This window comes from Heloderma suspectum, chromosome 6 (genome assembly GCF_057233095.1).
Source record: "Heloderma suspectum isolate Gila_16-S chromosome 6, 16-S_ref, whole genome shotgun sequence".
Classification (NCBI taxonomy): Eukaryota; Metazoa; Chordata; class Lepidosauria; order Squamata; family Helodermatidae; genus Heloderma; species Heloderma suspectum.
In genome coordinates this window covers 87,316,196-87,378,888 of record NC_139463.1, presented here as the reverse complement: position 1 = coordinate 87,378,888, position 62,693 = coordinate 87,316,196, and the positions used below count along the sequence as shown (strand labels likewise).

The 62,693-nt window shown below is 45.5% G+C and overlaps 2 protein-coding genes across 2 annotated transcripts; both read right to left on the bottom strand.

Moving 5' to 3' along the window:
- Positions 1-13,411: 13,411 nt before the first annotated feature.
- Positions 13,412-41,855, bottom strand: LOC146341730 (vomeronasal type-2 receptor 26-like). The gene is made up of 5 exons (XM_084807632.1): positions 41,686-41,855; positions 40,851-40,968; positions 21,788-21,892; positions 20,926-21,052; positions 13,412-14,580 (listed from the first exon to the last, which is right to left on the bottom strand). The coding sequence occupies exons 1-5, from the start codon at positions 41,853-41,855 to the stop codon at positions 13,679-13,681; spliced, it is 1,422 nt and encodes a 473-aa protein (XP_084663758.1). The 3' UTR covers positions 13,412-13,678.
- Positions 41,856-47,361: 5,506 nt separating this feature from the next.
- Positions 47,362-61,910, bottom strand: LOC146341729 (vomeronasal type-2 receptor 26-like). The gene is made up of 5 exons (XM_084807631.1): positions 61,876-61,910; positions 56,271-56,481; positions 55,410-55,536; positions 48,521-49,186; positions 47,362-47,618 (listed from the first exon to the last, which is right to left on the bottom strand). The coding sequence occupies exons 1-5, from the start codon at positions 61,908-61,910 to the stop codon at positions 47,362-47,364; spliced, it is 1,296 nt and encodes a 431-aa protein (XP_084663757.1).
- Between the last annotated feature and the right edge of the window lie 783 nt (positions 61,911-62,693).

Below are 62,693 nucleotides of genomic sequence, written 5' to 3'. Positions count from 1 at the left end.
GGTTAAGAAGACTTGGTCCCTGTTGCTCCAGATTAGAGCCAGTGGGTGGAATAGGGGAGTTGATTTAAGTTGAACTTTAGGTAGGGATGTCAGAGAATTCTGCCACGGATCTCGGTGAGGCCGAATGCCAGTGCATTCGGCCCCCCAAAATCTGTGGTGGAACGGCCTGCCACCCCCCTGCCACCCCCCGCGGATCCCCCCAGGACGAGACTTACCTGGGGCGGATCTTCTGGGCGAAGGCGGCTCCAGCAGCAGCTTCAGCAGTGGCGGCTGCAGCAGCTGGTCTTCCAACCGGTTGCCACCACCACCATTTGCAGTATGGAGGGTTGTTGTTTTTTTACAGAGATGTGATAAGCTACGTAAAGATTTATGTAGCCTATCACGTCTGGGTTAAAAAAAAAAAACACGCGTACGCAAATGGTGGCGGCTATGGCCGCCACCATTTGCGTTCCTTATTTTTGGCCGTCTTAGCCTACATAAATATTTACATAGACTATGACGGCGAAAATAAAGGGGAACGCAAATAGCATAGCGGGCGCTGTTTGCGTCCCTTTTTGAATCGGCGTTTTAGCGTACGTAAATATTTGCAGCAGCAGCCAACCGGGAGACCAGCTGGAGCCGCCGCTGCATCTGCCACCGGAGCTGCCGCTGCTGGAGCCACTGTTCCGCCGCATCCGCCACCAGGTAAGCTCCGTCCTGAGGGGATTCCGTGGGGGGGGGAGGCCATTCGGGAGTTGGTGGCAGAATTCTCTGGCATCCCTAGTACTCTGTGACCTTAATGGTGTGCAAAGCTGTGGCCCTGTTGACTGCAGGAACCATTGCCGGGCAAGCAGAAAGCTGTGATATTTTTGTAAGCCTGTGGGATGTTGCTGTCACACACCTTTCAGAAGCGCATCCACTGTTAGGTCGCTCAGGGAGAAAGTCAACTGCCAGCCAAATCAGCCAAAACAGCTGAGCCCTCCCCACAAGAAACCTGAAGCTCTTCTGCATCGGATGGCTCACGTTTCTTAAGCCCTGTCCAGATATCCCCCCTCATGTTTTTCCCAGTGCAAGAGGGGAAAGGGTGGGAACACACTGGCTGGCCATGCTGCTTCCACTGAGTCCCACAGCCCAGTCCCACCACCTCCCATGCACTGTGGTCGGGACTTCTGAAGCAGAGCGACGGCTCCACAGGTGTTCCTACCCAGCGTGACTGAGAAGCTTGAGTGATGATACTCCTGAAGTGTGTGGGAGCCTACGAAGGTAGACCAGGCTCCCTGCTTCAGCGGTTCAGCCCCAGTGTGTGGAGGGTGGTGGGGAACAGGACAGATGGGTTAGGGCTGGTGAGCGTGGATGGGGAATATAGGAGAAGGGACTTGTGGGGAACCCTCACACTGTGGGGAACAGATTGAGGGGGAACACCCAAATAGGGCTCTCCTTCTTTCTGCATCTGATGAAGCGGAGCCCAAATCCACAATGCTCATGCCACTATAAATGAGTTAATCTTTAAGGTGATACAGGATTCATGGCTTTTGGGTCTGGAAAGCACTACACTATGTTTTTTTTTTTTAATCATTTTTCTCCACCCTCTGTAACTTTGCAGTGTGATGCCAAAGAACTACCAGCACATCCTGGCTCTTGTGTTTGCTGTAAAGGAGATCAATGAAAATCCTTCAATCTTACCTAACGTCACTTTGGGTTTGCACATCTTTGACAACTACTACAGTACATAGATGACATATGGGGCCACGGTGCACCTGCTTTCTACTCAGAACAGATTTGTGCCCAACTACAAGTGTGACTATCATTGTAGCAACTATTGGCTAGAAGAGGCCTCCATGTTGACTGGCAGTATAGTTCTGAGTGCCAATCACAGCATGGAGGGCAATAACAAGGAATCATCCTGGAAGCGTTGGGCTGACTGCTGCTGGAAACAGGATGCTGGGACTGATGGAGCCTCAGTCTGCTCCACCAGGTCTTTCCTCCTATTACCATTACATTTGTAACACTTTCCAAATGGTTAGCCTGTTGCAGCAAAAAGAACAGAGGCTCTGTCTTTGTTAGATGTTGTTAGTTATGTGACACATGAAAGACTAACACCATTATTATGGCATAATCTTTTGTTGGCCTTTAAGGTGCCCCAAGACTCTTTGTTGTTCCCAGATAGGGATGTACAAAAATCACTTACCTTTCAGGGATTATACTGATGGTGCGGGGAGAGGCGTTCCATCCCTCCCCCCAGAATCCTCTCCAGGGGGGGAGGCGCTCCATTCCTCCCCCCCCCCCAGAATCCTGGTCGGCCGGCTGTGCTCCGCAGCAATTCTGCGGAGCTGCCGGCTGGCTCCACCAGCAGCCGAACATCCGGCCGCTGGCTAGGAGGGACGCAAATGGCGGCGTCCATAGCCGCCACCGTTTGCGTCCCTGCAGTCAGCCATGATAGGCAACATAAATGTTTACATAGCCTATCACGGCTGATTAAAACAACAACAACAACGCGCATACGCAAATGGGCGCCCATGGCCAAAAATGCCCATGGGCGCCGTCATTTGCGTTCCTTATTTTGGCATGTCTTAGTCTACGTAAACATTTACGTAGACTAAGACGGCGAAAATAAGGGGAACGCAAATAGTGTAGCATCTATGCTATTTGCGTTCCCCTTATTTTCGCCGTCTTAGTCTACGTAAATGTTTACGTAGACTAAGATGTGCCAAAATAAGGAACGCAAATGGCGGCTCCGATGGGCACCGCCATTTGCGTATGCGCGGGGTTTTTTTTTTAATCAGCCATGATAGGCTACGTAAATCTTTACGTAGCCTATCACGTTTTAAAAAAAAAAAAACACTTGGAAATGGCGGCGGCGGCAGCCAGTCGGAAGACCGGCCGCTGCGGCCGCAGCTGCGGCCGCAGAACCACCAGCGCCGAACCACCACCGCAGCCGCTGCCACAGCTGCCACCGCCGCCACCAGGAAGATCCGCCCCAGGTAAGTACCGTCCCGAGGGGGTGGGGGGGTGGGCCGTTCCGCCACCAATTTCGGGGGGCCGAATGCGCTGGCATTCGGCCTCCCCGAGATCCATGGCGGAACTTTCGTACATCCCTATTCTCAGATTTGTGTAGTTTTCTGAAGATAATATGTTTCAGTAGCAGCCTCCCCCCAACCTGGCATGATGCTTGGTTGTGCTGGCTGGAGATGATGGGAACTGTAGTCCACCACATCTGGAGGACACCAGGTTGGGGAAGGCTGTTCTATAAGCTTTCATTGCCACAGTTATTACATGTGGGCCTTTACCTGGCTTCTCCCAGTGGAACTCATGCTGCATTTATCATTAACTGATGTTGCTCTGCTGGTTCAACATTCCCTCTTTTATATAAGGCCATTTCTGGAACTTACCCCTGGGGGAGGCCACCATCGGAAGGGAGTGTGATTGACCAGCACCTCTATATTCACTCTACAATGGCTTATGGCATATGAACATAAGAAGAGCCGTGCTGGATCAGACCGAGGGACTATCTAGTCCAGCATTCTGTTCACACAGTGGCCAAACAGCTGTCCACGGGAAACGCACAAGCAGGGCATGAGTGCAACAGCACCCTCCCACCCATGTTCCCCAGCAACTGGTGTACATAGGCCTACTACCTCTGATACTGAGGTAGCACATAGCCATCAGGACTAGGAGCCAATGATAGCCTTCTCCCTCAGGAATGTGTCCTTTTAATGCAATCCAAATTGGTGGCCATCACTAAATCTTGTGGCCCAATTCTGCTATCCCAAACACCTTTTAGTTTACACCTCTTTCACCTGTTCTTAGCCATTGGAGGTGCACATGTCACAAAGGGACAAATTTGGCCCTGGGAGCCTCCAGTTGCCGGCACCCAGGTAGAGCCTAAAAGTAGCTGCTTCTAGTCAGGCTGAACAAATGTACATTCCTCTGGGATAGATGCTTGTCAGACTCATTGTGAGGATTCTAATTCCTTCTTGCTATCCCTTTTTTGTCTTATTTAAATTTTTGGCTTTGAACATAGCTCCACCCCTTTCGAAAGAGTATCTCCTTCAACAACAGTGCTGGTGAAACAGTGCATTTTGATGAAAATGGAGAATTAGTAACAGAATTTGATGTTACAAACTGGGTAACTTTCCAAAATCAATCTTTTGTTAGAGTCAGAGTTGGAAGCCTGGGTCCTCAGGCTCCTCCAGGCAAAGAGTTGAGCATTCAAGAGGGAAAGATTGTGTGGCATAGGAGATTTAAAGAGGTAAGAAAGAACCCAAACTCTTCGTTCCTGGAGATAATTGGATTTGAGAGGCACATGGGGGCCTCTCAAATGAAATCCAGCTAGTCTTAAATAATTATTTGGATCCATTGCAGGTTCAGGCCTGGTGTTGGGGCTGAAACAGCCTTGGTCACCTGGGGATGACTTTTATTTATTTTATTTATTTATTAAATTTATTAATCGCCCATCTGGCTGGTCACGCAGCCACTCTGGGCGATGTACAATAATAAAAACAGTTTAAAACAATAAAATTCTACAGTTAAAATACCATATTTCTAAAAATACCCTAACCCACCCCAAATGCTTGCCTGAACAACCACGTTTTTAATGCACAGTGGAAACTCATTAAAGAAGGAGCATGGCAGAGTTCCCTAGGGAGGGAGTTCTACAGAGTGGGGGCCACCACAGGGAAAGGTCCTCTCCCTCGTCCCCACCAAGTCTAGCTGTCCTGGCTGACAAGACAGAGAGAAGGCCATCCAAGGCTGATCTTGTTAAGCGGCCTGTGTGGTGTTGCTGGAGACACTCCTTAAGATAGGCTGGGCCGGAACCATATAGGATTTTAAAGGTCAAAACCAACACCTTGAATTTGACCCAGAAAACAACAATGCCTTACGCTGCACAAGGGATGGGAGGGGTGGGTGCAGCCCTGTTAGTTCTCCTCAAACTTTCAGTAGTTTTTGATAGGGCTGTGCACCACTTAAGTCTGAATCCTGAATTCTGAAGTGGATCGGCGTGTTTCAGACCACTTTGGTCCAAATCTGAAGCCAGTCCAGAGAGGTCCAAAGCAGTCCGAAGTGGGTCAGAGCAATCCAAAGGGATTCAGATTGTTTTGGATTATTCTGAACCCCACAGCCTGTATGAATAAATGTAAGAACATGCTAGAAAAGAGAGAGGGAGAGGAGGAGTTGGGAGGGGGAGTGAGCCTTGGAGAGAGACATCTCTACGTGCGAATAAGACTGAACTTTTAACCTAGCACTTTGTTTCCTCGCATTGTACTTTTTGTTCTTTGGTCCCCCCCACCCACTTCTCAATTATTGTTCCTTCCCTTCCCATTTTTCAACTCTTTATATTCTTATAAAAAAAACAAAGAATGCACACACACCCCGCCCAATTTCTTTTCTGTTAGGCTTTAGTGTTATTTCCCTTCCCATCACCCCATAGCTTCTAGGTATTTTTTTGTTGCTGTTTCTGCTTTTCTTTTGGTCGTGAGTGTGTGTGTGTTTGTGCACGTGTGCTATCTCAGTGCACCATACACCACATTGTGCATGAGCCAACAGTGTGTGGCCAAAGCAGTACACTAATACGCAGTCCAATATACAGTCAGGGCCAGAAATATTGGAAGAAGGATAACTGTTTTGGCATTTGGCCTCTGTACACCACCACATTGAAGTTGAAAGGAAACACACCCAGATGGGAGTGAAGTCAGGACTTTCAGCTGTGATTCAAGGGGTTCGACAGAAGTGGGGCACTAACCATTCAGGAAGTACAGCTAGTGGCATACACACACCCCCATCGTTGGTGGCTCATAAGTAATGGAACAAACCAACATCATTTCAAACTTAGGGATCGTCTTCAATACCTGGATGAAAATGCTTTGCAGTCAATGACTGCCTGAAGTCTGGAACCCATGGACATGACCCAATGCTGAGTTTCCTCCCTGGAGATGCTTTGCCAGGCCTTTACTGCAGCTGCCTTCAGCTGCTGCTTGTTTGAGGGTCTTTCTGCCTTAAGCAGGAAGACTGCTCTTTCTGCTCTTGTTTTCAGTAAGTGAAAAGCATGCTCTATTGGGTTGAGATCAGGTGACTGACTTGAAGAACATCCTACTTCTTTGCCTGGAGAAACCCTTGGGTAGCTTTTGCTGTATGTTTTGGGTCATTATCCATCTGCAATATGAAGCAGCGTCCTATCACTTTTGCAGCATTTGGCTAAATCTGAGCAGAAAGTATAGCCCTATACACTTCAGAATTCATCCTGCTGCTTTTATCAGCAGTCAGGTCATCAATAAACACCAGTGACCCGGTTCCATTGGCAGCCATACATGCCCACGCCATAACACTGCCTCCATCATGTTTGACAGATGATGTGGTATAGGGTTGTCGGAGAATTTCTCCACGAATCTCCTGGAGGCCAAATGCCGACGCATTCGGCCCCCCGAAATTGGTGGGGAAATTCTCCAACACCCCCCCACCCACCCCCCTGGGATGGGACTTACCTCGTGCGAATGCCCCTCTCGGCGGCGGGTCCCGGCGGCGTTGCAGCGGCGTTGCGGTGGCCGGTCTTCCGCTGACTTTGGGGGGGGAAAGCATGTACGCAAATGGCGGTGCCCATGGGCGCCGTCATTTGCATTCCTTATTTGGGCATGGGTAGTCTACGTAAAGATTTACGTAGACTACGGCGAAAATACGGGCAACGCAAATAGCATAGACACTACGCTATTATTTTGCGTTCCATTTGCGTTCCTTATTTTGACACGTCTTAGTCTACGTAAACATTTATGTAGACTAAGACGGCGAAAATAAGGGGAACGCAAATAGCATAGACACTACGCTAGTGAATTTCAGGGGGGAGGGACGGAGCGCCTACCCCCCACCTCAAATGTCACCCTTCGAAAAGGTAAGTGACTTTCGTATATCCCTACTTTGACCACAGATTGCATCTGAGTCCATGCTTGATCCCGAAGTCGCAAACTGGGTAAATCCTGATCAAAAACGAACTGAAACCAATTTCTCATACTTCTTGAATTTGAAGTTCCAGGCTTGCAAGTGCATACTTCAGAATATGATAGAATTAAGGCTTTGGAAATGACCTTAGAAGACATCAAGTCCAACTGTGTGTTTGATGTAGGATGCAACTACAACATCTCTAACTCAAGCAAGCCAGTCATGCCTAGCTCTACTATGCAAGATTAGCAGAACATTTAGTTGGGCCCTACAGCATCTCTCACAAAAGGCCATCCAGCATCTGCTTAAAACCCCCTAGTGCAGGAGAGCCCACTACCTCTTGAGGCAATCTGTGGCACTAGGGATGTACGAAAGTCACTTATCTTTTCAAAAGGTGACATTCGCGGTGGGGGGGAGGCGCAAAATTGCCCCAATGCTGGGCTGCTGCCTTTACTGTGATAGGCTATGTAAATGACATCCTTGCAGTCATTTACATAGCCTATCACGGTAAAGGCCGCCATGCAAATGGTGTAGCGGCCGCCGTTTGCATGGCTGCCTTTACCATGATAGGCTATGTAAATACTTATGTAGCCTATCACGGCTGACTGCAAGGATGCAAATGGAGGCTGCTACGACGGCTGCCATTTGCGGCTGCAGCAGCCCAGCCACAGCTGGAACTCCGGCTGCGGCCGGCCCCAGCCAGCAGCTCCGTGGAGCTGCCGCGGAGCGGAGCTGGGTGGGGAGGATTCCGTGGGAAGGGACAGAACGCCTCCCCCCCACTGTGGATTGCCCGGCACGGAGCAAGGCAAGTGTTTCATACAGCCCTACAGAGTAAACAGCTTCCAAACCATAAGGGGAAGGGGAAGAAGACACTGCAATACCTTGAAGATTGGGAAAGTGCTATACACATAATACCTAGCATGCATATATTTCAACGTGCTATTTGAACACACAGTGTTTGATTTCACACACAGTGTTATCACAGTATACATTGCAACAAGCTTATAAGGCAGGTCAGTGTTCTTATCCCCATAGGGCATAGAGAGGCTGAGGATGGGAGATCAGGGGCTGACCCAAAGCTAGCAACTGCTGAGACGAGAATTAGGAATCTGCCTCATACCAAGACAGACCATTAGTCTCTCTTGCTCACTATTGTCTATATCACTGACTGGCAGTAGCTCTCTAGGGCTTCAGACAGGAGACTTTCTCATCTCTAGCTGGAAAAGGAAGGGGCCGAACCTGGAATCTCCTGGATGCCTAGCATTAATTCTACCACTTTGACAAGGCACTCCACCACTCATACTCAGGTGAGTTGTATAGGCTGCAGTCCTAGGCACACTTCCTTTCTGAGAAGGATTGTGTGGAATAAAATCAAGCAAGTGTAAACTGATCATATCCAGGACTTAAAATCAGAAATACATAAAGATGGAAGAAAAGCTGTCCTAAGGAGATGGATTGAGAGAAATTATCAGAACTGCGGAGAACCAGTTAAGATTAGGGTTGGCGGAGAATTTCTCCCCGAAACTTCGGGGGGCCGAGCACCAACATGTTCGGCCCCCCGAAGAAGTTTCGGGGAGAAATTCTCCGCACCCCCCCGCACCCCGCACCCCCCCCGGGGCGGGACTTACCTTTCCCAAATGTCCCTCCCAGCAGCGGGTCCCGGCGGTGGTTCGTCAGGTCTTCGTCAGGGGCGGGGGCAGCAGCCGATCTTTCGACTGGCTGCCACCACCGCCATTCCAATAAAACTAAAAAAAAAAAAACGCCCCCGTGATAGGCTACGTGACGATTAACGTAGCCTATCATGGCTAGATTTGCAAAGTCAGCTGTGATAGGCTACGTAAATCGTCACGTAGCCTATCACGGGTGACTTAAAAAAAAAAAAGCACGTACGGCTAATGGCGGCCCCCACAGGGAGCCGCCATTCACGTTCCTTATTTGGTCGCTGTAGTCTACGTAAAGATTACGTAGACTATGGCGAAAATAAGGGCAACGCTATTTGCGTTGCCCTTATTTTCGCCGTAGTCTACGTAAAGATTTACGTAGACTACAGCGACCAAATAAGGAACGCGAATGGCGGCTCCCTATGGGGGCCGCCATTTGCGTACCCGCTTTTTTTTTTTTAAGTCACCCGTGATAGGCTATGTGACGATTTACGTAGCCTATCACGGCTGACTTTGCAGATCTAGCCGTGATAGGCTACGTTAATCGTCACGTAGCCTATCATGGGGGCGTTTTTTTAAAAAAAAACTTTTTATTTCGCGGCCGGGCGAGGCGAGGCGCCTCCTCCCCGGCCTGAATTTCAGCCGGGCGAGGCGGGAAGCCTCCCCCCCAGCCTGAATTTTGACCGGGCGAGGCGGGAAGCCTCCCCCCCCCGGCCTGAACTTCGGGGGGAGAGCAGCGAAGCACCTCCCCCCCACCGCGAAAAGCTGCGAGACCAGGTAAGTGACTTTCGTGCACCCCTAGTTAAGATGCAGGCACATCCACATTAGATGCCAAAACACAGAAGTATCAGGCAAAGGAAGGAGGAATGGGACGACATGAGCTTCAGTGGCTGAAAAACACAGACAGAAGAACACAGTATGACATTTAAGATATGAATGTGTAAATAAACTGGTTATGTGAAACTGAAGTGTCCAGGTTCATGAAAGGGAGGGAGGGGGAGAGAAATGGATGAAAACATTGACAGGCAAGTTGACAATCAAGGAATGAAAAAAGCTGTCCTTACTGGCAGATGTTAAGGAACTTAGCGATATTGCCATGTCGAATGCTGGATACATAAAATTACTGGACAGGGTTAGTGAACCCACTAAGTGATGTCAGTGTCATGCTTCCTCTGGAGGATTCTCCTTAGAGGATGACCTGGACTCTGGAGTTCCTTGCGCTGAACATCATAGAAGAGCTGCCTATGTTAAGGGACCTTGAGGCACATCAGGGGGAACCTGGGCATGTGGGAAAGGCAGCCATTGACTCTTCCTCTCAAGATGTAGTTATTCTTCTCTTGGAATCTGAGGCAGATGCTGAGTGGCCACGTAGCCCCAGGGAGTGCAGGTGCCTAAAGGTTCAAGCTTGGCCAACTGCCAGAGGCAGAAGTGCCCACGTGAGGATGATGGACTCCTCATGAGTAAAGATATACTCATGAGCAAGGATCTGTTAATGATTAGGCCATTCCTCAGGCAAATTTATGGCCTGCAGGCAGCTGCGCTCTAGGTAAGGCTCTGGCTTAAAAGCCTTCAGTTGTAGGCATAGAGTACTGGAACAATATCTGAGCACTGTCTTTCTGCCTTGTATTTTCCTGATAAGATAGTGCTTGTCTGGAAATTCCTGTGTTTGAGCTGGTGCTATGCTGAATATTTGGATTCTTCCATTTGGGGCCTTTGAGGGTGGGGGTGAAATGAAAACTCTGGGGAAAGTTTTCTGGGGAAACTCTGGGGAAACTCTGGGCTATTTGCATTCCCCTTATTTTCGCCATAGTCTACGTAAATGTTTACGTAGACTAGACGTGCCAAAATAAGGAACGCAAATGGCGGCGCCCATGGGCGCCGCTAGTTGCGTACACGCGGTTTTTAGTTTTTTGTTTTACTCAGCTGTGATAGGCTATGTAAACATTTATGTAGCCTATCACAGTATTTTTTAAAAATCTAGCCGTGATAGGCTACGTAAATCTTTATGTAGCCTATCACGTTTTTTGTTGTTGTTGGTTTTTTACTGGAAATGGAGGCGGCGGCAGCCAGTCAGAAGACCGGCTGTCGCCGCCGCACCGCCGCCGCACCACCGCCGCTGCCAGAAGGATTCGCCCAAGGTAAGTCCCGTCCCGGGGGGGCGGGGGGGGCAGACCGTTTCGCCACCAATTTCGGGGGGCTGAATGCACTAGCATTCAACCTCCCCAAGATTCGTGGCGAAGTTCTCTGACATCCCTACTTCTTTGGTGCTAATCTGAGGGGGTTGTTCTCTGAAATTAGAAGGGAGGTGAAGGAAAAAGAATTGAGAAGCAATCACTCCAATGGCAACATTTCCCAGCTGATAGAATTCATGGGAAATCAGGACAGGATCTTTTATGCTGTAGATTATGGAATAGGTCTTAACGTTGTTTAAAATAGAATGTGTCTTGCAAGCAATATAACGGAAACAACACCAATGGCACCATCTGTTGGAGGATGAAGCTTCCTTTCCACGTACACTTTTTTCCGTTTCCTTCAACAGCATTTAATTCCATTGAATGTCAGCTTATGCTGTTGATAAGTTGTTTGTAGCTTGTCTCGTCAGCCGATGTCTGCATCACAGTCTATCTTTTCCCTCTACAGTTCTTTGCACTTACTCCTTCTTGCACCTCAAGATTCCTTTGTGGCTGTTTGGGACTTTGCTGAACCTGTACACTGAGGTTACTTTTCATGCAAAATCCAGAAGTGGAGCGCTCTTCGGAGAAATCGGTGGGCTTGAGGTGCTGATTGCTGAAGTTACTCACAATTTGTTCCCTTTCATACAAATCACAGGACAATAAATCAATGGGAGCAAACATGCACTCCATCAGAGTGACAGAACCCTGTCTGCTCCTGCCCTTGTGCAAGGTTTCTAGCACTAGAAAAGGCTCTGATGACTATTTTTAGTCTCCGTTACTTATTTTTCTAATGGCCTCCAGATATTCCTTTGGCACTTCACTGGCAGAAAAATTACTCAAGGACATGCTGATAATTACAGGGGAGGAAAATAGCCCCCATGCACGGAAAATGCAAGCACAGCAGAACGCCTGGAAAAAGTGGCTGTTTTCACCAGAGATCTTACCAGGGCTCGAAACAGTTTTTTCCTTGAAATAAGAAGCAGTATGCATATTGTCACCCTGCTTATTTAACTTATATGCAGAGTACATCATGAGAAATGCCGGATTGGATGAATCAGAGGTCAGAATTAAGATTGCCGGGAGAATTATCAACAACCTCCGATACACAGACGATACCACCCTAATGGCAGAAAGCGAAGAGGATCTCAAGAGCCTCTTGTTGAGGGTGAAAGAGGAGAGTGCAAAAGCTGGTTTGAAACTCAACATTAAAAAAACGAAGATCATGGCATCTGGCCCTATCACTTCCTGGCATATAGAACGGGAAGAAATGGAAGCAGTGACAGATTTTACTTTCTTGGGCTCCAAGATCACCGCAGATGGTGACTGTAGCCATGAAATTAAAAGACGCTTGCTCCTTGGGAGGAAAGCTATGGCAAACCTAGACAGCATAGTAAGAAGCAGAGACATCACCTTGCCGACAAAGGTCCGTCTAATCAAAGCTATGGTTTTCCCAGTAGTAATGTATGGCTGTGAGAGCTGGACTATAAGGAAGGCTGAGCGCCGAAGAATTGATGCTTTCGAACTGTGGTGCTGGAGAAGACTCTTACGAGTCCCCTGGACTGCAAGGAGGTCAAATCAGTCCATCCTAAAGGAAATCAACCCTGAGTGCTCATTGGAAGGACAGATACTGAAGCTGAAGCTCCAATATTTTGGCCACCTAATGCGAAGAGAAAACTCCCTGGAAAAGACCCTGATGCTGGGAAAGACGGAAGGCAAAAGGAGAAGGGGACGGCAGAGGATGAGATGGCTAGATAGCATCACGGATGCAATGAATATGAACTTGAGCACGCTCCGGGAGAGAGCGCAGGACAGGAAGGCCTGGCGTGCTATGGTCCATGGGGTCACGAAGAGTCGGACACGACTGAACGACTGAACAACAACAACAACAATGCCACACCCACATTTCTATGCCTAGAGATGAAGTCAGATCAGCTTGCTGTAATTAGTTTGAGTTCATGGGCCAAATGGCTGACAGAGGGATTAGTGAGAATAAGTGAGACCACATTTGAATACAGAAATGGGAACCACATTGGAACCACAGCCTGGAGTCTCAATCTTGATCTCTTTATGGCAGGGGTGGGCAACTTGTGACCCTGCAGATATTTTGGACGGCAACTCCCATCAGCCCTCACTAGCATAGCCAATGATGAGGGATGGTGGGAGTTGCAGTCCAACAACATCTGGGAGGGGGGCACAAGTTGCCAAACCAGGCTTTATGGAGATTAAGGTTAATAAATAACGTCACCTCTCCTTACTCCATGCGTTGGTGCATACATGTGGGGGTTGGAGGTGCATTGGTGGTTGGCACTACCTCTCCTGACCTCCGGTAGTCTGATTTGGCATTTGGACTCTGTCTTGTTGACATGTCACCAGCTGTTGCATCCCCTACATGGCAGGTTGTTCAGCATTCGCAGTCCCAAATTGGGTAAATATATGGCCCTATTCTCATCCTTAAATCACAGGATAGGGGATCAGGGTCATATCTCTTGGCCCTGCCCTAGACTGCCATATCCTAAGAGAAGGTGTGCATATGGCTCTACATGGGTGTAGTCACTGTACATGTAATCAGAAACCCTTGGATGGTTGTTATCACTGAAGGAAAACACAAAATTGAAGAATAACGATTTCTCACAAACCATTGGTTTTAGTTCATTTTATTATTTTTTTGTTGGCATTTTAGACATAATAGCTGTTTTTGGTGGATCAATGCAGAGAGAGTAAATATGCTGGTTAATCCAAGGGATGTTTACTTAGAAATAGGAGCTGTTGCACTCACTAGGACTTCTGACTAGATTGACTGTGCATCTGTCAAAAGGATGCATCCTGTTCAATCATAGAGTAGGACCATTGTCTGTTCTTGTAGATAACTTGGCCTAATTATTTACAAAATCAGAAAAAAGGAAAGTGATTCTCATAATTTTTAATTCTTGGATTCCTTTAGTTTGTTCTCCTCATTAGTTGCTCCCTGTTGTTCAGATCAGCCCTCCGCATGAGGATGTAGCATTTTGGGAGAAAGATGCAAACCAGTAAGCCAGCACTGGAGGTTAAAATAGAGAAAATTTCCACAGCCACCATGTATTTTCCTTTGGTGCTCAGGTAGGCTGGGACAAAGGAGAGCCAAACACTGCAAAAGACCAACATGCTGAAGGTGATGAACTTGGCTTCATTGAAACTGTCAGGTAACTTCCTGGCTAGGAAAGCTACTGTGAAGCTGGCAATAGACAGAAAGAACATGTAGCCCAGGACACAGTAGAACATGGTGATAGAACCTTCATTACATTCTGCCACAATTTCCCCAGTCAGTGAATGCCTGTCCATATCTGGGAATGGAGGAAAAGTACTCAGCCAAATCACACAAAGTCCTGTTTGAATCAAGGAGCAGGAAATGACTATCAAATTTGCCACCTTTTTCCCTACCCATTTCCTCATTGTGGATCCTGGTTTGGTAGCCATGAATGCCAGAACCACCGTGATGGTCTTTGCCAGAAGAGAAGAAAGCGCAAGTGTGAAGATGATGCCAAAAGCTGTTTGCTGGAGAAGGCAAGTCAATGTTTTTGGCTTTCCAATGAACAGCAAAGAGCAGAGGAAGCAAAGAAGGAGAGAGATGAGGAGGACGTAGGTGAGGCTCCGGTTGTTGGCTTTGACTATGGGAGTGTCGTGGTGCTTCACAAAGGTTCGAAGTACCAAAGCTGTGATCAGGGCAAGACCAAGAGCAGAGAAAGCTAAAGTGATCCCCAAAGGTTCTTCATAGGAGAGGTAGGTTATAACCTTGGGAACACATTGGATCTGCTCTATGTTTGAATAATGATCTTCTGAACATTCAGTGCAGAAATCCATATCTGGAAAGAAAAGAGAGATTGAGAGGTTATGAAATCTACGCTAGCAGAGGCCTCAAAGCAACAATGTAGAATGGTTCAAACTTCATTTCCTTATTATTCAGCATTGCCCACATACATACTCCTTAGTCCATACGTGTAAAGCAAACTTAAAATAAAGGATGCTTCAGATATGAAAGAGAAGGCAGTGCTTTGTGGTATAGCATGGTAATGCATGAACAGTAAGGCAAGAAATCTGTGTTTAAGATCTCACCTGAGCAGTACAAAATCACCCAGAAGTCTCCCCCATTCTCTCTCTCTCTCTCTCTCTCTCTCTCACACACACACACATTTGTGTACGCTGGGGTTTTTTCCCCCCTGCCGTGATAGGCTACGTAAATATTTATGTAGCCTATCACGGCTCAATACAGGGACGCAAATGGCGGCGGCTACGACAGCCGCCATTTGCGTCCCTGCAGGGCTGCCCAGCAGCCGGATGTCCGGCTGTAGGCGGCCGGAGCTGGATTCCGGGGGGGAGGATCGGATCGCCTCCCCCCACCGCGGCTTGCCCGGCGCGGAGCCAGGTAGGTGTTTCGTACTTCCCTACTTGAAAATAAAATGCTTCCCTTCTCAGCAGTCATGTGGTCACTATCTGGGAGCATGCGATAAACGTGGAAAGGCTCCAGAATAAGACACACACTTGCCCAACCAATGAGGATTTCCATGGGCACAGTCAACCTCAGCCCAAGCCATGCCACTGCATGAGGTTGGCAAGCAAAGACTGCCCCCAGCCAGGCTGCCCCCATCAGTCGATCACCTGTGTGCCTGCCTCTTCTGCTTCTGCCAGTCCCATTCCCTATTCATACCCTTCCACTCAGCTTACCCTTTTCTGGCCGTAGTAATAGCAGCAACCTATTACAAAAGCTGAGCTCCCACTTGACTCCAGAGTGCCAGATACAGCAGCAGACAACCACTTTTAAAATCCATTGATGACACCAACACAAGCAGGAACATGGTCGCAACCAGGGACTCGGCTCCAAAATAGGATAGCAGTGGCATCAGAAGCTCAGTTGGGCGGAGGGGGAGGGAATGTTCATCTTACTACCCCACCCAATCTGCCAACTGAGGCTGGCAGATTACTGAGTCCAATTGTAGGGCTGGCCTTGTGGGCTGTGATTTCCTTGAGTTTGATTTCTTTATGAAGGTAGTCTCTTGAACAGTTATGGCATGTTGTAATATTTGAGTTTATTTTCAAGAAGACATGTTGAGCATAGGTGGAAGAAAACACCGTAATAGCAAACCTGCCTGTCCCTCATCAGGGCCTAGGGATGTACGAAAGTCACTTACCTTTAACGAAATTTTATTCGCGGTGGAGGGGAGGCGCTCCATCCCTCCCCCCGAAATTCTGGCGGGGGGGAGGCGCTCCATCCCTCCTCTCCGAAATTCTGGCCGGGGGTGGAGGCACTCCGTCCTTCCCCCCTGAAATTCTGGCCGGGGGGGAGGTGCTCCTTCCCTCCCCCCCCAAATTCTGGCTGGGGGGGGAGGCGCTCCATCCCTCTACCCCCGAATCCTGGCTGGCCGGGCCCGCAAATGGCAGCAGCCATAGCCGCTGCTGTTTGCGTCCCTGCAGTCAGCCGTGATAGGCTACGTAAATGTTTACGTAGCCTATCACAGCTGAGTAAAAAAAAGAGCGTGTATGCAAATGGCGGCGCCCATGGGCGCCAGCATTGCCGTTCCTTATTTTGGCACGTCTAGTCTACATAACCATTTACGGAGACTACAGCGAAAATAAGGGGAACGCAAATAGCGTAGACGCTACGCTATTTGCGTTCCCCTTATTTTCACCGTAGTCTACGTAAATGTTTATGTAGACTAGACATGCCAAAATAAGGAACACAAATGATGGCGCCCATGGGCACTGCCATTTGCGTACGTGCGGTTTGGTTTTGTTTTTTTACTCAGCTGTGTAAAAATCTAAAATTTTTAAAAATCTAGCCGTGATAGGCTACATAAATCTTTATGTAGCCTATCATGTTTTTTGGGTTTTTTGTGTTTTTTTACTGGAAATGGCAGTGGCGGCAGCTGGTTAGAAGACTGGCCGCCCCAGCCGCTGCAGCCACTGCCGCCAAACCACCGCCGAACTGCCGCCGGAGCTGCCACCGCCAGGAGGATTCGCCCAAGGCAAGTTCCGTCCCGGGGGGAGCGGGGGGGCAGACCATTTCGCCACCAATTTCGGGGGGCCGAATGCACTGGCATTCGGCCTCCCCAAGATTCGTAGCGAAATTCTCTGACATTCCTAGGTATAACGCCCAAATGCTTCCAGAGGTTACACCTCAGTTCTTTCTTAATCTCATTCCCTATCTCCCCAAAAATATTGTATTGTTTTCCACTCACATCTTGTCCCCTCCCTCTGGCTGGAGGGAATGTAATGGCCCCAGGCCTCTAACCAAGTCAGCTGTACTTTTAGAGGGCCCTGGAGTTCCATAATCATCTCTTTAGGTTCATTATGAGTGCAATTCCCTTGCTACTGGGCCTCTGAGCTTGTGAGATGAGTCAAGGGTTGATATTGCTGCCTCAGCACATTCCCTGCTAATGAGCGCTGGTCTTATCAGGGCCTAGGATGTGCCTGAGAAGGGAGGCTATGTTCATGCCGAGCTACAGGTGTCTGTACTGGGAAAGTTCTGATTGTTTTCCTTCGGACCAAGCACTGATAGTTTATGCTGGGAAAGTTGCAGCTAATGTTTGTTGCTGTCATACTGCCTCACTGCTAACATGTATGGTATAAGACCCATTGTTCTCTGTGTTCAGAGAAGCTGTCTGATCCAACCATTGGGTATGCCTGTGTGCTGTAAGAACTCAATAAAGTCTCCTTGTCAGCAAACCTGGATCTGGCTTATCATTATCTTGGCACCTCCAAACCTTAGCAGCCCACGGCCAGGGCATACTATTGGCGCAGTGAGCAGGGTGCCAAGAGAACTGATATGTTCAGATTCACAGGGAAGGAGGATGCAGTTGTTGGCGTGCAAAACCGACTCCCGGGCTGTCCACAGTTGGAGCTGTGGGGTCTGGTCGCAAAGCAATTGGCAGTCCTGAGCAGACCGGGTGCATGCCCAGAGGTCCAGAAGGACTGCATGCCAGTGGCTCTGGAAACTGCGTTGGAACCTCTACAACTGGGAAAGTGGTCAGCTGAGGAGGCGCAGAGTGCAGGAACTCTGGCATGGCTTTTGCTGACAGCACTGCAAACTGTCGGGCAGAAAGAGTTCGAGTGGAGAGAGAAAGCAGAACAGCTCAAGGACGAGCTGGGAAAAGAACAAGCTCTGAGGCTGTTAACCAGAGAAACGTTGCAAGACAGCCTGGCCTCCAACGAGGTGTGGGAGCATAAGGCTGAAGAAGTGGCCATTAGGCTGATATGCCGAGCTTGGAAGAATTGCCCAAAGAGTGAGCAACATCATCACCCAGCCCGATTGGGATGAAATCCCTAGGAAGTGGAAACTGAAGATGTAGGCCCAGAAGATGAAGATGAGGAATGGAGTAAAGGTGAAGAATCAGCACCCAGGGCACGGGCTAGACCCCTGTTAGAGCGGAAAGCATGCCAGAAGACGGTCCCAAGGCAAAATGAAATGGAGTAACCACGCTGAAGATCTCAGTCATGGTAATAGTGTTTAGCTTTGGACTGTTCTGAACTTACATATGCTACTGGCCATCAACTATATGATTTCTGAAGAGTGTAACCATTAAGCTTTTGCTGTGAGAGTCCCAATAAAGAAATCTCACTGATTTTAGTGTCTGGTGTTGGACTGCCTGAGCATGTGTGCTGAAGAGATCGAGAAACCTGATAGCGTGTTCCTAGCCAAGCCAAAAACGCAAAGAGCAGGGATGCAATGGCAGCTGCTATGCCATTTGCATCCCTGCTCTTTGCTGTGAAAGGCTACATAAATATATGCGTAGCCTATCATGGCCCAACGTAGGGCCATTTGCGGCCGCAGCAGCCCGGCAGTGGACAGCAGTCCGGCTGCAGATGGGCCCAGCTGGCGGCTCCGTGAACTCGCCACGGAGCATAGCCAGCCAGGCAGGATTCTGGGGAGAGGGAGGAATCGTCTCCCCCCCAGCAGACGCCACCACCCAGAATGGTGAGTGGGGTTCGTACACCTCTATGTAAAAGTACAGTTGTTGTTTCCTTGCTGTTAAGAGCCACGCAGTTCAAAACTGCCCTGCAACTGTACGTTTACTTTTGCAAAGGGGAGGGGAGTAAATTTTTAGAGTGAGGAGGCATTATGGGAGTGGGGATGGAGGATTTCAATTTAAAAAGAAAACCCACAAACAAGGCAGTGAGCACAATTCATTTTTTAAAAAAAACTTACGTATTTATTATTGGAATATACTACGCTGTGTTTCTATTTACAAAAATTTTGCACTCTTTGCAGACAACAGAAAAAAAGCTGCATGACTTCTGGCTCCGCAGGACCTCGTGGTGCCATTCCGCAGAGGATTCCATGGCATGGCCTGAAGGGAATTCGATCCCATTTCAGTCCATGGCAGAATTCTCTGACATCCCTACACTAAAGAAAATCCCGGCAGCCCTCCTAGTCTGGAGCCTTTCCACATGTATCACATCCTCCCAGACAGTGACCACATGACTGCTGAGAAGGGAAGCATTTTATTTTCAAGTAGGGATGTACAAAACACCTACCTGGCTCCGCGGCGGGCAAGCCACGGTGGGGGGGAGGCGATCCGGTCCTCCCCCCCGGAATCCTGCCCAGCCGGATCCACTCCGTGGCCAAGCCACAGAGCTGCCAGCCGGCTCCGGCCACCCGCAGCCGGACATCCAGCTGCTGGGCAGCCCTGCAGGGATGCAAATGGCGGCTGTCATAGCTGCCACCATTTGTGTCCCTGTATTGAGCCGTGATAGGCTACATAAATATTTACGTAGCCTATCACAGCAGGGGGAAAAACCCCAGCGTAGGCAAATGGCGGTAGCTGCCTCCATTTGCGTACGCTGGGGTTTTTTCCCCCCTGACATGATAGGCTACATAAATACTTATGTAGCCTATCACGGCCTCTGCAGGGATGCAAATGGCATCCCTGCGTTAGCCGTGATAGGCTACATAAGTATTTACATAGCCTATCACAGCTATAAAGACGAAGTGAATGGAAGCCGCAGGACGGCCGCCATTCGCAAAGCAGCGCGGACGGGAGCAGGTAAGTGCTCCGTTTCGCACGCCTTTCGTGGGGTGGGAGCGGCGGGGACTTCGTTCCACGTGCCTTTTGTGGGGGGGGTGGGGGTTTCATTCCATGACAGATTTTGGGGGGCCAAATGCACTGGCACTCGGCCTCACCGAGATCCATCGCGGAATTCTCTGACATCCCTATTTTCAAGTTTCCATTGAACACAATGAAACAGCTCCATCTAGTGTCTGTTTTAATAGTGTAACAATCCAATTTTAAAAGATGGTTTATTTGTTCCAAGTCTTTTTGGAGAGAAATAACCAGGAAATTCCTCTGGATGTGCACTAGAGGTTAACAACATCATGAAAAGGACCCACAAACTTCTGTGAGTAAGCACTCTCAATAGCAGGATAAAAGAACCATGTGAAGGAGCCCTAAAAGTCATTTTTGACAAATGGAGGGGCTTTTTTCACTTTTTGTCTTTAAACTTATCTTTCTCCTTCAAACCTTCACCAATATTCCTGATATTTTCAGGATATGTAAAATGAACACTTCTTTCTGGCATCTGAAAGTTTCAGAGAGATTGGTGAAATTATTCCCATTTTATAAAAGTTAGAACAACCCAAGCTCTGATCACCATTGAACATGGAATGCTTAAAAAACACAAACACACACACACACACACACACACACACAACCTCATGGGACTTAAGAATATAATAACATGTGCATAAACACCAGAATCCTTCTCCGTGGCATCTACCTTTCTGTATGCAGTAATTTCTTTCTTTTGGGGTATGGAGAGATATTTAATTACATGACTAACATAGAGTCAGCCATAGAGCTATCACGCATCATTTTTATGAGATGAGATGACATGGCAATGCATTCTTTATTGGTAGCTACCTACGTATATCTTTCTTCTTTCATTTGCACATGAAGCATATTATTAACTAAATCAAACCACACATCCAGTGTTTTGAGTGCTGAAAGGAATAACCAAGCATCACTAGGCCTGTATGTGAAAAGGAGATTTATGTTCTTCTATAACAAAGTCTCTAGCTATAGCCTGATATTCAAGGATCAGTAACATATTCCTACTCCCTCCAGATCAGGGTCCATGCTAATTTTGATTAAATTAGTTTTGCTTGACATAGTACGATACGTAGTGCACTTGACAGCTGTGAAGACTATGCCTCTTACCCTTTTGATAAGAAACCTTCCCTCGTGGACAGGGAACACAATCATAACAGCAAAATGGCTCCCCTTCCTTCTTTTTCCTGCTGTAACCAGGATGGCAGTTGCCATTACACAGGGAAATGGGCAGCACCTAATCAGAAATATCAGTGGAGAAAGGTTAGGACTAAGGAAGATATAGTCTGATAGTTGTGGATTCATTTGCAGGTAAAAAGAACCATGGTGTTTTAAATGGGGTGGATTTCCTATGAGTTTGTTTGTTAATAATACTTATATGCCACTTTATGTAACAAAGTCTCTAAGGAGTTCACATATTAAAATCACAGTTAGAAATATACTGTTATTAAACAATTACAAGAAGTATAACAAAAGTATTTAAAAAAGAATGTAATGGACCAGTATGATGATTATTAATAACAAGCCAGGGGAAGCTTCAGTAAACAGGTACATTTTCAGGAGGCTATTAACCACGTCCGGTTTTCTTCTTCCTGAAGTACATGGGGGAGAGTGTTCTGGAGGGTAGGCATCACTTCTAAGAAGGCCTTCTTTTGAGGTTTCAGATCAGTCCATTGAGACATTTTCTCAGTATAAGATATATAGAACGTAATCCCCGCTGATTTCTGGTTATACTGATGGAATGAAATTCACCCAACTCACCCTTAACATAGGGCCACAACTGTGGCCCTATAATATTTAGATATTGGTTTTTATTGTTGTATGCCACCTGGATGTTGTATATGACAGATGTTAAAAAAATATTTTTAAACGAACTAACAAAAAAATAGTTTATGCTAAATCAGACTCATATGAATTGAATTGGCCATCTACAATTTTTCATCTAAAAAATTTTAGCTTCTTTCTGTCTCACCTGGTTAAACATCCTAGGCCACACAATGCTTTTATCTTCGATTGTTAACTGCTTTCCATGAGGAGCCTGTGGAGTGAAACTTCCAACTTGAACTCTCAGAAAAGACTGATTTGGGAAAATTACCCAGTTGGTAACATCAAATCCTGTGATTCCTTCTCCATTTTCATCAAACTGTATTGTCTCTCCTGCACTGTTGTTGAATGAGATGCCCCTTAGAAAAGGATGGAGCTAAATTCAAAGAGGAAAAGATACAATGGGACAGCAAAGTATTTTCACGATCACATTGACAAGTACCTATACTAGGTTTGTTGAGAGTATTTCACATTTGTCTGGGTCTAGCCCTCTAAAGGCTTTCCCTGAGAGTTCTGTGGCTGGAGGGATGCAAAGTCTGTCTCCCAAGAAGAGTTGTCTGTCCCCAATTGCAAACAAGGTGGAAACAGAAATTTGTGACAGAACAATTTGGTTAATTAGGTATTGAGTCATCACACCCCCATCCTGTCTTAATGTTAGGGACGTTAGAGAATTCCGCCATGGACTCCAGTGAGGCCGGATTCTTTAGAATCCAGCCCCACAGAGTCTGTGGCGAAATGAAGCAATCCCCCCCGCCACCCTGTGAAATTTACCCGGGACGGAGCCTACTTTTGTCGGCCGTCCGCTGTCCTGCAAATGGCTCCCCTGGTCTGTGGATGCCATTTCCAGTCTAATTTAGCTGTGATAGGCTACGTAGGTATTTATGTAGCCTATCACGGCAAAAGGCAGGAACACAAATGGCGGCCGCTATGCCATTTGCGTCCCTGCAGTAGCCGTGATCGGCTACGTATATATTTACATAGCCTATCACTGCTACTGCAGGGACACCAATGGCATAGCGGCCACCATTTGCGTTCCTGCCTTTTGCCATGATAGGCTACATAAATATATATGTAGCCTATCACGGCTACCGCAGGAACACAAATGGCGGCTGCTACAGCAGCCGCCATTTGCGGCCGCAGCCCAGAAGCAGATGGAAGTCCAGCTGCGGGCAACCCCAGCCGGTGGGTCCGGGGGCTCCCCGCTAAGCGGAGCTGGCCGGGGAGGATTCCGGGAGGGAGGGATGCATCACCTCCTCCCCCCCCCCGAGAATGGCCCCAGTGGAATGGAGCAAGTAATTTGTACACCCCTTCTTAATGTGACCCTTGAGAAAACTAAGTTACTGATCAGGGGTCTATGGAAAAGAATATGGAGACAACGAGCAAATTGATAGTAATTAACCCTAATTTAACCCAAATAACTCAAGTATCATGGCCCCATTCAGGCATTCTTGTTACCATGTTTACTCAACACATGAGGAGAGAGTGCGCTCCAGCCCCACCCTGCTCTGTTGCCACATCCATTGCCCTGTACGTGTGGAGAGTGACAGTTGGAAGAGAAGAGCTTCCTGGATCCATGGAGACCCCATTAAGGACCATGTTTAAGAACTCAAGGATGCAGGAGTCGCTCCTCTTCAGACCATCACCCTCCATGTACACAGAGTGACAGATTTGACAGCAGAGAGGGGTGGGGCTGGAGCGTTCCCTCTCCTTGTTCACTGATTGAACATGGTAACATGAATACCTGAATAGGGCTCATGACTTCAAGCAATACTCCATTGAGAAGTGGGAAGCAATTTGTGGTAACTACACCCTTATCTGGACAGCAAAAGCCTAGCTACACTTCTCCATGCTCTGGTAATCTCTCATCTGGATTACTTCAATGTGTTATACGTGGGGCTGCCTTTGAAAATGGTCCAGAAACTTCAGCTAGTCCAAAATAGGGCAGCAAGACTTTTAGCAGGAACTAGCCAATGAGATCACATTACTCCAGTACTTTTCCAGCTGCACTGGCTGCCAGTCCATTTCCAGGCCCACCCAATTCACAGTGCTGGTATTGACATTCAAAGCCCTTAAAGACTTCGGGCCAGGTTATGTGAAGGAGTCCCTCTTCCATATGTGCCTGCCTGGACCCTAAGATAATGCTCAGTGATCAATCTTTGTGAGCCCCTGTCAAAGGAAATGAAGTGGGTGGATTGTAGTGATGTACGAACCCCACACTTTCTGGTCAGGGAAGGTTCTCTAGAGGAGTCATCTGTGCCACTCAGGGCCCCTCAAAATCCTCTGGAGCTGCTCCATATCTGGGGCAGTGACAGTGTGCAGAGCAGCTCTTCCGCTCCCTAACAAGGCAATAGGCTAATGGCAGCTGCCATTAGCCTATTGCTGGGAAAAATGCAGACACAAATGGTGTATTGTTGTACGCCACTTGCGGCCTTAAAGCACTGATTTTCACCTAAATACAGCTGTAAACGGCTTCAGTTAGGTCAAAGACAGGGCTTTACGGCCACAAGTGGCATACAATATGCTAGCTATAACTGCTATATACATCCGTTTTCTTTCCCGTAATAGGCTAGTGCAGCGCAGGAATTTTTGTGAACTGCCCAGAGAGCTTCGGCTATTGCGTGGTATAGAAATGATAGAAATAAACTTAATGAAATTAATTAATTAATGTAGAGTGGACCTAATGAAGCTGAAAAAGTTTTATATGGATTTTGATGGCACTGGTATCAGCTTCCATTTCCCACAGCCACCACCCAATCCAAACATAGAAAGAGATGAGCTTTTGCATGAAAATACCTGCCATGCCAGCAGATTCAAGGGCTCCAGCTTTCTTCCAGCCACCCATGACCTGTGTTTGGATCTGGATTCATGCATGGAATGTAGAGCATGCGCCACAGCATAGACAGCAGTGTAAACACTGTAGCTGTGAACAGTCATACTCATCTCAAAGAAAATTCCAGGGAGGCTCTCCAGGTCCTCCTCCCCACTGCAGCCTTGATTTATCACCTCACCCTCATTTGATTTTTTCAATGAACACTTGAAAACCTTCTCCCAAAATTCATGGATGAATCCATCTTGTTTTGCCCAGGAAGGATTTACGCTCTGAAGAAATTGCCTGAATCCTAGCGGTTCCTTTGAGTGAACCGCAAAGGATAGCATGCCATGGAGGGATTGTATATCATGGCCCCTTAGACTGGTGCTTGATGTGAAATCCCAAGATGTTGTCATAATCCATACCTTAGTTATAGGTGAATCCAGCACTGCCCTCTGAAGAAATGAGCTTATTTTAATTACTAATATACTTGCATTATCAGCAAAAAATACATTGGCTTTCGTTTCCATGAAGGCTGAATTGTATTCCAATTCCCCATGCAACAACCCTGTCTTTCCAGCATGTTTTTGGAATGCTGGCATTTTTTCTATGAAGGCAACACAGATGCCCCCCTGGGACAGCATTGGCAGTAATTTTTGCAAACGCCCTTCTCCATGAATATTATCCATAGTAAAGAGCCCAATCCATGTCCATTTGAAATGCGCAAGCAACTGGACAATCCCAGTGTACTGCTGAGCTTCATTTGGGGCCATACGGTACAAAGGATGGGAGAGTGATTTTTCACCCCAAGCTGGGAGAAATGCTCCACAAGTGAACTGAAATAGAATGTAAAGATATTTTATGAATAGAATACATTTTTGTGTGCAATAAGTGTACACATCTAATCATTTCTACCAAATACCTGACTGGGTAAAAATAATAAATGGATAAATGAAGTCTAGATAGCATAACGTATCTCTTTTATCACTTCATGCTTCAGTTGAAGTCTCAGTTGATGGAACCCTTTCTCAATGATGCCCCTCCCCAAAAAGTGGGATGTTACGGAAATAGCTCATCTAAAGCTTCATCCCTGACATGCAAGTTGTATGTTCAGGGATTAAAAATGTATTATAAAAATATGTATAGAATTATATTTTCTTAGGGATGTACAAAAGCCACTTACCGTTTCGATTCATGGCATCCGTGGGGGGGGATAGCGTTGCCCTTATTTTCGCCGTAGTCTACGTAAATGTTTAGGTAGACTACACGTGCCAAAATAAGGAACGCAAATGGTGGCCCCCATGGGCACCACCATTTGTATACACGCTTTTTTTTTTTTCAAAGTCAGCCATAATAGGCTATGTAACATTTATGTAGCCTATCACAATGTTTTTTAAAAATCTAGCCGTGATAGGCTACGTAAATCTTTATGTAGCCTATCACTTTTTCTTTTCTTTTTTACTTGGAAAATGGTGGCGGCGGCAGCCGGTCGGAAGACCGGCCGCCGCAGCCACTGCCGCCGAACTGCCGCCGGGAGCCGCCGCCGCCAGGGACATTCGCACAAGGTAAGTCCCATCCCAGGGGGGTGGCAGACCATTTCTCCACCAATTTTGGGGGGCTGAATGCGTTGGTATTCGGCCTCCCCGAGATTCATGGAGAAATTCTCTGACATCCCTAGTGGCTGCCTTTGCTGTGATAGGCTATGTAAATATTTACGTAGCCTATCACGGCAGCCTGGCAGGACGCAAATGGCAGCTGCTACAGTGGCCACCATTTGCGTCCACAGCAGCCGGCTGAGAGACCAGCTGCCGCCGCCAGAGCCACCACCAGAGCCGGAGTCGCCACCACCAGAACATCCGCCCCAGGAAAGCTTCGTCCCGAGGAGGATTCTGTGGGGGGGGCAGGGGGGCCGTTCCACCACGGGTTTTGGGGGGCCAAATGCCAGTGCATTCGGCCTCACTGAAATCTGTGGCGGAATTCTCCGCCATCCCTAGCTGTCACAGCCATAGATTACTACGGGGAATACCATTGCTTTAACTATGCAGACCGTTATTGTCAGTGTGATGTCTCTGCTCATAACTATTTTATCAAGATTTGTCATTGCTCTCCTCCCAAGAAGTAACTGTCTTCTGATTTCCTGGTTGCAGTCAGCGTCTGCAGTAATCTCTGCGCCTAGAAAGACAAAGTCTGTCACTGCTTCCACATTTTCTCTCTCTATTTGCCAGTTATCAATCAAGCTGGTTGCCATAATCTTGGGGGTTTTGAGGCTGAACTGCAACCCAGCTTTTGCACTGTCTTCTTTCACCTTCATCATTAGGTTCCTCACCACCTCCTCGCTTTCAGCCATCAAAGTGGTATCATCTGCATATCGGAGACTGTTAACGTTTCTTCCAGTGATTTTAACTCCAGCCTTGGCTTCATCAAGCCCAGCACGTCGCATGATGTGTTCTGCGTACAGGTTGAATAGGTAGGGTGAGGGTATACAACCCTGCCATACTCCTTTCCCAATCTTAAACCAGTCCATTGTTCCGTGGTCTGTTCTTACTGTTGCTACTTGGTCGATATACAGATTCCTCAGGAGGCAGACAAGATGACTTGGTATCCCCATACCACCAAGAACTTGCCACTATTGGTGATGATCCACACAGTCAAAGGCTTTAGAATAGTCAATAAAACAGAAATAGATGTTTTTCTGAAACTCCCTGGCTTTCTCCATTATCCAGTGGATATTGGCTATTTGGTCTTTCGTTCCTCTGCCTTTTCTACACCCAGCTTGTACATCTGGCAATTCTCGTTCCATGAATTGCTGGAGTCTACCTTGCAAGATCTTGAGCATTACCTTACTGGCATGTGAAATAAGTGCCACTGTTCAATAGTTTGAACATTCTTTAGTGTTTTCCTTTTTTGGTATAGGGATATAAGTTGATTTTTTCCAATCTGATGGCCATTCTTGTGTATTAGGGATGTACAAATTGTGTACCTTCCGTGCCTCTTGACTTCTGCAGTTTGCGGCCAGTGCTCTGTACCGTCGTTCGCAAGCCCCTGGAATTCACTTTTTTCCCCGCTCCAAAAATTACGAAGTTAAATCTGTACTGACAGCCATAATTCTGCATAACTTCCATAAGAAAGGCTACTTTTCATAGATATTTATGTATTTCTTCCCCTGCCCTGAGACATGCAGTAATTATTTTCAGCCAAAGCACTTCCTCCTGCTCGGGCTTCCCAAAACAAGGCTGTCCTAGGTGTGCCTGAGCGATGTGCTCTTTGTTTAAAGGAACACTGTTGAAAGAAAGAAAGAAAGAAAGAAAGAAAGAAAGAAAGAAAGAAAGAAAGAAAGAAAGAAAGAAAGAAAACCTTTTAAAATGACCATGCCAGTCTGGAGTCCTGCACGAGGTATTATTCCCCCTGCTAGGCTTTCTATTTCCACATCCAGCCTTGTTGGTGACATGGTGAGGCTAAAATGGAGAGGAGAACCAACTCTGTGCATGTCTACTCGGAAGTAAGTCTTACTGAGTTCAATGCAACTTACTCCTACATATGTCAGCACCCCACTTGCCCCCAGCTCAGCTTTGTATTTCCACATCCAGCTCATTAGCAAACCTCCAGTTAATTATCTCACTGGGTGACTTTGGGCTGGACTTTCACCACTAGATCATACTTCTATTATGAAACTCATGAAGAAAAAGAGACAGTTAAATGGAAAGTTCTTTCTGAAGCAGTCACACTTCAATTGTACAAATGCAGCATGAAGGGAAGGATCAGCAACCTTCTCTTTGTTTGAATAAAAAGCACACTCTGCACATGCTCAGGGAATGGGCAAAATGAGGAATAAACATACCAGGGAATATGAAGAACTATATTGTGTGTGTGTGTGTGTGTGTGTGTGTGTGTGTGTGTGTGTGTGTGTAATCTCCCTCCATCCAGCTGTTCCCTGGAAACCCCTCCCCCTTCACCCAAGGGCCTTCTGATAACTAACAGGAGGTTTGCTAATGAGCTGGATGTGGAAATACAAAGCTGAGCTGGGGGCAAGTAGGATGCTGACATGTGTAGGAGTAAGTTGCATTGAACTCAGTAAGACTTACTTCTGAGTAGACATGCACAGAGTTGGTTCTCCTCTCCGCTCAGCTTTGTATTTCCACGTCCAGTTCATTATCAGACCTCCTGTTAGTTATCTCAGAAGACCCTTGGGTGAATGGGGGGGATGTTCCAGGGAACAGCTGGACTGAGGGAGATTCCCCCCCCCCATACACACACACACACACACACACACATAATGGAAGAATATAGTTATTCATATTCCCTGGTATGTTTATTCCTCATTTTGTCCATTCCCTGAGCATGTGCAGATCTTTCCCTTCATGCTGCATTTGTACAAGTGAAGTGTGACTGCTTCAGAAAGAACTTTCCATTATACTGTCTCTTTTTCTTCATGAGTTTCATATAACAGAAGTGTGGTGTAGTGGTGAGAGTCCAGCCCAAAGTCACCCAGTGAGATAACTAACAGGAGGTTTGCTAATAAGCTGGATGTGGAAATACAAAGCTGAGCTGGGGGCAAGTGGGGTGCTGACATGTGTAGGAGTAAGTTGCATTGAACTCAGTAAGACTTACTTCCGAGTAGACATGCACAGAGTTGGTTCTCCTCTCCATTTTAGCCTCACAACGTCACCAACAAGGCTGGATGTGGAAATAGAAAGCCTAGCAGGGGGAATAATACCTCGCCTCGTGCAGGGATCCAGACCGGCATGGTCATTTTAAAAGGTTTTGTCTTTCTTTCAAACAGCATTGCTTTAAACAAAGAGCGCATCGCTCAGGCACACCTAGGGCCGCCTTGTTTTGGGAAGCCCTGAGGAGGAGGAAGTGTTTTGGCTGAAAGTAAATGGAGACAGAGGATTTCAATTGAAAAAGGACACCCACAAACAAGGCGGTGAGCACAATTCATTTTTTTAAAAAAAACTTACGTTTTTATTATCAAAATATACTACCTTGCGTTTTTATTTATGAAAATTTCACGACTCTATGCGGATGACCAAAAAAAAGCCACATGACTGCTGGCTCGCAGGACCTCGTGGTGCCGTTCCATAGAGGATTCCATGGCACAGACTGAAGGGAATTCGATCCCATTTCAGTCCGTGGCGGAATTCTATGACATCCTTAATTGTGTTTTCCAAATTTGCTGGCATATGGCATGCATCACCTTAACAGCATCATCTTACAAGATTTTAAACAGTTCAGCTGGGATACCGTCGTCTCCTGCTGCCTTGTTATTAGCAATGCTTCTTAAGGCCCATTTAGGGATGTCAGAGAATTCCACCACGGATCTCGGTGAAGCCGAATGCCAGTGCATTCGGCCCCCCGAAATCTGTGGCGGAACGGCCTGCCCCCCCCCACGGATCCCCCCGGGATGAGACTTACCTGGGGCGGATCTTCCGGGCAGCGGTGGCGGTGGGCGGTCTTCTGACCGGCTGCCGCCGCCGCCGCCATTTCCAGGCTTGTGTGGAAGAAAAAAAAAAAGACGTGAAAGGCTACATAAAGATTTACATAGCCTATCATGGCTAGGTTTAAAAAAAAAGAAAAAAAGACGTGATAGGCTACGTAAATCTTTACATAGCCTATCATGGTTGGGGGTGGGTTTAAAAAAAAATGCGTACGCAAATGGTGGCGGCTATGGCCGCTGCCATTTGTGTTCCTTCTTTTTACTGTCTTAATCAACGTAAATATTTACGTAGACTATGATGGTGAAAATCAAGGGGAACGCAAATAGCATAGTGGGCGCTATTTGTGTCCCCTTTTGATTCGCTGTTTTAGCCTACGTAAAGATTTACATAGGCTAAAATGGTGAATGAAAAAGGGACGCAAATAGCACCCGCTACGCTATTTGCGTTCCCCTTGATTTTCGCCGTCATAGTCTACATAAATATTTACGTAGATTAAGATGGCCAAAAAGAAGGAACGCAAATGGCAGTGGCCGTAGCTGCCGCCATTTGCGTACGCGGTTGTTTTTTGTTGTTGTTGTTTTACCCAGAACCCTCCGCGGCTGGAAATCCAGCTGTGGACAGCTCTGGCCTGGCCGGGCCAGGCCTGGCCAGCTGCTCCGCAGAGCTGCTGCGGAGCACAGCCGGCCATTCGAGGATTCCAGGGGGAGGAACGGAGCGCCTCCCCCCCCCGGCCAGGATTCTGGGGGGAGGGACGGAATGCCTCCCCCCCCACCATCAACATAATCCACGAAAGGTAAGTCACTTTCGTACATCCCTAGGCCCATTCAACCTCACTCTTCAGGATGTCTGGCTCTAGCTCACTGACCACGCCATCAAATCTATCCCCGATATTATTATCCTTCCTATACAGATCTTCCTATACTTTTGCCACCTTTTCTTGATCTCTTCTGCTTCTGTTAGGTCCTTGCCATCTTTGTTTTTGATCATACCCATTTTTGCCTGGAATTTACCTCCGATGTTTCTAATTTTCTGGAAGAGGTCTCTTGTCCTTCCTATTCTTTTATCTTCTTCCACTTCTGCACATTGCTTCTTTAAAAATAATTCCTTATCTCTTCTGGCTAACTTCTGGAATTTTGCATTTAATTGGGCATATCTCCCCCTATCACTGTTGCCTTTTGCTTTCCTTCTTTCTTGGGCTGCTTCCAGTGTCTCAGCAGACAGCCATCTTGCCTTCTTGGTTTTCTTTTTCTTTGGGACGTTTCTTATTGCTGCCTCCTGAACAATGTTGCAAACGTCTGTCCATAGTTCTTCCGGGACCCTATCTACTAAATCTAGTCCCTTAAATCTATTCTTCACCTCCACTGCATATTCATGAGGAATATGAGTGAGCTCATATCGAACTGATCTGTGGGTCTTCCCTATTCTCTTTAGTCTGATTCTAAATTGTGCAATCAGAAGTTCGTGATCTGAACTACTTCTCTAGGGTCCTACAGTCAGCTCCAGGTCTTGTTTTTACCCACTGTACAGATGTCCACCACATTTGGCTACAAAGGGTGTAGTCAATCTGATTTCGGTGTCGACCATCTGCTGAAGTCCATGTATAAAGTCGACTCTTAGGTTGTTGGATGAGAGTGTTTGTTATGCACAGTGAGTTGTCTTGACAAAATTCTATCAGCCTATGTCCCACTTCATTTTGTTCTCCCAGACCATGCTTGCCTGTAATTCCAGGTGTCGTTTGACTACCCACCTTAGCATTCCAGTCTCCTGTAATGAAAATAACATCTCATTTTGGCATATTTTCCAGTAGTTGCTGCAAATCCTTATAGAACTGATCTACTTCTGCTTCTTCAGCATCTGTGGTTGGGGCGTATATTTGGATCACTGTGATGTTAAGTGGCTTACCCTGAATTCGAATTGAGATCATTCTGCCATTTTTTGGATTGTATCCAAGCACTGCTTTAGCCACTTTATTATTAATTATGAAGGCTACTCCATTTCTTCTGTAGTCCTCTTGTCCACAGTAGTAGATCTGGTGGTCATCTGATGTGAAGTGGCCCATTCCAGTCCATTTCAGTTCACTGACACCCAAAATGTCTATATTTAATCTTGACATCTCCCCAATTACCACATCCAATTTGCCCTGGCTCATAGATCTAACATTCCAGGTTCCTATGATGTGTTGATCTTTAGAACATTGGATTCGTTGTTCACCACCAGCACCGTCAGCCACTAGCCGACCTTTCGGCTTTGAGCTAGCTGTGTCATCACATCTGGGGCTAGTTGAACTTCTTCTCTGTTCCTCCCATGTAGCATTTTGAACATCTTCCAACCTGGGAGTCCAATCTTCCGATGGTATACCAACATATCTCTGGTTGTACTGATCCATTTAGTTTTCATGGCAAGAATACTGGGGTGGGTTGCCATTACCTTCCCCAGGGATCGTAATTTAGTCTGACCTCTCTGCTGTGACCTTCCCGTCTTGGGTGTCCCTTCACGGTTTAGCTCATGGCATCACTGAGGTGCTCAAGCTCCAGCACCACGACGAAGTAACAATCTCCTTTGCTGGAGAATTTTCATAGTATCAATTACCTATTACAGGCCATAGAGTCCAACCCCCTGCTCACTGCAAGAACCCAGTTTAAAGTATCCCTGACAGATGGCTGTCTAGTCTCTGCTTGAATACCTCCAGTGACAGAGAACTGACCACCTCCCTAGGCATCTGGACCCATTGTCTGACTGCTCTGATACGATATTCAACTAAAATCCACCTTCATGTACCTTAAGCCTGTTTGTTTGTTTGTTTGTTTGTTTGTTTGTTTAAAACATTTGTATATCATTAAGGTCTCAGGGAGCCTTACAAAGAAAATCAATTTAAACAGTATAAAACAACAAAGAATTTAAACAGCTAAAAGGCACATTAAACCATTCAACAGGCTATGTTATTTCATGTCCTACAGCCTTGGATGCTAGAGACAAGGTTGTGGCCTTCTCCTTCAGGTCCTTGAAAAGTGCTATGCTATCTCCTCTCTGTCTACTATTCTAAAGGATAAACATACCTTAATCATCTCTGTTGCCTAACTCGTTACAATTTATCTGAATCCTTCTTAAAGTGTGGTGTCCAGAACTGTACTTAGTATTCGAGGTGAGGTCTGACCAGCACAGTGTAGGGTGCCATGATTACTTCCCATGATTTTGAAACTATACTTCTATTGATGCCACCTGAAAATGCATTCGCCTTCTTTCCAGCCACATCACACTGCTGACTCATATTCAGCTGGTGGTAGACTACAAGCCCAAGATTCTTGTCATATGTACCAGCCAGGCATTCCCCATCTTACACCTGTGCATTTGATTTCCCCACCCCAAATGAAGAACTTTGCCCTTGCCTCTGTGAAATTTCATTCTGTTCCATTCTGCCCCGTTTTCTAACCTATCAAGATAATTTTGAATTTTGTTGCTGTCTTTAAGCTAATAGCTACCACACCACTTTTGGGTCATCTGCACATTTGATAAGCATTTCCCCAACTCTTCCTCCAAGTCACTACTAAAAATGTTGATGAGTACAGGGCCCAGGACCAAGCTCTGCAGTACCCAGTGCAATATCTCCCTCCAGTTTGATTAGGAACCATTGATGATGGTTAATTGAGCATGCCTCTTTGACTATGAGCCTCATCACATGAGGCTTTTTGTTTCACAGTTCACCAGGGCTCCTGTTTCTGCATTTTAGGTGACATAAATATCAGCTTTTTACACAGGCATGTTCTCTGCAGCCTTGGGGCAGAGAGCGAGTTGTGAATCAAGTATCTATCTCTTGCATTCTCTCTCTCTCAATCTCTGCTAAGCAGCACGGGGGGGGTGGCTTCATTGCTGTCAGCTGTTTACATGGGGGGGGGTCACCGTCTTCTTCCTCCTCACCGGCCAGCTCCGCACTCAGTTTGAGCCTCTCCTAACCCGGCGAAGAAAATTCTTTTCCCAGCCCAGGTCGACAGGCAGGCATGCGGGGGGGGGGGGGGTTGTGATTTTCCTACTAGCCCAATGGCTTCTTTTTCCCAAGCTGTGGTTATCGCAGAACTGCACGCACTTACACACAGCCATTAAAGCAGGTTTACATCTCAATAATGGATTATCTCCATTTTATTGATATATTTATTTATTTATTTAGGGTAATAAAGATAAAAAAAGATTAAAAAAAAAAAAGCTGGATGTGCCATGGAGGTTGACAGCATTATGTAAATGACCCGCAAAACAGAAGTGTGCATTCCTTTAAAAAAGAAATGAAACATGAAATCAATGTGTTCTCATTTCTTCTACATTTGTTTAATGTAAAGAGAATGTAAAAAAGACAAAGAGAAGACAAGAATGTGAAAAAATAAAATAAGATTGCAGACCTCTTGAAGAGTAGGGATGTACGAAAGTCACTTACCTTCTCCAAGGGTGACATTCGCGGTGGGGGGGAGGCGCTCCGTCCCTCCACCAGAAATTCTCCCCAGCTGGTTCAGCTTGGCTCCACAGCGACTCCGTGGAGCCACCAGCCGGGGCCGCCCGCAGCCCGACATCCGGCCGCTGGGCTGCACAGGGACGCAAATGGTGGCTGCCATAGCCGCCGCCATTTGCATCCCTGTATTTTTGCCGTCATAGGCTACGTATATGTTTACGTAGCCTATCATGGAAAAAGAAAAAAAAGGGAACACAAATGGCGGCAGCTACAGCGGCCTCCATTTGCGTTCCTGTTTTTTGCCGTGATAGGCTACGTAAATATTTATGTAGCCTATCACGGCCTCTGGTGGGATGCAAATGGCACCCCTGCGTTAGCCGTGATAGGCTACGTAAGTATTTACGTAGCCTATCATGGTAATAATGAAGAAGCGAATGGCGGCCACAGACGTGGCCACCATTCGCAAAGCAGCGTGAACGCACCAGTAAGTGTACTGTTTCGCGCGCCTTTCATGGGGTGGGGGGCTTCGTTCCACCATGGATTTTGGGGGGCCGAATGCACTGGCATTCAGCCTCACTGAGATCCGTGGCGGAATTCTCTGACATCCCTATTGAAGAGTTGCTGTAGCAGTCAATGAATTTAATTCTAAAACCTGCCTGTGAAAGAAACGATGTATGTTATCTCATTACTGCCACTATCTGCGATAGAACAATATGTGGGTTATCCCACATAACCACATAAAAGAAAAATATCTTTTTCAGATATTTGAGAGCTATGAAACTCATTGCCACAGTTTCTAATAAAGTATCTAATTGTTGTTGTTGTTGTTCAGTCGTTAAGTCGTGTCCAACTCTTCGTGAACCCATGGACCATAGCACGCCAGGCCTTCCTGTCCTCCGCTCTCCCCCGGAGTGTGCTCAAGTGCATATTCATTGCATCGGTGATGGTATCAAGCCATCTCATCCTCTGCTGTCCCCTTCTCCTTTTGCCTTCAACCTTTCCCAGCATCACGGTCTTTTCCAGTGACTTTTCTCTTCGCATTAGGTGGCCAAAATAGTTGAGCTTCAGCTTCAGTATCTGTCCTTCCAATGAGCACTCAGGGTTGATTTCTTTTAGGATTGACTGATTCGACCTCCTTGCAGTCCAGGGGACTCGTAAGAGTCTTCTCCAGCACCACAGTTCAAAAGTATCAATTCTTCGGCACTCAGCCTTCCTTAATAGTCCACTTCTCACAGCCATACGTTACTACTGGGGAAACCATAGCTTTGATTAGACGGACCTTTGTCGGCAAGGTGATGTCTCTGCTTCTTACTATGCTGTCTAGGTTTGCCATAGCTTTCCTCCCAAGGAGCAAGCGTCTTTTAATTTCATGGCTACAGTCACCATCTGCAGTGATCTTGGAGCCCAAGAAAATAAAATCTGTCACTGCTTCCATTTCTTCCCCTTCTATATGCCAGGAAGTGATGAAGCCAGATGCCATGATCTTCGTTTTTTAATGTTGAGTTTCAAACCAGCTTTTGCACTCTCCACTTTCACCCTCAACAAGAGGCTCTTTAGATCCTCTTCACTTTCTGCCATTAGGGTGGTATCGTCTGCGTATCTGAGGTTGTTGATAATTCTCCCTGCAATCTTAATTCTGACCTGTGATTCATCCAACCCGGCATTTCTCATGATGTACTCTACATATAAGTTGAATAAGCAGGGTGATAATATGCAGTCTTGTCATACTCCTTTCCCAATTTTGAACCAATTGGTTGTTCCATGTCTGGTTCTTACTGTTGCTTCTTGACCCTTGTACAGGTTTCTCAGGAGACAGGTAAGGTGGTCTGGTACTCCCATCTCTTTAAGAATGTGCCACAGTTTGTTGTGATCCACACAATCAAAGGCTTTAGCGTAGTCAATGAAGCAGAAATAGATGTTTTTTCTGGAATTCTCCATGATCCAGTGAATGTTGGCAATTTGATCTCTAGTTCCTCTGCATCTTCGAAACCCAACTTGTACTTCCGGTAGTTCTCAGTTCACATACTGCTGAAGCCTAGCTTGTAGGATTTTGAGCATCACCTTGCTGGCATGTGAAATGAGTGCAATTGTACGGTAGTTTGAACACTCTTTGGCATTGCCCTTCTTTGGAATTGCAATGTAAACTGACCTTTTCCAGTCTTGTGGCCATTGTTGAGTGTTCCAAATGTGTTGGCATACTGAGTGCAGCACTTTAACAGCATCAACTTTCAGGATTTTAAATAGCTCAGCTGGAAGACTGTCATCTCCGCTAGCTTTGTTGTTAGTAATGCTTCCTAAGGCCCACTTGACTTCACTCTCTAGGATGTCCGGCTCAAGTTCAGGGACTGCACTATCATGGTTATCAGGGACATTAAGATCTTTCCTGTATAGTTCTTCTGTGTATTCTTGCCACCTCTTCTTAATCTCATCTGCTTCTGTTAGGTCCCTGCCTTCTTTGTCCTTTATCATGCCCGTCTTTGCACAAAACGTTCCCTTGAGATCTCCGATTTCCTTGAAGAGATCTCTAGTCTTTCCCATTCTATTGTTTTCCTCGATTTCTTTGCATTGTTCATTTCAGAAGGCCTTCTTGTCTCTCCTTGCTATTCTCTGGAACTCTGCATTCAGTTGGATATATTTTCCCCTTTCTCCTTTGCTTTTCACTTCCCTTCTTTCCTCAGCTACTTGTAAAGCCTCATCAGACAGCCACTTTGCTTTCTTGCATTTCTTTTTCTTTGGGATGGATTGAGTTGCTGCCTCCTGAACAATGTTACGGACCTCTGTGCATAGTTCCTCAGGCACTCTGTCTATCAGGTCTAATCCCTGAAATCTATTCCTCACCTCCACTGTATATTCATCAGGGATATGATTTAGGTCATACCTGAATGGTTTAGTGGTTTTCCCTACGTTCTTCAATTTAAGCCAGAATTTTGCAATAAGAAGCTCATGATCTGAGCCACAGTCAGCTCCAGGTCTTGTTTTGACTGACTGTATAGAGCTTCTCCATCTTTGGCTGCAAAGGACATAATCCATCTGATTTCGATATTGACCATCTGGTGATGTCCATGTGTAGAGTCGCCTCTTGTGCTGTTGGAAAAGAGTGTTTGCTATGATCAGCGTGTTCTCTTGGCAAAACTCTATTAGCCTTTGTCCTGCTTCATTTTGTACACCAAGGCCATGCTTGCCTGTTATCCTGGTGATTTCTTGACTTCCTACTTCAGCATTCCAATCCCCTATGATGAAGAGGACACCTTTTTTGGTGTTAGTTCTAGAAGGTGTTGTAAGTCTTCATAGAACCGATCAACCTCAGCTTCTTCGGCCTCCGTGGTTGGGGCATAGACTTGAATTACTGTGATGTTGAATGGTTTGCCTTGGATTCATACTGAGTTCATTCTATCGTTTTTGAGATTGTACCCCAGTACTGCTTTTCCCACCCTTTTGTTGACTATGAGCGCTACTCCATTTCTTCTAAGGGATTCTTGCCCACAGTAGTAGATATGATGGTCACCTGAATTAAATTCTCCCATGCTTGTCCATTTGAGTTCGCTGATTACCAAGATGTCAATGTTCAATCTTGCCATCTCACGTTTGACCACCTCCAGCTTACCTTGATTCATTGATCTGACATTCCAGGTTCCTAAACAATATTGTTCTTTACAGCATCAGACTTCCTTTTCACCACCAGATACATCCACAGCTGAATGTCCTTTCGGCTTTGGCCCAGCCGCTTCACTCTTTCTGGCACTACTTGAAAATTCCCTCTGCTCTTCCCCAATAGTATATTGTACAAGTTCCGTCCTGAGGGGCTCATCTTCCGGCTTCATATCTTTTAGCCTTGTGATACGTTCCATGGGGTTTTCTTAGCAAGAATACTGGAGTGGGTTGCCATTTCCTTCTCCAGTGGACCACATTTTGTTAGAACTCTCTGCCATGACCTGTCCATCTTGGATGGCCCTGCATGGCATAGCTTATGGCTTCACTGAGTTACTCAAGCCCCTTCGCCACAACAAGGCAGTGATCCATGAAGGGGAAAGTACCTTATTAGACCTCACCATTAGCAGTGCTTCCCTCAGCTATAAAACCATTCATTTCTGCCATCAAAATAAACCCTTTATACCGAAACAAAACACGGGAACCTGGATCCCATGGTGTAGGCATGGGATTGACACCATCACTAGAACCAGCCTTTCAAATGGTACAAAAATTAAGATGTGTATTAAAGAGAATGCTTTATAAAATAATGGGCTGAGATTGCTTGACGTTTCATAAATAAAATATGTTTGGTTACCATTCCTAATAGCTCAGAGAGTGTCTAGATGGAGGTGTTGGGGGAAGTGCAAGCATGAAGACTCCTTTCTGGATCCTTCACATGTGGGAGTGATGGGGAATTGCCAGAGTCAAAGGGTCCCAAATTCTGCCTGCCTTAGGTCTTTCTCCAGCTCTGACGCCTGGAGTCGATTGCCAGATGAACAGTCAGTCTCTCTCTCTTCCCCACCAACTCAGTGGGATGCAGCTGAAACAGCCTCTCCCTCTCTCTTACCTATCATTCCAGATAGATAAGAGAGTCTTCCCCAGCTAGATTTCCCTTCAGTCCAGATTTCCCTGAACTCTGCCCCAACCAATTCCTAGGGATGTACGAAAGTCACTTACCTTTCCGACGGGATGATTCGCGGTGGGGGGGAGGTGCTCCGTATCTCCCCCCAAAATCCTAATCCGGCCAGCTCCGCTCCATGGAGATTCCATGGAGCCACCAGCCAGAGCCGCCGGCAGCAGGACATCTGGCCGCTGGGCAGACTTCCAGGAAAAAAAAACTGCGTACGCATATGGTGGCGGCTACGGCGGCCGCCATTTGCATTCCCTTTTTTTCGCTGTTTTAGCCTACATAAATATTTACGTAAGCTATTACAGCGAAAAAAACGGAATGCAAATAGCCACTACGCTATTTGCATTCCCCTTTTTTTTTTGCCATAATAGCTTATGTAAATATTTACGTAGGCTAAAACAGCAGGAAAAAAGGGAATGCAAATTCCGTACCACTACGGCAGCCACGATTTGCGTACACAGGTTTTTCATTTTAGCTTGCCGTGATAGGCTACGTAAGTATCTACATAGCCAATCATGGCAAAGGCAGCTACGCAAATGGCATGGTCACTGCCATTTGTGTGGCTGCCTTTGCTGTGATAGGCTATGTAAATACTTACGTAGCCTATCACGGCAGCCTGGCCGGACGCAAATGGCAGCCACTATGGCAGCCACCATGTGAGTCCACAGCAGCCGGCCGAGAGACCAGCTGCCGCTGCCGCCACCGGAGCTGCTGCCGGAGCTGCGGCCACCGGAACATCGGCCCCAGGTAAGCTTCGTCCCGGGGGGGATTCCGCAGGGGGGCGGGGGTGGGAGGCCATTCCACCACGGGTTTCGGGGGGCCAAATTCTCCGCCATCCCTACAAATTCCTTACACACAGGAATAGATGCTGTACAGCACTCGTCCTCTGCCTCCAGCTCTTCCTACTTCTGTTTTTTAGGATATTTTATAAATGTTTTATGAAGTACTTGCTGAAGTTCCTGAAATATAGAATGCATAACTCCGTTTGCTCATAAAATTATAACATTTGGTATACTAAATTTAAAAGTATACTTTATTGAGACGACAATTACAAATTTACTGCATTAAATTTTAAACGTTTCTCATTTTAATGATAATTATGTGAGAAAACCAAGTTATATGTAATGTATTTTATGTTCCTAAATTAACAAAGTGACTGTAAATCTTTAAAGAGCTGTAAAAATATGAGAATTGCATATTTTTCAATTATGAACTAAACTTTCATTATTTTCCAGAAGAAAATAAAAAACAAATGCCCAAACACACAAATTTATACCATCGAAAATTTCCAGGTACTTTATGTAAGAATTGGTGAGATTTAATTTCAGTCCAGTTTTCATAGGAATAACAAAATTGGTGAAGATCTCCATATCTGGGACAAAAAAAAAACCTTGCAGGGTTTTTTTTTTTAAATACATGTGGGAAAAACTGAAACTGACATATTCGCCCACTCCTAATTCATGTCCCTAGGTGCTGGTAGGTGCTGGTGGTGTGGAATGGCAAATATTAAGCCTGCCTTCTGAATCATGCATATCTGGGGTGTGATGGGGGAATTGCCAGAATTGAATGTCTGCTCAACTCTGTCTGCCTGCCTGGTTATAACTGCGCTGAAAACATAGTTTTATTCTTCCAGAAACCCAAAGCGTTTCAGCCAAATTATTAGTAATGTCCTTCCTTGGGACCATAAAAACAGAAAATATCTTAGTATATCAACAATAACTACTAACATCAAATAATACACATTGCAAAAATGGTATATGTATACTTACAATTCTTATACCAATCAAAGCACTGCCTTGCAGAAACACTGACTGCCCACTCTGTCAGCCTGTGCCTCTTAACTGATGTGAGGAAGGAGCCAGAATTGAAATGGGAAAGCCTGCTTGTTCTGCTATTATGGGGGAAGAAGCCAACTCATGTCTACAAACCTACCTGCGGAATCTTGTAAGTCTCTGAGATTGTGGCAATCTCAAGAGAGATGAGAGTGTACATTCCTCCAACGATGGCTACCAAATTGTTCTTCAGATCACACTTGTAGTTCGGGTGGAATCTATGCAGTGTAGAAAGCATGCCAAGGGTGGCCATATAAGTAATCTGTGGATTGTAGTAGCTCTCAGAGATGCGAAACCCCAAAGTGACATTAGGTAAGAGTGAGGGATTTTCATTGATCTCCTTGATAGCAAATACTAAGGCTAGGATATGCTGGTAATTCTTTGGCATCACACTGCAATAGAAGATACATATTGTGTACTGAAACAATAACAATAGCTGAAGCATCTTAGAGAAATCGGATTTCTTATGGGCTTGATTTTCTTTCATGGGACATTACTTGCTCTTCTGCATTATGTGTAGCATCAGGATTCGACATTGCATGAAATTATTCCAGCTCTGTGTTGCTCCTGCAGTGCTTCCTGTAATAATATGGTCCCAGGCATAATGCCACAAAACAAAGTCAAAAACTGATCTAGTTTCCACTTGCACCATAGAGAAATCATGTGAAAGAACAGGAAAAAAAGTCTTTTTGCCTTTATTTCTTTAATTTTCATTTCATGTTAGAATTAAGTGATGGAAAAAATAAATTAATTCTTACCAATTACAATCAATTAACAATAACAAACAAAACCACTGAAAAACCAAAAGTGGCCTATATACATTTTTTCTTATTGAATGGAAACCATTTTTTAAGCTTTCAGTTGCATAATAATCTGCTCCAAGTTATTATGGGCTGAGCAAAAAGATGCTATGGGTGTGGAGGAAAAGTCCTTACATGAGTTCCTTCATGAACGCTGGAGGTGGCTTTGCACTGAACTTTGCAGAGGGGTGCAGGAAAGAGAACATAGAAGCAATCTCTCCGATGACAAGGTCTTCCGGTTGATAAAACTCATGCCCACTCACAATGTGGTCACTTACTCTGCATTTACTGGAAGGAGTCTTCATGCTGGGATGAAGAGAATCTCTCTTGCACACAACATGTGGCAGCAGCACAAGCAGCCACACCAAGAAAACCACCATTCGGAGGAAAAAAGTTCCCATCTAGACACACATTTCCCTTTTTTCCTCCAGAGCAGTTAATGTCTCAGCACTGGGCTGTTTTCAACCTGCTTTGAATGGGAGCCGACCCTACTGAAAATATGGTCAATTTATATCAGATATGACTTCACCCATTCCCCCATTCTTTGTTTCAAAACGTTTAGGAGGCTTGGTTCTGCTTCATGCACAGCTATATCCCCATGGAGATTTAGACCCTTTCCTGTACTCATGCAACAAACAAGACACAGAAATGGAGCAATCCCTTGCCAGAGAGATGGCGCTAGCAGTTGCCGACTTCTCAAGCTACTTGTATTAGTTTTTTTCCTGAGAGAAATCCTGGGACAGTCCTGCAGTGCAGACATCCCCTGAAAGGATCAACACCCCCACGGACAGAGCCTCTGGCTCTTCTGCACTGCTCTGAGCATTTTGGATGTCTTTTATAGGATTTTCCAATATTATTGTAAATTTTTCTTGAGGCCTCTAGATGTCCCCTGGGGCTTAGTGAGGAGCACAGTTAATCAGGGACGTGCCTATAATTACAGGGGAGGAAACTCCCTTCCCCGGTGCTGCCATTACTGTGGCACAGAAAGGAGTCAAACAACAGCTGCGGCAGCCGGTGGCAGGTGTCCTGGTGCGCCCGGCCTCCCTTAGCCCAAAGCAAGGGGAATGTCAGCCGGCTTCCTGCTCAGGCAGTTTTGGTATGGAAGACACAGAAGTAATTCCTCATATCATTGAGCATCTGCACCCACTTGGCCACAGCCCCACAACATGAGGAATTATGTGTGCTGCTCTGAAACAGTCTGCAGCTTTTTAAATCTCAACCTATATCTTAAAAAAGCAGAGACAGCGAGGGCACCATCCCTTCGAGAGAGTCACCAGCCTCCAAACTCGGAGGCTACTGACTATCCTACACAGGACGGCCACAGCACAGGATAGAGGGTTGAGCATCTAGCTGCAGCTTCAGGATAGAGGACAGAGGGGGACTGGAGACCCAATAGGAAACTCCAAAATAGCTTATGCGGTCTCCTCTCCTCCCCGTGTCCAGAAATTCCCCCATTTTCACCCTCACCGAGCTCCATTTATAAGCATGGTGATGGCGGCAGGTTGGAAGGAGCTGTGCTGGCTATGAGGGGGCAGGGTAGGGGGCGGGGAGCGCAGTTTCTAGGAACTGAGGTTGGATGACCTTGTTTCCCAGAAACCAAAAAAAAATCCTATGGCTGCCTAGATAATGTCTAGTGGCATGGGACTGCTCTCTTAAAAGAGGACAAGAATTTAAATTTCAGTGATATACCTAGATACAGCAAAATATATAGAAAGTGAGTGAGTGAGTGAGTGAGTGAGTGTGTGTGTGTGTGTGTGTGAGAGAGAGAGAGAGAGAGGGAGGGAGGGAGGGAGGGAGGGAGGGAGAAGGGGGGAGAGAGAGAGGAGGCCAACACTACCATTATGCAGAGTCATGCACCTGCCTCAGGCATCAGATTTTGGGAATCAGGTTGTTGTTTAGTTTGTCATTCTTGCATTTTTAAGGTCTAAGATGAGGAGGGGGGATAGCAGAATTTTCTGCCTCATGTGCCAGAGTAGCCTGGCTTGACTTGGGTGGGTGAGGAGTGCGAGTTGTCGATCCTCCCAAGGCAACCAATTGTCTGGGGCCAGCCTTGATGTCTGACTGAGAAGAGGGGTAGTGGTAGGAGTGGGACCTTGAAGATAATTTTTTACTGTTTTATTATATGCTGTACATCACCCAGAGTGGCTGGGTGACCAGCCAGATGGGCGATTAATAAATTTAATAATAAATAAATTAATAAATAAATATTAATATATTAAATTTAAGCACTGAGCATTAAACAGCATTGAGTATATGAATTGTATCCTCAACTCCTGTCCATCTTGACTTGTTACACTGAAGGGGGGGGTGGCTGGCTGGGTCCAGGAGGATGTAAATTACTCTTTGAGAGAGGAGAGAGGTACCAGTGTTCTTAAAAATGGCACTAATCAGGCTGTTCCTGAAAAATAACCTAAGGTTGGCCCAGAAGTGGAGGAGAATGAGGAACTTCCGTGGTCACCCTTTGGGATAACCTTTGCTGAGAGAAAGATGGGAGTGCAACCGTGTTGGTTCTGTTGGACCCCACAGTGGCTTTTGATACCATTGACCATGGTATCCTTCTGGTTCAGCTCTCTGGGTTGGGAAACTGGGGCACTGTTTTACAGTAGTTCCATTGCTACCTGGATGGGCATTTCCAGAAGAGGAAATCAGAAGACAAAAGGCCAAATCCCTTGTGCATCCAGAACACAGTTCCACAGCTAGGGCTCACCGTGCTGAAGTCCCCAGTAGAACAAATGACCGCTGAACCATCCAGCAACATCAGAGCAGAACTTCAGCTTCACAGTGAGGCACATGGGATCCTGCTGGAAAGGCATTCCAGTCTAGGATAAATAATAATAGGTTTTAGTATACGTTGTTGTATATATTGTCCATACGAGTTTAGGTAAATGGTTTTTAAACATTGTCTATTGTATTTTAATGTTTTAACTTTTGTATACCACCCAGAGAGCTTCCGGGACTATGACCGGATATGGTAGCGAAGGTGGAAAATCAGAGCACATTAAGGGGAAATACCGGGATATTAGGGTATTGAAAGCGGGAGCACGGAAGTGGGAAATTCAGGTTCCAATTCGAGGAGCATACTGCGTAGAGTGAAAGGCGGGCGGTGAAACCTCATTGGAAGCAAAAAAAGGCAGTAAGTGTAGATCCAGCCATAGTGCTTGTCTGGAAATTCCTGTGCTTGAGCTAGTGATATGCTGAATATTTGGATTCTTCCACTTGGGGCCTTTGGGGGTGGGGGTGAAATGAAAACTCTGGGGAAAGAGGCTTAATAGGTGAGAATTTTGAATGACTATCTCCTTCTCCCAGTTTTCCTAGGCTGCCAAAGCTTCTCTGCAAAGCAAGAGCAACTGAGCTTTTACAGCAAGATAGGAGTTTTTCTAAAGCTCCGGAAGTCCTATTTGTTCTTCTTTGCAATAGTCTGGGATGCTTTGCAGAGAAGCTTCTGCAGCCTGGGAGTTTGTCCTGAATGTCTACAGGAGAGGGTGAGGTTACATGTTCCCAAAGGAATTCAGGAAGTCCTGCCAGGCTGGAGAAGCCTGTTTGTAAAGAGCCTCGTGCTGGAGGCATTTTTCAAGGAAAGAAAGAAAAAAAGAGAGAAAGAACGAAAGAAAGAAAGAAAGGATCCTTCAGCCACTTCCTGAATTTGAAAAAGGCATGTGGAAACCCAGTCCCCCTCCCCAAGGAGAAAATTCTCACCCTCCCTGAGAAATAGGCAGAAAAAATAATGCCTCTTTTACAGGGAGAGAAAAAAGTCCTGAAATTAGGGGGCAGGATTCAGATTGAATTTGAACTTGTTACAGCCTGCTGACCTGGCCTTTGGTGCTGACCATGACTAACTCCTGGGAGAGGTATCCTTGCACTGTCGTAAGCAAGACAGTTGACTGAAATATTGAAATATTGAAGTATTCCCTGCTGATAGAATTCATGGGAAATCAGGACAAGATCACTTATGCTGCAGATCATGGAACAAGTCTTAATGTGGTTTAAAATAGAACGTGTCTTGCAAGCAATATAATGGAGCAATAGCAATGGCACCATCCATTGGAGGATGAAGCTTCCTTTCCAGACACACATTCTTCCATTTCCTTCAACAGCATTTAATTCCATTGAATGTCAGTTCATGCTGTTGATATGTTGTTTCTAGCTTGTCTCGGCAGCCGATGTCTGCATCAGAGTCTGTCTTTTCCCTCTACAGTTCTTTGGACATACTACTTCTTGCACCTCAAGATTCCTTTGTGGCTGTTTGGGACTTTGCTGAACCTGCACACTGAGGTTACTTTTCTTGGGAGATCCAGAAGTGGAGCCCTCTTCAGAGAAATCGGTGGGCTTGAGGTGCTGATTGCTGAAGTTACTCACAATTTGTTCCCTTTCATACAAATTACAGGACAATAAATCAGCTGGAGCAAAGCAAACATACACTCCATCAGAGTGACAGAACCCTGTGTGCTCCTGCCCTTGCGCAAACATTTCTAGCACTAGAAAAGGCTCTTATGACCATTTTTAGGCCTCATTACTTATTTTTCTCATGGCCTCCAGATATTCCTTTGGGACTTGGCTGGCAGAAAAATTACTCAAGGGACATGCTGATAATTACAGAGGAGGTAAATTGCCCCCACGCATTGAAACTGCAAGCACAGCAGAACACCTGGAGAAAGTTGCTGTTTTCGCCAGAGATCTTACAAGGAGGACTTGAAACTGTTTTTTCTTGAAATAAGAAGCAGTATGGCACACCCACATTTGCTTGTCTGGAGCCAAAGTCAGATCAGCCTGCTGTAATTAGTTTGAGTTCATGGGCCAAATGGCTGACAGAGGGGTTAGTGAGAATAAGTGAGATCACATTTGAATACAGAAATGGGAACCACATTGGAACCACAGCCTGGAGTCTCAATCTTGATCTCTTTATGGCAGGGGTGGGCAACTTGTGACCCTCCAGATATTTTGGCTGACAACTCCCATCAGCCCTCACCAGCATAGCCAATGATGAGAGATGGCGGGAGCTGCAGTCCAACAACATCTGGGAGGGGGGCACAAGTTGCCAAACCAGGCTTTATGGAGATTAGGGTTAATAAATAACATCCCCTCTCCTTTCTCCATGCATTGGTGCCTACAAGGTAATAATGAAGACCAAGTGCATTTGAGAATCAGAATTATGTGGGGGTTGGAGGTGCATTGCCGGTTGGCACTACCTCTCCTGACCTCTGGTAGTCTGATTTGGCATTTGGACTCTGTCTTGTTGACATGCCACCAGCTGTTGCATCCCCCACATGGCAAGTTGTTCAGCGTTCTTGGTCCCAAAGTGGGTAAATATATAGCCCTATTCTCATCCTTAAATCGCAGGATAGGGGATCAGGGTCATATCTCTTGGCCTTGCCCTAGACCGCCATATCCTAAGAGAAGGTGTGCATATGGCTCTACATGGGTGTAGTCACTGTACATGTAATCAGAAACCCTTGGATGGTTGTTATCACTGAAGGAAAACACAAAATTGAAGAATAACCATTTCTCACAAACCATTGGTTTTAGTTCATTTTATTATTTTTTTGTTGGCATTTTAGACATATTATCTTTTTTTGTGGATCAATGCAGAGAGAGCAAATATGCTGGTTAATCCAAGGGATGTTTACTTAGAAATAGGAGCTGTTGCACTCACTAGGACTTTGGACTAGATTGACTGTGCATCTGTCAAAAGGATGCATCCTGTTCAATCATAGAGTAGGACCATTGTCTTTTCTTGTAGGTAACTTGGCCTAATTATTTACAAAATCAGAAAAAAGGAAAGTGACCCTCATAATTTTTAATTCTTGGGTTCCTTTAGTTTGTTCTCCTCATCAGTTGCTCCCTGTTGTTCAGATCAGCCCTCCGCATGAGGATGTAGCATTTTGGGAGAAAGATGCAAACCAGTAAGCCAGCACTGGAGGTTAAAATAGAGAAAATTTCCACAGCCACCATGTATTTCCCTTTGGTGCTCAGGTAGGCTGGGACAAAGGAGAGCCAAACACTGCAAAAGACCAACATGCTGAAAGTGATGAATTTGGCTTCATTGAAACTGTAGGGGTGGACGAAAGTCCCTTACCTTTCGCCGAAGCTTTTTCGCGGTGGGGGGGAGCGTTTCTCTGCTCCCCCCGCGAAGTTCAGGCCGGGGGGGGAGGCTTCCCGCCTCGCCCGGCTGAAATTCAGGCCGGGGGGGGAGGCTTCCCGCCTCGCCCGGCCGAAATTCAGGCCGGGGAGGAGGCTTCCCGCCTCGCCCGGCTGCGAACTCGAAAGTAAAAAAAAAAAAAAACACGTCCCCTGATAGGCTACGTGACGATTCACGTAGCCTATCACGGCTAGATCTGGAAAGTCAGCCGTGATAGGCTACGTGAATCGTCACGTAGCCTATCACGGGTGACTTTAAAAAAAAAAAAAAAAGCGCGTACGCGAATGGCGGCCCCCATAGGGAGCCGCCATTCGCGTTCCTTATTTAGTTGCTGTAGTCTACGTCAATGTTTACGTAGACTACGGCGAAAATAAGGGCAACGCAAATAGCGTTGCCCTTATTTTCGCCGTAGTCTATGTAAACATTGATGTAGACTACAGCGACCAAATAAGGAAGGGGAATGGCGGCTCCCTATGGGGGCCGCCATTATCCGTACACACTTTTTTTTTTTTTTTAAAGTCACCCGTGATAGGCTACGTGACGATTCACGTAGCCTATCACGGCTGACTTTGCAAATCTTGTCACGTAGCCTATCAGGGGACGTGTTTGTTTTTTTTTCTTTCATTGCAATGGCGGGGGCGGCAGCCGGTCGAACACCGGACGAACCGCCGGCCGGACCCGCCGCCGGGAGGGACATTCAGGGAAGGTAAGTCCCGTCCCGGGGGGGGCGGGGGGGTGGAGGATTTCTCCCCGAAACCTGTTCGGGGGGCCGAACACGTTGGCGCTCAGCCCCCCGAAGTTTCGGGGAGAAATTCTCTGCCATCCATATGAAACTGTCAGGTAACTTCCTGGCTAAGAAAGCTACTGTGAAGCTGACAATAGACTGAAAGAACATGTAGCCCAGGACACAGTAGAACATGGTGATAGAACCTTCATTACATTCTGCCACAATTTCCCCAGTCAGTGAATGCCTGTCCATATCTGGGAATGGAGGAAAAGTACTCAGCCAAATCACACAAAGTCCTGTTTGAATCAAGGAGCAGGAAATGACTATCAAATTTGCCACCCTTTTCCCTACCCATTTCCTCATTCTGGATCCTGGTTTGGTAGCCATGAATGCCAGAACCACCGTGATGGTCTTTGCCAAAAGAGAAGAAAGTGCAAATGAGAAGATGATGCCAAAAGCTGTTTGCCGGAGAAGGCAAGTCAATGCTTTTGGCTTTCCAATGAACAAGAAGGAGCAGAGGAAACAGAAAAGGAGAGAGATGAGGAGGATGTAGGTGAGGCTCCGGTTGTTGGCTTTGACTATGGGAGTGTCCTGGTGCTTCACAAAGGTTCCAAGTACCAAAGCTGTGATCAGGGCAAGACCAGGAGCAGAGAAAGCTAAAGTGATCCCCAAAGGTTCTTCATAGGAGAGGTAGGTTATAACTTTGGGAACACATTGGATCTGCTCTATGTTTGAATAATGATCTTCTGAACATTCAGTGCAGAAATCCGTATCTGGAAAGAAAAGAGAGATTGAGAGGTTATGAAATCTACGACAGCAGAGGCCTTGAAACAACAATGTAGCAGGGTTCAAACATCATTTCCTTATTATTCAGCAGTGGCCACATACATACTCCGTAGTCCATATGTGCAAAACAAAAATAAAATAGAGGATGCAAATGTTTCTGAAAAAAATGGCTCCTCCAGGAAATTCCTGACTTGTGTGGTGGAAAGTAGAGGAAGGGGGACTTCCGGTTGGAGCCAATGTCGCCCTTGTAGCGTCCTGTGGAGTCTCCTCAGGATGCTATCTCAAACTGCTTTTTAAAAGGTTGAGAAATCTTTTTATCTCAACCCTGGAATGAAAAGGGGTGGCGAGAGCAGCTCTCAATAAGGTTTTGGAAGAACAGCTCTCTCTGCGTGATAGCAGGGGGGCTGAGCTCCAGGGCTAGTCTGCCAGAGCTTAACCATCGCTCAAAGCTGTTTGACCCTCCTAATTAATTAGGAGAAACTAGGGCTGACGTGCCCTAGTTAATTTCTATGGATTAAGAAACGCCAACAACATCTGAGGAATGGAATAAGAAATATCAAGAATATTTGAGGACCTGCAAGATCTGTTTGAAGAGAAGGATGACTACATTAAGGTGGCAAAAAGGATCTCCACCCACCCACCCCACACCCCCTTTGGCAAAAGCTGCAAGAAGCGGAGATACAGAGGAGTTACTTGCTCTGATAAAAACTTTGTCCTTGCCATTTGCGGAGCAGGCAAAGAGGCTGGATACCATCCAAAATTCCATTACTGCCCTTCAAGGGGCTATGGATTTAATTAATACCTCTTGGCAAAAAAGGGAGGCGAAGGTTAAGGAGTTGCAAGATCGACTGGCAGGGAATGAAACTACATCACAAGCTTTTTTCAATGATTTTTCTGTCAGAATTTCTCAACTGGAGGCGTCAGCGTGCAGGGCAAATCTACGTATTATTGGGATTAAATATTTACCTACTGATGTAAATCTGTCTAGTTTTGTAGATAAGTTCCTGCATGAGATACTGCCTGTGCCATCTGATTATTCATTTGATCTTGACCAGGCATTCCATGTGTCAAATGCCAAAGGGACTGGTTATACAATTATAGCCCAATTTGCAAGTATCTCTACAAAAAATTATATCCTGCATTTGGCAAGAGATGCTGGAAACCTTTTTTGGAAACAAGATAAAGTTATGCTATTTCCGGATTACATCAAAGAAATTGCTGATCAAAGAAGGCAATTTACTAAGGCAAAAAATTTGGCGAAACAAATGAATTTACAATATCATTTAAAAAATCCTGCTGCATTTTGCATCTTTTCTGAAGGCCTGATGAAGAAGTTCCCAAATCATGAAATGGCGGAGGCGTGGCTAAATGGAAAATCACGTGAGACATCTGTTCCTGCACCATGATCTGGAATCTACAAACATGTTTTGCTAACTGGTTATGTTTAGTCTGGAAGATACAGGCTAGGTCACAGATTTTTTTCTTTTCTTTTTTCTCTCCTTTTCTCTTTTCTAAAACTCTTTCTTTTTAAAATGGATATGATATATTGTACAATGTGTACACTCATTTATATATCTACTACAAAATATATTAGTGATTCTGTGAGGTTGCTTTTAAGCGTATTATATAATATTATAAAAGTTATTAGTGATGTATTATTATTATCTATACTTTTAAATCATTATTATTATTATTATTATTATTATTAATTTTTGGTTGGTTAAATTGTTAAGCTTTATTACTATATGTTAGCTGAAGGGCAATATATGGTTAAAAAGGTAAAGGTAAAGGTGTCCCCAACCAGTCGTGTCCGACTCTAGGGTGCGGTGCTCATCCCCGTTTCTAAGCCGAAGAGCCAGCGCTGTCAGAAGACGCTTCCGTGGTCATGTGGCCAGCATGACTGAACACCAAGGTGCACAGAACGCTGTTACCTTTCCCGCCGAGGCAGTACCTATTTATCTACTTGCAATTTCTTGCTTTCGAACTGCTAGGATGGCAGGAGCTGGGACTGAAGCTCACTCCGTCACGCAGCGCTCAGGTCTCGAACTGCTGACCTGCCGACCTTCCAGTCTGCAGTTCAGCGTCTTAACCACTGAATTGTAGGCCTGCTTCCTTGCTATAAGACTGATGATATGATATTGAAATGTTAAGTTGATTATTTATGTTGTATTGAATCGCCAATGTTATAGATGTAATTTTTAAGCAGAATGGGATTTGAAGTTTTTATATAATGGAGTTTAAATTATTTTTTTAAAAATAATTCTTTATATTTTTTTTCCTTTTTTATGTTTTGTTTCCCTTTTCTTCCTTCTCCTTCTTCTGTTTTCTTTTTCTTTTCCATTATTGCTGTTTCCTCTTAAGAATACTGTATTGTTTGGAAATTGTAGTTATTGATTAGGTTGTTGGTATTGTGTATTTCATTCATAAAGTTAAAAAATAGAATAAAAAGTATTTTCCAAAAAGAAGAAGAAGAGGAAGTAGAGGGAGGAACTAGAGGATCGGCTATCCTTGACTTGATCCTAACCAACAGAGATGACTTAGTGGATAAAGTAGCAGTTACAGAAACTCTGGGGGAAAGCAACCATGCTATACTTGAGTTCTTGGTTCTAAGGGAAGCAAAAGCCGAGTGTAGTCAAACGCGTACCATGGATTTTAGGAAATATTATTTTAATAAGCTCAGAACAATGATCAGTAAGGTCCCATGGCAAGCAACTCTAATGAGAAAAGGAGTCCAAGATTGGTGGGAACTTTTAAAAAAGGAAATTCTCTTGGCACAATTACAAACAATTCCAACAAGAAAAGGTGGAAGACAACAGAAGAAGCCAATGTAGCCTCAGAAAAAGCTTAGAGATGACCTGAAAACAAAGGAGGACGCATATAGGAAGTGGAAGGAAGGCCAAGCAACAAAGGAAGAGTACAGGCAGGTAGCACAGAATTGCAGGGATGGTGTCAGGGAGGCTAAAGCTGAGAACGAGCTGAGGTAAGCGAGGGATGCTAAAAGCAACAAAAAGGCTTTCTTCAGATACTCCTTAGTTCATATGTGCAAAGCAAACATAAAATAAGGATGCTTCAAATATGAAAGAGAAGGCAGTGCTTTGTGGTATAGCATGGTAATGTATGAACAGTAAGCCAAGAAATCTGTGTTTAAGATCTCACCTGAGCAGTACAAAATCACCCAGAAGTCCTTCACCCTCTCATTCTCTGATTCTCTTACTCTCTCACTCACTCACTCACACACTCACACACTCACTCACTCACTCACTCACTCTGTCTCTCTGCCTCTGTCTGTCTGTCTGTCTGTCTCTCTCTCTCTCCCTCTGTCACACACACACACACACAAAACCAACCAGTGAGAATTTCCATGGGTTTAGTCAACCTCAGACCAAGCCTTGCCACTCCATGAGGTAGGCAAGCAGAGATTGTCTCCAGCCCCAGCCAGGCTGTCCCCATCAGTCTATCACCTGTGTGCATGTCTCTTTTGCTTCTGTCAGTCCCACACCCTCTTCATGGGGGTGGGGAGACACAGACCAGAACATGCACACACACTGGAGAATGGGGAGAAACACAGACACACAGATGCACACTAGGGGGAGCAGGAGAGACATACACACACCGGGGGTTGGGGAAAGATCCAAACATATACAGGAGGGTGGGGAGAGACACAGACCCACAAACTCACAGACATGGGTGTGGGTGGAGATATATACATCCACAGTTTTACTGTAGGGTGGGGAGACACAGAACACACAAACCTACTGGTGCGACAACCCATGCTATCTCAGCGTTGGGGGATTCCAGGCTGTCTGGGTGTGGGGAGGGGGCAATCTGTGTTGTTGTTGTAGGGGTGTGTGATCGGTGTGATCTGTTGTGGGGAGGGGAAATTCAGGGCTCTCCTAGGGTGGTGGGTAATTCTGGTTGTTGCAAGGGGGGGCAATCCAGGTTGTCATTTTGGAGGACAGAATTAGAATTCCTATTCTACAAATACAAATTTGATTTAAATAGTATTCCACCAACTCCAGTACAAGAGGAATATCTTTTATGTGAGAACTCTTTCACTTCTTCAGAAATCTTGACTAAAAAAATGGTCACCAACCTGTTCCTAAAGCCACTCTTAAAGAAAACCATGGCAGACCTCCCATTCTGGAGCATTTATCGCATGACTGCTGAGAAGGGAAGCATTTTATTTTCAAGGTTCTATTGAACACAATGAAACATCGCCATCTAGAGGCTGTTTAAATGGTGTAACAATCTGACATTAAAAGATGGTTTATTCATTCCGGATCTTTTTGGAGCGAAATAGCCAGGAAATTCCTCTGGATGTGCCCGGGGGTTAACGACATCATGAAAAGGACCCACAAACCTCCATGACTAAGCAATTTCAATAGAATAAAAGCTCCATGTGAAGCAGCCCTAAAAGTCACTTTTGACAAATGGAGGGGCTTTTTTCACTTTTTGTTTTTAAACTGCTCTTTCTCCCTCAAACTTTCACCAATATTCGTGATATTTTCAGGATATGTAAAATGAACACTTCTTTCTGACATCTGAAAGTTTTAGAGAGATTGGTGAAAATATTCCCATTTTATAAAAGTTAGAACAACCCAAGCCCTGATCACCATTGAACATGGAATGCTTAAACACACACACACACACACACACACACACACACACACAACCTCATGAGACTTAAGAAAATAATAAAATGTGAATAAACACCAGAATCCTTCTCCATGGCATCTACCTTTCTGTATGCAGTAATTTCTTTCTTTTGGGGTATGGAGAGATATTTAATTACATGACTAACATAGAGTCAGCCATAGAGCTATCATGATCCAAAACACACAACATTTTTATGGGATGACATGGCAATGCATTCTTTATTGGTAGCTACCTACATATATCTTTCTTCTTTCATTTGCATGTGAAGCACATTATTAACTAAATCAACTAAATCAAACCACACATCCAATGTTTTGAGTGTTGAAAGGCATAACCAAGCATCACTAGGGGCCTGTATGTGAAAGGGAGATTTACGTTCTTCTATAACAAGGCCTCTGGCTAAAGCCTGATATTCAAGGATAACTAACATATTCCTACTCCTTCCAGATCAGGGGCCATGCTAATTTTGATTAGAAGAACACTTCTTTCTGGCATCTGTAGGTATGGGGGAGAATTTCTCCCTGAAATATCGGGGGCCCAAGTGCCAATGCATTCGGTCCTCCGAAGGTTGTTCGGGGATAAATTCTCTACCCCCCGCCCCCCCCCCGGGATGGGACTTACCTTTCACGAATGTCCCTCCCAGCAGCGGGTCCCGGCGGCGGTTCGGCAGGTCTTCGTCAGGGGCGGGGGTGGCAGCCGGTCTTTCGACCGGCTGCCGCCGCTGCCGCCATTACAAGAAAAGTTAAAAAAACGCCCCTGTGATAGGCTACGTAATGATTAACGTAGCCTATCACGGCTAGATTTGCAAAGTCAGCCGTGATAGGCTACATTACGTAACGTAGCCTATCATGGGTGACTTTAAAAAAAAAAGCGCATACGGCTAATGGCGGCCCCCATAGGGAGCCGCCATTCGCGTTCCTTATTTGGTCCCTGTAGTGTACGTAAAGATTTACGAAGACTACGGCGACCAAATACGGAATGCGAATGGCGGCTCCCTATGGGGGCCACCATTTGTGTACACGCTTTTTTTTTTTTCAAAGTCACCCGTGATAGGCTACGTGACGATTAATGTAGCCTATCACAGGTGACTTTGCAGATCTAGCCATGATAGGCTACATTAATCGTTGCGTAGCCTATCACAGAGGCGTTTTTTTTTTTTTCTTTTGAAGTTCGCAGCCAGGGAGACGGGGCGCTTCTCCCCGGCCTGAATTTCAGCTGGGCGAGGCGGACATGCCAATGCATTCTTTGTTGGTAGCTACCTACATAATCTTTCTTCTTTCATTTGCATATGAAGCACATTATTAATGAAATCGAACCACACATCCCATGTTTTGAGTGTTGAAAGGCATAACCAAGCATCACTAGGCCTGTATGTGAAAGGGAGATTTACGTTCTTCTTTAACAAGGCCTCTGGCTATAGCCTGATATTCAAGGATCACTAATATATTCCTACTCCCTCCAGATCAGGGCCATGCTAATTTTGATTACATTAGTTTTGCTTGATATAGTATGATACGTAGTGCACTTGACATCTGTGAAGACAATGCCTCCTACCCTTTTGATAGGAAACCTTCCCTCGTGGACATGGAACACAATCATAACAGCAAAATGGCTCCCCTTCCTTCTTTTTCCTGCTGTAACCAGGATGGCAGTTGTCATTACACAGGGAACGGGGCAGCACCTAATCAGAAATATCAGTGCAGAAGGGTTAGGAATGAGGAAGATATGTTTTGAGAGTTGTGGATTCATTTGCAGGTTTAAAGAAACGTGGTGTTCTAAACGTGGTAGATTTCCTATGAATTTGTTTGTTAATAATACTTCTTTGCCACTTCATATAGCAAAGTCTCTAAGCAGTTCACATACTAACGTATTAAAATTACTGTTAGAAATATACTGTTAGTAAAAACAATTACATCTAGTATGACAAAAATATAATAAAAAGAATAAAATGGACAAGCATGACAACTATTTATTACAAGGCAAGAGAAGCTTGAGTAAAGAGGTGCATTTTCAGAAGGGGATTAAACACATCCTGTTTTCTGCCTCCTGGACTACATGAGGGAGAGTGTTCCAGAGGGAGGGCATCACTACTGAAAAGGCCCCCCTTTGAGATTTCAGATCAGTCCGCCGTTGAGACATTTTCTCAGTATAAGATATAGAAAGTAATCCCCGCTGATTTCTGGTTATACTGATGGAATGAGATTCTCCCAACTCAGCCTTAACATAGGGCCACAGCTATGGCCCTATAATATTTAGATATTGTTGTTATTGTTGTCTACCACCTGGATATGTTGCATATGACATTAAGTTAATTTTAAACGAACTAATAAAAAATAAGCTGTGCTAAATCAGACTCATATGAATAGCCATCTACAATTTTTCATCAAAAAAAACTTTAGCTTCTTTCTGTCTCACCTGGTTAAACATCCTAGGCCACACAATGCTTTTATCTTCAATTGTTAACTGCTTTCCACGAGGAGCCTGTGGACTGAACCTTCCCACTTGAACTCTCAGAAAAGACTGATTTGGGAAAATTACCCAGTTGGTAACATCAAATCCTGTGACTACTTCTCCATTTTCATCAAACTGTATTGTCTCTCCTGCACTGTTGTTGAAGGAGATGCCCCTTAGAAAAGAATGGAGCTAAATTCAAAGAGGAAAAGATATAATGGGACAGCAAAGTATTTTCATGATCACATTGACAAGTACCTATCCTAGATTTGTTGAGAGTATTTTACATTTGTCTGGGTCTAGCCCCCTAAAGGCTTTCCCTGAGATTTCTATGGCTGGAGAGATGCAAAGTCTGTCTCCCAGGAGGAGTTGTCTTTCTCCAATTGCTAACCAGGTGGAAACAGAAATTTGATGAATTAGGTATTGAGTCATCACACCCCTATCCTGTCTTAATGTGACCCTTGAGAAAACTACGTTACTGATCAGGGGTCTATGGAAGAAGAGATGGAAACAACGAGCAAACTGATAGTACTTAACCTTAATTTAACCCAAATAACTCATGCATCATGGCCCCATTCAGGCATTCTTGTTACCATGTTTACTCAACACATGAGGGGAGAGTGTGCTCCAGCCCCACCCTGCTCTTTTGCTACATCCATCGCACTGTACGTGTGGAGGGCAACAGCTGGAAGAGAAGAGCTTCCTGTATCAATGGAGGCCCCATTAAGAAGCCTGTTTAAGAACCCATGGATGCAGGAGTCGCTCCTCTTCAGACCGTCACCCTCCATGTACACAGAGTGACAGATGTGACAGCAGAGAGGGGTGGGGCTGGAGCGTTCCCTCTCCTTGTGTGTTGATTGAATGTGGTAACATGAATACCTGAATAGGGCTCATGACTTTAATGCTCCATTGAGAAGCTGGGAAGCAATTTGTGGTAACTACACCCTTCTCTGGACAGCGAAAGCCTAGCTACACTAATCCATGGTCTGATAACCTCTCATCTGGATTCTGCAATGCGTTATATGTGGAGCTGCCTTTGAAAATGGTCCAGAAACATCAGCTAGTCCAAAATAGGGCAGCAAGACTGTTAGCAGGGACTAGCCAATGAGATCACATTACACCAGTACTTTTCCAGCTGCACTGGTTGCCAGTCCATTTCCGGGCCCAATTCAATGTGCTGGTATTAACATTCAAAGCCCTTAATGGCTTGGGGCCAAGTTATCTGAAGGATTCCCTCCTTCCATATGTGCCTGTCTGGACACTAAGATCATCCTCAGTGGTCCTTCTCTGTGAGCCCCTGTCAAAGGAAGTGAGGTGGGTGGCTACCAGGAAGAGGGCCTTTACTGCTGTGTCACCCCGGCTGTGGAATGAGCTCCCTAGAGGGGTTTGCCTGGCACCTATGTCGTACTTCTTCTGGCACCAGGTGAAGACCCTTTTATTCTCCCAGTATTTTAGCATGTAAGCCTCCTGGTCTTTTATCTTTGGCGTTTTAGATCTGTATTTTAAATCTCTGCATTGCTGCTAGGTTTTATTCTGGTTGTACTGTTCTATTGTGGTTTCAAGCGTTCATATTTTATGGTTTTATGCTGTGTTTTGTGGTTTTAATTTTTGTGAATTGCCCAGAGAGCTTTGGCTATTGTGTGGTATAGAAATGAAAGAAATAAAAAAAAATGCAATTAATTAATTAATATAGAGTGGACCTAATAGAGCTGAAAGGTTTTTACATGGATTTTGATGGCAGTGGCATCAGCTTACATTTCCCACAGCCACCAATCACTCCAAACAAAGAAGAGATGAGGTTTTGAGTGAAAATACCTGCCATGCCTGCAGATTCAAGGGCTCCAGCTTTCTTCCGGCCACCCATGACCTGTGTTGTGATCTGGATTCATGGATCGACTGTAGAGCATGCGCCACAGCATGGGCAGCACTGTGAACACTGTAGCTGTGACCAGTCATGCTCATCTCAAAGAAAGTTCCAGGGAGGCTCTCCAGTTCCTCCTCCCCACTGCAGCCTTGATTTATCACCTCACCCTCATTTGATTTTTTCAATGAACACTTGAAAACCTTCTCCCAGAAATCATGGATGAATCCATCTTGTTTTGCCCAGGAAGGTTTTACACTCTGAAGAAATTGCCTGAATCCTAGCGGTTCCTTTGAGGGAACTGCAAAGGATAGCATGCCATGGAGGGACTGTATATCATAGCCCCTTAGACTGGTGCTTGCTGTGAAATCCCAGTATGCTGTCATAATCCATACCTTAGTTGTAGGGGAATCCAGCACTGCCCTCTGAAGAAATGAGCTTATTTTAATTATTAATGGATGTTCAGCATCAGAAAAAAATACATTGGCTTTCGTTTCCATGAAGGCTGAATTGTATTCCAATTCCCCATGCAACGACCCTGCCTTTCCAGCATGTTTTTGAAAAAATGCTGGCATTTTTTCTATGAAGACGACACAGATGCCTCCCTGTGACAGCATTGGCAGTAATTTTTGCAAACGCCCTTCTCCATGAATATTATCCATAGTAAAGAGCCCAATCCATGTCCATTTGAAATGCACAAGCAACTGGACAATCCCAGTGTACTGCTGAGCTTCATTTGGGACCATCTGGTATACAGAATGGGAGACTGTTTTGTCACCCCAAGCTGGGAGAAATGCTCCACAAGTCAGCTGAAATAGAAGGTAAAGATATTTCATGAATTGAATACATTTTTGTGTGCAGTAAGTGTACACATCTAATCACTTCTACCAAATGACAGATGGGGTAAAAATTGCCTGCATGGATAAATGAGGTCTAGATATCATAATGTATCTCTTGTACCACTTCATGCTTCAGTTGAAGTCTCAGTTGATGGAACCCTCTCTCAATGAGCCCCCCCCCACACACACACAGAGAGAAAAGTGGGATGTTACGGATATGGCTCATCTAAAGCTTCATCCCTGACATGCTAGTTATATTCAGGGATTAAAAATGTATTATACAAAATATGTATAGAAACACATTGTCTGTCTTAGAATCAATTACCTGTAACAGGCCACTGAGTCCAACCCACTGCTCACTGCAAGAATCCAGCTTAAAGTATCCTGACAGATGGCTGTCCAGTCTCTGCTTGAATACCTCCAGTGACAGAAAACTGACCACCTCCCTAGGCATCTGGACCCATTGTCTGACTGCTCTGATGTACAACCAAAATCCTCCTTCATGTAACTTAATTTGTTTGTTTGTTTAAAACATTTGTATATCATTAAGGTCTCATGGCGCCTTACAAAGAAAATCAATTTAAACAGTATAAAACAATAAAGAATTTAAACAGCTAAAAGCATATTAAACCATTCAACAGGCTATGTTATTTCATGTCCTACAGCCTTGGATGCTAGAGACAAGGTTGTGGCCCTCTCTTTCAGGTCCTTGAAAAGTGCTATGCTATCTCCTCTCTGTCTACTATGTTAAAGGCTAAACATACCTTGATCATCTCTGTTGCCAAATTCGTTACAATTTATCTGAATCCTTCTTAAAGTGTGGTGTCCAGAACTGAACTTAGTATTTGTGGCCTGGTCTGACTAGCACAGTTAGAGGGCAGAGATTACTTCCCATGATTTTGAAACTATACTTCTATTGATGCCACCTGAAAATGCATTCGCCTTCTTTACAGCCACATCGCACTGCTGACTCATATTCAGCTGGTGGTAGATTACAAGCCCAAGATTCTTGTCATATGCGCCAGCCAGGCATTCCCCATCTTATACCTGTGCATTTGATCTCGCCTCCCCGCAAATTAAGAACTTTGCACTTGCCTCTGTGAAATTTCTTTCTGTTCCTTTCTGCCCCGTTTTCTAACCTATCAAAATAATTTTGAATTTTGTTGCTGTCTTTAAGCTAATAGCTACCACACCAATTTGGGTCATCTGCACATTTGATAAGCATTTCCCCAACTCTCCCTCCAAGTCATTACTAAAAATTTTGATGAGTACAGGGCCCAGGACCAAGCTTGGCAGTACCCAATGCAATATCTCCCTCCAGTTTGACTAGGAACTATCGATGATGGTTCATTGAGCATGCCTCTTTGACTATGAGCCTCATCATAGGCGCTCTCTCTCACTCTCTCTGCAAAGCAGCATGGGGGAGGTGTGGCTTCGTTGCTGTCAGCTGTTTACATGAAGGGGTCACCATCTTCTTCTTCCTTGCTGGCCCGCTCCGTGCTCAGTTTGAGCCTCTCCTGACCCAGCCAAGAAAATTCTTCTCCCAGCCCAGGTCGATAGGCAGGCATGAGGGGAACAGGGGAGACTGTGATTTTCCTCCTAGCCCAATGGCTTCTTTTTCCCAGGCTGTGGTTATAGCAGAACTGCACACACTTACACACAGCCATTAAAACAGGTTCACATCTAAATAGTGGATTATCTCCAATTTATTTATGTATTTATTTATTTAGTGGGGAAAAGATAAAAAACAGCTGGATGTGCCCTGGAGGTTGACGGCATTATGTAGATGACCCGCAAACTTCCATGAGTGACCAATCACAAGCGCAGGATCAATGCCTTGTGGAAAGGCAGCCTATGGTTCTCCAGCCAGCTGTGCAACCACAGAGATGCTGCATTTTCTACTAACTGACATTCCCAAGAATTCCTCAAAGGCAGCCCCAAATACAATGCATTGCACACTCCAATCTACAGAGTAATAGTGCATGGATAAAACGATGGGCAGGCAATCACTGTCTCGGAGATGTTGTAGCTTGCTCACTAGCCTAAGCTGGTGAACATCATTGTATGCCAGAAAACAGAAGTGTGCATTCCTTTAAAAAAGAAATGAAACATGAAATCAATGTGTTCACATTTGTTCTACATTTGTTTAATGTAAAGAGAATGTAAAAAAAGACAAAAAGAAGACATTTGAAGAAGAAATAAGTTCATTTTCATTTTCACATTTTTTTCACATTTACATTAGTGAGCTCTGACTCTGACTGAAATTTAATGTGCATGACAGCCTGGAGGAATAGTAGAAAACTTGGATGGAGAAAATGCCTTGTTTTCCTGCCATCAAGAGCATGATGGTGGGGGTAGAGATGTGAAGGTCAAGAAAAAACTGGGAAAATCCAGGGGAAAAAATGGGGTCTTTCAATTTTCCCCTCCTAAGAACCTTGTTTTGCCACACACACACACACACACACACACATTTTGGAAAAAAATGAGCAACTTTGGATTATGAAATATTTTGTTTTAAAATGATGACTACATTTTAGAAGACGAACTATGTAATAAGAAGACTTTTGTAGGAAAACAAGAGATCTAAACTTTCTGGAGATTTGGGTTGGAAATTCATCACCACCATCATCATCTACCCTTTAGGATTCATTAAATATATTCCATTGTTTATTAATATTATTGATCGAATGTGTCTTTTACTGATATACAGTTAGGGACATTTAAGGATGCTCCAAGTCATGCTCGGTTTCCCAACATGCAACTAAGGTAATTATATCATTACATCTAAGGAAAATGTTGTTCTTGCCAGTTTGGGGTGTGGGCCATACAGTGCTCTGTTTCTGGGCTTGTTCTGGTACCCTCCATGTACCCTCCATGTCTGATACCCCCCATGGTGCCCACCATGGTACCCGCGTCCTCCTGATTTTTACTTTACGGTATTGTTTTTAAAGGACTTACAAGCAGCTGGGACTGCTTCAAAGCGAAGTGAGGGCCTCCAGCCCCTGCCTTTACAACTGTCGCATGCATGGCTTTGGCCTGCACATGGGGCTCAGAGACATGCGTAGGAAATTAAGATGGCTGGATGGCTGCAGGTTGATACTTCCCTCTGCAACATACCCTGCCATCAAGACCAAGAAGGGGGGAGAAGAAGATGGGACCCTGGTGGCTGCTGTTTGGTGAGATCCGGCATATGCAGGGGTTAGAAAGCAGTGAGGAGGTAGGGAGACCAGTGGGGGCCTAGGAAGAGCAGCAGGAGGCCCTCCAGAGGGTTAGGGGAGCCAGCTTCAGGTGTCCTGGGGGTGTTGTGCAGCGCAGTGTCCTTATGTCTGAATGGAGGGCAGATGCATACGTGTGTGTCACACAAGGGGAGAAATAAAGGTTTTAGGGGCGCTCTCCAGGGGGGGGGCTTTTGGAGGGATCCTAAGGAGAGTGAGTTTGATTTAGTTGGGGTTGCAATGAACCGAAGGGCAGGCCCTGTGTGTATTCATGGACGTGTGCATTATGAGGACATGGCATCTTTGCTATTGTGTGTGTGCACGCGCACATGCGCAAATAGCTGGATTGGTGTGTGTATGTGTGTGTAAAAGAGAGAGAGAGAGAGAGAGAGTAGGGCCGTGCACCGCTTCGGCCCAAAGCCCGAGCTGTGCACCACTTCGGCCCACCTCCAAGGCAAGGAATAGTTAGAAT

Excerpts from the sequence above, each read along its gene's own strand:
- LOC146341730 (XM_084807632.1), bottom strand. The coding sequence starts at position 41,855 with ATGAAGACTCCTTCCAGTAAATGCAGAGTAAGTGACCACATTGTGAGT. Across the intron at positions 40,969-41,685 it reads GCGTTCATGAAGGAACTCAT|ATTCCACCCGAACTACAAGT; the intron begins GTAAGGACTTTT and ends TACACTGCATAG. Across the intron at positions 21,893-40,850 it reads AGACTTACAAGATTCCGCAG|TCTTTTCTGAGAGTTCAAGT; the intron begins GTAGGTTTGTAG and ends TTCCCAAATCAG.
- LOC146341729 (XM_084807631.1), bottom strand. The coding sequence starts at position 61,910 with ATGGTGGGCACCATGGGGGGTATCAGACATGGAGG. Across the intron at positions 56,482-61,875 it reads GGGGGTATCAGACATGGAGG|GGGCATCTCCTTCAACAACA; the intron begins GTACATGGAGGG and ends TTCTTTTCTAAG. Across the intron at positions 49,187-55,409 it reads GAAGGTTTCCTATCAAAAGG|ATACGGATTTCTGCACTGAA; the intron begins GTAGGAGGCATT and ends TTTTCTTTCCAG.